The 68,233-nt window shown below is 42.3% G+C and overlaps 1 protein-coding gene across 4 annotated transcripts; it reads right to left on the minus strand.

Annotated features, from left to right (window-relative positions):
* Positions 1 to 918: 918 nt before the first annotated feature.
* Positions 919 to 31,374, minus strand: SLC16A14 (solute carrier family 16 member 14). 4 transcript variants are annotated; one of them, XM_032857436.1, is made up of 7 exons: positions 31,261 to 31,374; positions 24,105 to 24,376; positions 17,111 to 17,254; positions 10,651 to 11,625; positions 3,868 to 3,902; positions 3,357 to 3,421; positions 919 to 1,260 (listed from the first exon to the last, which is right to left on the minus strand). In XM_032857436.1, the coding sequence occupies exons 2-7, from the start codon at positions 24,361 to 24,363 to the stop codon at positions 1,185 to 1,187; spliced, it is 1,554 nt and encodes a 517-aa protein (XP_032713327.1). In that variant the 5' UTR covers positions 24,364 to 24,376; positions 31,261 to 31,374; the 3' UTR covers positions 919 to 1,184. The 4 variants fall into 4 exon arrangements, with proteins under 4 accessions (XP_032713327.1, XP_032713328.1, XP_032713330.1 ...); XM_032857437.1 differs by lacking the exon at positions 31,261 to 31,374 and adding an exon at positions 24,473 to 24,990; XM_032857439.1 differs by lacking the exon at positions 3,868 to 3,902.
* Between the last annotated feature and the right edge of the window lie 36,859 nt (positions 31,375 to 68,233).

Below are 68,233 nucleotides of genomic sequence, written 5' to 3' on the forward strand. Positions count from 1 at the left end.
ATCAATGGCCTCTAAGTGAAGACTGTTCAAAGAGTTCACTGATACTATGTCATATTCCACATTGCAACAGACCTTTAAGAAATACAAGTGTGTTGAGTTTTGGCATGGTATAAAATAAAAAAAACCTACAACTCTCTGAAAAGACTATTAAAATACTCCTCCCCTTTCCAACTACATATTGGTATAAGGCTGAACTTTTTTTCTTGCATGTCAATCAAAACCACATATCACAGCACATTGAATGCAGAAGTGAAGATGAGAATCCAGCTCTCTTCTATGAAGTCAGATATTAAAGAAATTCACAAAAATGTAAAATAATGCCACTATTCATTTTTTAAAGATTTTATTTATTTATGGTTGAGAGAGACAGAGAGCACACAAGCTGGGGGACAGGGCAGAGGAAGAAGCAGACTCCCTGCTGAGCAGGGAGCCAGACATGGGACCCGACCCCAGGACCCTGAGATCATGACCTGAGCCAATGGCAGATGTTTAACTGACTAAGCCACCCAGGCGCCCTAGATGGGTCTTTAAAAAAAAAAAAAATAGTTGCATAAGTACCATATTTTATTTTATAGTTCCCCATTGATGGACATTTAACTTGTTTCTAGTTTTTTTAAATAACAAACAACAAATCTAAGAATCTTTGTTCATTTGTCTCTGTTCATATGTAGGGAAAAATTTTAGAAATGCAATTGCTGGATTAAAAAGTGTGTACATTTCAAATTTAATTGCTGAACTTAGCACTTCTAACAACCACCCTATGGGATCCTCTCCAGGTGGTTCTATGACCACATTTAGAGAAAAACTGTTCCAGCGGAAAGAACCACACAGATAAACATCAGTTATGTCTTAGGACTTTCCCCACTTAAAGCCAAGAAAATAGAGATTTTACACAAAAACACACTGACCATCTTTAAAGAGGACAAAATTTATTTCATTGTATGTAAATAAAAATGACTTAGATATGCGAGGGGAACACGATAAAGCACACGGGATAAATATACAATTAACCCTTAATAATATCGTCAAAGAACTGTAAAGAATAACATAGTTTAAACAGGAAGTATGCATATATTTGCTGTAATTCCTCAGAGCATTCTCTTTTATTCTGTTGTCAACATGAATACTGCAAGCAAGTTTTACTGTTTTTTGTAAAATAGGATCTTCTGATTCGGTAGAAATCACTATTCCATCAATGCAGAGTCAACGAACACCTGTATAAATTGCAGATCTAACTTCGGTATAACGAAAGCCAGGGAACTAGAAAAAAAAATTCCTGTTTAAGATGCACAGCCAGCAGCGTGAACATCAGAATGCATTGACTAGAGCACCATTGAAAATACTTCGTTTGGTGTTGTCTGAAAATGAAAGTCATGGAAGTCATGTAGTCAGTTTTAAAACACACATGTTTTCTCGGTCTCATTATCTGAGTTTACAGTAAATATATATAGAAAGACAGCATTGTTGCAGGATTTAAGAGTACCTTTATCAAAATAGACAGCTGGATTCTTAAACAGCAGCCAAAGCTGTAATGATAACAAATAGGTCATTGTGTTGAACCAAACAGAGGATGACATGCAATTTATTACCTATAACAATTTACAGGCGGTTCTCGAGTTATTAGAGGTAATATTGAGTGTGTACACTAATCATGCTTTTGTTTCTCTTTTCCATTAGCTGCCTTTTATTATTATTGGGATTTTCATGGTCCCTTTGATTATACAAACCTTTCCCACTAGACATGAGATCAGGAAATAATGGAGATGGAAGAAAAAGGAAGCTTGTCCCTGTAATTCCTTGTTAACAGCTCTAAAGCGTTCGGTGGAGGTTAAGTCTGAAACTGCTGGCTAAAACAAAGCTTGGGGTAACACTCTGTGATTCCAATTGTTAGGACTATTCTTGTCTCTAATTACCAAGGGTAATTGAGAATGGTCTGTGCTCACTTCAGATAAATTTGACCCAAGATGTTGGCAATGATATGAAAGGATCTGTGTGTATGTGATGCGCAAATTGTGAGTAGAAATTGAAATAGTTCTAAAATGTGTGTAAACAAGTAAGGCAGCCAGGAATTTCCAAATGATTCTGGGGAAGAACATTCTGCAGGCTGAAAACTGTTTGGCTTAGAAAAATAGAGATCTCAGATAAAGGAAGAACATCATCTGATGTCACAGATTACAGTTATGTTGTGTATGAAATGAGTCAAGAGACCAATTTCCAAAACCGTATTGAGCTCAGGTAAATGTATGGTCTATATGACAAGAGGCCTTGGAGAAGTGCTGTCAGTTACCACCTACTCCAACGTTAGGTGCACAGAGGTCTAGACCAAGGGCATTCCATTTCTGACCCTCACGACTTGATAGTCTCACATTTTGGATCAGTAACACACTTCAGATGATTTAACTGCCAATACACAACCAGCAGTTTCATCTCTGTTTTACTATGCAGGAGAAACTCAGAAAAAATTGTATAACCCCCGATTATGCTCATAAACGAAGAGGTTAATGATACAAATGAAAGTGCTTGAATCCTAGCCCTTGATTCAATGTTTGTGTGAAAAAATATGACTTTTTGCTAAGGAAATTATTATTATTTATCTAGATTTTGAATTAAGATTCAGTTTATAACTAATTAGTACTAAACTAGGATTGAGGACAGATGCTTTTCTTAGAGGAGGGTTGAAAAACTATACTCACTAGCTGCAGAATTCTTTCATAAAAATATAAACTATGTTTTTTTCATTGTACTAAATGTATCACCTGTGAAATTAGAGCCTGCCTTTGCTTTTCCCTAGTAGATCAACAGCTCCCTGTAATAAGCCTGAAGGCTAATCAAATTCTTGTGCTTGAAACCCATTTACCTGTAAGCTTTCCAGAAGCATTTAGAGAATTTATTTTCACTGTACAAAGAGTAGATGAGTTGACAAGACTTTATTCCTTGTCTTTGTTTCAGAAGCTGTTTCTAAAAACCTTAGTCCCAGTGGATGATGAGACAGAATAGATTTTGTAAGGGCTTTTCTACCAATTATTTAACAGGCCGTCCTGAAGGACGTTGTCATCTTTAAAATGTATGTCGTCTTTCATCCCTTCCGACATTGTTTCTCCCCAAACGGAAAGGCAGTGCTGCTTTCAAATGAAGTCCATGTCATTTACAAACGACAGTGCCGGCTACCAGACAAAGCGTTTCCCAACGATGTCATGGGCTCCTCACAGCAACCATGTGAGGTAGGCATGGGTCCCCCAAAGAAATCTTACAGGAAACAGAACATGACGCTACACATGTGCACCATCCATGTATTTTTTTCTGGATTGTTCTATCATTTGAATACACGGCTGAACAAGTAAAAAGAGTATCCCTACCATGTAAAGTAGACCACAAATATAGAAGGAAAAATCATATTTTTCTGTGATGTCATAGATCCAGCCTGCAAAACAAAAAGGAATATATTCAGTGTAACATAGTTGGTAAGAGTCAAGAACACAATTATTGCAACTGTAAATATTTCTATAGGAATTTATTTCTATGTCATGTCATCCCCCAAATATGTCAGTTTGCCATTTTTTAAGCCCAGGCTATATAAGCCAGAGTCTCGCAGTGCCTGAGAATGGCAGGCATTTATCTCCCAAGATGCTAGGGTACCTTACAAAGTGCTTAAGGTAGGGAAACAGGAGCTGGCCGACCCTTGGGAGGATCTGGTTGGCAGACTTCAGATTCTCTCAGGCTGGCACAAAGCCAGCAGGGAAAAGTGAACCTAATGATTTTCTTTTTTCACAAATGTAACCACAGATCTTTTCTAAAACCTTCAAAACTCATCTGAAGAAGTTTCTAGGGTATATCAAAAGAAGCTGAGTGGAAGACATTTGAAAATACATTCCCTGTGGAATACTTGAGAGTAAACATCAGTTCTAGAAAGAATAAAATTTTCCATGTTTTACAAAATTCACATTGACAGCTATGAAACTTTAATATTTCTATATACAAAGAACTTTACACTGTCAAGGGTAGAGCTTTCAGTGCTGACTGAATGATCAGTTTTTAATACTATAATCTAAAACTTTCATATAATAATCTTACTAGGCACTCTGGAAAAAACGATTATATTTCATGGGTTCTAAGATATCATGAACTGCATGATGCATCATTATCTTCTGTGGCAATAAGAAAGAGATGTCCTTGTCAATGAAAATATGACTCCATGTTTTCCCGGGACTTTGTAAAATGCATTCCAGTTTCAGAGATGTTAAAATGTGAAAGAAAAGCCTCAGAAACTATGAAATGTGATTAGGTTTCAGCGATTAAATCAAAGAATCAGTCACAGCTCAGGGTCCCCATGCAGCCAAACCATGTGAACTGAGAGGATTAAGCTATGCACAGGAATTTCATTTACAGTAAAAACGTAAATTTTGAACATTCACTTTTGTTCATATCAACAAGTATATTCATTAGCAAAGATACAAGGAAAATAGGAAGGATTTAAGGACCAAACGTCGCATTCCATGACCACTTTTCAAATAACGTCTTTTAAAAAATATCCAACTGGCAAACGAACGCATAAATGCAACTCAACCTTCCCCCAGCAGCAAATCGCTACAGGAAAGCCATTGCTTTTTGCTCTGACTTCCTAGCAATTGTGTGTCATCTTTGTTTATTGTGTCTTGTGCATAATTAATGCACCAGGGTGAGTCAAAGTAGTCATAAAGAAAACACTGGACAGCCTGAAACATTTATATATTGTAACCACTCAAATCTGTAGACTCCAGATCTCCTTTAAAAGTTAACCAACTTTTCTGAGTGTGTTGTTTGATACACACAAACGAAGAAAACACCGGACTCCTGAGATGTAACTTTAGTAAAAGTCTCTATCAGTTTTTCCCACTCTCCAATTTGAGACAAGAACAAGGGAGATGAGCCATCTAATCCAAAAAGCAAAGACCCTGGCTTCAGAACTGAATGGGAAAGGCGCTGCGACACTGACATCTGAACAGGAACACACCTAGCTTGGGTCAGAGGCACCATGTGACCATTGCGCTCTGCTGTGAATTACCAAGACGAGGCTGTCCGTGTGGAGATAATGCAGCAAGGTCGTGTCTACAAGCAGAGTGTGGGGCGGGATTATCTAGAAGCTACCATTAAAAACAATCAGTAAATACAAATGAGGTTCTCATACTCCACTCATCCCCTATGAAAGCCAATCTTGTCACTGCAACAGTTAAAACTGTTTTTTTTTTTTTTTAAGATTTTATTTATTTCAGAGAGAGAGCCAAGCGAGAGGGAGAGACCACAGGAGTAGGGATGGAGGACAGAGGGAGAGGGAGAAGCAGACTCCCTGCTTAGCTTGATCCCAGAACCCTGGGATCATGACCTGAGCCAAACGCAGACACTTAACTGGCTGAGCCACCCAGGTGCCCGGAATCTGTGCTTTTCTTATGATCGAGTGACAGAATAAACGATCCTATAAATCACAAACACTGACAGCTGGAATGAGCAGAACTATCCTTGCTGCTGAACACGGATCCCAGAAATAGGACAAAGTCTTACCTGATTGGAAAATTAATTTGTACTTAGTTCAGTGTTTATTGACTTTTTTGAAGTGGTTGAATATAAGCTCTGGGGGTCTGTGAAGTGGCCCTTACCTCTTTCCCCTGAAGCCCCCAGCTTAACCATGAGCACAAGTCGCAAGATTTTAGAGTTTCAAACACGTTTTCTCTTGGCTCCTTGTCTGTACATACACAGTTCCCCCTTATGTAAAAACACCATCACTCTTAGCACAACCTAACATGCCCTTCCCTCCACTCCATCTTCCCTCTTGTCTCTGCAGACTTTGGAACACCCTAAGTATATTATACTTTGTTACAGCTGTTAACTGAGTTCATTATATTTTAAAATATTTTCTTTCCTCTAAATGTATAAATGTTTGGAAAAGGGTGTCTTAGTAACTCATGTGTCCTTTTTTCAAAAAATGCCCCAACTTGACCAAACAATTTCATAGTAAAGGATGTGTGTGGGGGGGAGTAATCCTAAATTTTATGTTAAATTAACACCATAGGTTTCTCTAGTCTACCTTTCAGATTTATTTATTTATTTATTTATTTATTTATTTATTTTTAAAGATTTTATTTATTTATTTGACAGACAGAGATCACAAGTAGGCAGAGAAGCAGGCAGAGAGAGAGGAAGGGAAGCAGGCTCCCTGCTGAGCAGAGAGCCCGATGCAGGGTTCAATCCCAGGACCCTGGGATCATGACCTGAGCCAAAGGCAGAGGCTTTAACCCACTGAGCTACCCAGGCGTCCCTCAGATTTATTTTTAAAAGACTCTGGATCCTGCCCTTTTTCTTTGGTGCCCATTTTAACATTTCTGCCAGTTTGAATTGATTCCATTCCTGGGTCAGAGGTAAAGCGGGTCAGGAGAGACAGGACTTCACTCCGTGCTTTGATCCTCAGCACGCATGGATATAAGTCTTCAGAGAAACGATGTTTCTGACAAGCTGCCCACCTCATTCATCCTTCACCACTTCTCCCTACAGATCTGATTTTGGCTCCTTGGTTCAGAGCCTGGCATCCTTGGCAAGCCCGATCCAACCATCAATTTAAATCAACAGCTTCCAAGAAAAATCTGGTTCCCTATTACATTGCATTTACTTTTCCTTTGAGTCTGTCAAATGAGGAATGATGGCTGTTTTTCTTATTTATTAAATAGGTCTTCCCAGCCTTTGATGGAAAACACTGCAAATTTTTGCTAGGCTGTTACATTTTAGGCAAAGAGAGGAGGTATGGGCAGATTCTTAGTCAAATCCGGTGGCCACGTTTTGCTATATTTTACACTGGAAACATCTAGAAAAGTAGGCACTATTATTACATCTTTACAGGAGAGGAACTGAATGCCCAACAATATTATAAATGAATTAGATCAAGAAGTTCATGTTGCTAAATGACACAGCTGCAATGTCTGTTTCACTATCTGATTGTATATTCTTCGCCTAAATGGAACTCTGTGATTGTCTAACACGCTGGTAAATGGTGCCAGATTTCTTAATGCCAGTAGAAGCCACTTTGAAAAATGGAAAACACATTCATTTCTGAACCCATTAGAAAAGAAAAAGGTAATGTGAACAATAATTTTCCCTGTAGCAAACACTGCAAGTAATAATTCCTAGCCCATTTTGAATTTCTAGCAAGAATGTGATGTGGTAATTTGGTCTCTCGTACTGTAAGTCACTTCTGAACTATAAGGCGTAAAAGGCGGGCCTCGTCTCATGGCAACATTGGCTCCTTGGTCTGGAAAGTCAATGAATTAAATGCAACGCAGTCAGGCAATGATGCTCTTGAGCATTCTTCTAGCTCATGACTTCAGTGCAAGGAGGAGAAAGACACAAAGGAGAGTCCTCTGAGGTTGCTGGCTTAAAGACACATAACACAACACTGATCTTCAAGTCCTCATGGCAGCCTCTGACACTCATTCATAGACGGTTCCTCACCATTAATACAATGGTTTCTACCCTCCACGGTGGATGACATTCAGCTCCAGATCCACTTCTAGGGAGGAACACTAAGCAGGCAGGGGTAACGCCTGATGACGGGGGATTTGGCGATAACTCCCTGCTTCTTATTCTTTTTTTTTTTTTTTAAAGATTTTATTTATTTGACAGAGAGAGATCGCAAGTAGGCAGAGAGGCATGCAGAGATGGGGGAAGCAGGCTCGCTGCTGAGCAGGGAGGCCGATGCGGGGCTCTATCCCAGGACCCTGGGATCATGACCTGAGCTGAAGGCAGAGGATTTAACCCACTGAGCCACCCAGGCGCCCCCCTGCTTCTTATTCTAATTCCCTTCTTTTCCACTCCAAAAAGTGCACTGAAATGCTATTCAGTGAGAAGGACGTGACATGGGAATGAGATAAGGAAGCCATACTGGCCAACTTTGGTACTTTAATGAACATGTATCTTGAATTGCTTAAGCCGCACCTCACAGCTGTGTTGTGATGTTGCTACTGAAATCTGGTAGATCAGTGTAAAAATAACCCCAGACGTACCGTTAGAAGCAGAAAGTACGCCTGGATCATGAAAAGAACCATCGGTGACAGATTCCATTCCCACAGACAATATAGCTTAAGAAGAGAGTAGATGAGCCACTGGTAATGTCTGCATCCCCTTAATGGATATTTCAGTTTAACATCTCTGGAAGGTACCATTGGTTGCCTGACCAACCCCCAATCTCCATTCTTTTCTCTTTTCTTCCCTTTAGTACAGAGGCTAGGAAGCTAAATGCAGTTCCCCTTGAAGCTTGGACTAGCTGTGTGATGCAGTTCTAGCCAATCAGATGAAAATGGAAGTCGGCTGCAACTGAGCCTTTCTTCCCATTCTCCTCTTTGGTATAAATTAAGATGTAGGGGCTGGAGCTTTAGCAGCCATTGTGTGGCCATGAGGCAACTAGCATGAGGAAAAGGCCAGGAAGGTCTTGGAGACACTGTCCCAATACCATCCAGTATCTCTGAATATAGATCTCAGATTATGTGACACAATTAAATCTCTGTTTAAGCTACCATTGGTGGGGTGTTGTCCTATAGCCAAATGTATCCCTGAGAGAAAATTCTACACGCAATCACTGAACAAGTTCTGACCTTACAGCTGCCAATATAGTTTGCTGCACAGCTATAGTTATTCACTCTCATCTAGAAATTCTGAGCCTACGTCTCTGTGCACAGGGAGAGAACAGGAGCAGCTTAGCCCAGGAGGGGCCCCCATAGGCGGCCACTGGATTTCCTAAAATGCACCTTGGTTCTTAAGCCTTTAGTCAACCAGCTGTCAAACTGTCAGCTGTATAGACAAAAAACCATGATGTCTTGAACATCAAATTCTGCGGGGCACTTCAAAGTAAATGTGTTGAAACAAGCCTTCTGCCAGTGGGGTCTTCGGATGGGAGATGACTCTATGATCCCTCGAGAGACCGGAAAGGAAGGGGCGGGGAAGGCTTTGTCCTGCACCCATGGGGTTCCCTGGAAGAGATATTCCTGCAAAGGATATGAGAATGAAGGGCCAGGAGGGGCCAGATGGGCAGGGAGTATGGGCATTTGAACATGTCAGGCTCTGCCGAGTCAGCTTACAACACTGCACAAAACCTCCAGCAGCCTCCATAAACTCTTTATCAATGAAAGAAGGAGGCGGAGAATCAAAACGGCCACTGGTCCTGGCTGGGCAGCCTGGAGGGACACCTTGGGACAGCACTTTTGCATGGCTCCAGCCCCAGCCACACTATGTGAACTCCTGCCTCCAATCTTTGACAGAGGGGGGGACCTTGTCACCTTTGCTCAGTACCTGGCCTCTTGGGGATTAAGCCTACCTGCTGATCCTGTGTTCTTTCCACAAACCCCAGGTTCAGAGATGTCCTAGCTGCTGCAGGACCCCTGGGTGCTTGGGATTGCTGGTACGCCCATTGCAAGAATCAGGTTCTCCACCGAACTGAGGTGAACACTTCTGAGAGAGCTTGTCCCGGCTGTGGTCACCTGGCAGGCTCTGGGCCTTTGGTGGGCAGAATGCCCCAACACTCCCAAGCTGCTCATGTCTTAATCCCCGAAACCTGTGAAGGTTACGTTAGGTGGCCAAAGAGACTCTGCAGATATGATGTGATGGGGGTTATCACGGTTGTCCTGCAGACCCAGTGTAACCCGGGCGTCTTTATCAATGAAAGAAGGAGGCAGAGAATCAAAATCAGAGAGAGGTCTGTGACCACTGCTGCATCACCGGCTTAGAAGAGGCTGGAAGAACCTAGGAACCCCAGATGCAGGCAGTCTCTAGAAGCTGAAAAGGAAAAAAAAAAAAAAAGAAAGAAAGAAAGAAAGGAAGGAAGGAAGGAAGAAAGAAAGGAAAGAAAGAAAGAAAGGAAAGAAATCCTTCATAGAGCCTCCAGAAAGAACGCAGTTCTGTGGACACCTTGATTTTAGCTCATTGTGATCTAGCTTAGCCTCCTAACCCCTAGAACTATAAGATTATAAATGTGTATTGTTTTAAGCCGCTAAGTTTGTGGCAATGATGATAGCAGAGGCAAGAAACTCCTATGGGGCTAGATCCAGCTCATAGATGTGTTGTGTGGGACCCACACACAGTGTTTTAAAGATCTGGAACTGTCATGGTTCTCATGGTGAGCAATTCATTATGCACATGATTGTTGAACCCCTATGTTGTACACCTGAAACTAATGTAATGTATGTCAACTATATAAATTAAATTAAATTTAAAAAATCTGGAAATGGTCACGGAAGAGCCCAGAGTTCCTAGTTTTTCTTGGTGGGGGGGAGCTAACAATAGAGGATTTGGTAATAATTTTCCGTGTTTCTTAGTGACAGAAATCAGCTAGAGTTGGGTAGAAGCTGCCTCTTCCCGACTGGGGCAGGGGTTCTGCACCATTCCACTGTCCACTTTACCAGCCTGGCCAACTTCCCTTGGAGATAGAGACCAAACGTTCCTGTACATTCTGCTTGAAAGAATGACCATTACCTTGCTAACATTTACAAATGAGAAGTTGGGGGACTGGAATGGGAACAAAAAGGAGCATATACACAAATGGGAACTTCTTATTTATCTTGGACTTCAAAATACGAATGAGAACGCAACCTCGCTCTCCACGGGTACTCTAAGCTCTTAAAACCTTGTGTGGTTTACCTGCGAAAGGTGGTCCCAGCAGCGCCGAGATGCCATTGGCACAGATGATGATGCCGTAGGCGTTCGCCAGGTGCTCAATCCCCACCAAGTCTTCAGTCACTACCGGCATGAGGGAAAAATAACCGCTGGAAAAGCCTATCAGCGCGCAGATGACGGCCAGGCCAGCGTACGTGTGCATCAGGGGCAGAATAAAAATACTGAGCACAAGGGTGAAGTTGGCCATCAGGAAGACATTCCAAACACTGATGCAAGGTAAGTCGGCTACAATGCCCAGGATCACTTTTGCAAAGATATGCACTATTGCTATAATTGAAGTCAGAGGGAAAACATCATTTTGCTCCGATAAATTATACAAATTGACGATTTCCGGGAGGTGGATGAAAGGGATGACGAAGCTGCTGTAGGCAAACAGAGCCCAGAAAATAAAGGCGACGAACATTCGATTGGTAAAGAGCGAGGCCGCCCCAAAGTAGCCGGAGTACCAGTCCCGGAAGCCCTTCCGGACTCTCACGGTCAGCTGGCTGGCGGTCTTCAGAACCCCGAAGGCGCAGGTGGTCTGTCTGTGCCCCGCCTTCTCCTGGCTCGCCCGGGCCGGGGCGTCAGCGCTGGTCTCCTCGTTCCCGGGCCCGCCACCCTTCTCTCCCGCTCCGCCCAGCGGCCCACTGGACCTAGATCCAGGGGAGTGAGCCAGCACGACCCGCGGATCTTTCCCTCCCGGGTCATTCGGGTCTTTCCCCGGAGAGAGGGGCCTCATGAGCGCCCCGCAGACACACAAGTTTAAGGACACGGCGCCTTGGATGAACATGGCATTGCGCCATCCGTACTCCGCGCACAGGTACTTGAGCAAAACCGTCATGAGGAAGGTGCCGAACCCCGTCCCCGTGGTGCTGAGGCCCTGGGCGAGGGCGCGTCTCTTCTGGAAGTACCTCCCCACCATGACCACCGCCGGCAGGTAGGCCATCCCGCTTCCAAAGCCTGCGCGGTTTGGATTGGAAGAAAAAGCAAACAGCACAACATTAAATGGCCATATCCGGCATTTGCAGCATGTGGAGGTCATCTGCCATTTATTACATTCGTCCCTATGCTTGCTTGCTTGCTTGCTTTCTTTCTTTCTTTTAATTACACAGAGAAATAATATTGGTAAAAAAGCAGCCTTGTGGGTAAGCACAGTTAGGGTCATTCACGGAAGCTTCCAGCCCATCATCTCCCTCCAGCATGGGCTCCTCCAATAATAAAATAAGCCAGCATCCTCACATCAGAATATCAGAATGAATGAACAGATGAGAAGGTAGATGAATGGAAGAATGAACGGATGTTGGGACCCTGCTGTCCGTGCTAATTGCCTTAACTGCCCAGGAAAGTATTTTTGTACCAGCGGATGGAGAGGAATTCCGGACAATTTGCAGAAGCCTCAGGAATGGGTTCATTTGTTCACAAATTAATAGGAAGAATAAAAGTAAGGTACCTATAAATATACCCAGTGACTGGATGTCAGAACCACCTAATGCTAATTGGCAGCTCTGATTTTCACTTGTATCTTTCTTAGAAAATTGGAACAGTTTGTAATGTCCGTTGACAAAATTAAAAGGCTGGTGGGGGAGACTGTGTGCGTTGGGGGCAGGGGACATAACAAAACTCTGTACTTTTTGCTCAATTTTGCTGTGAACCTAAAACTGCTCTAAAAAAAATGAAACCTATTTTAAAAAATGAAATGAAATAAAATAATATAAAATGCTGGCCAAGAGGTTGTGGGTTGCATTCTCAACTTCTAGGTACAGACAGAGGTAAACCCTGAGACCCACTTCAGTGATCATGCGGCCATATGGTTCTAATTCTTAAGACTTCCTGACAACAGAACGGCAGCATGAGAGTACAAAAGAGACTTTGACCAATCTTGTTTCCCAGAGCCGAAGCCTCCTTAGTTCATTATCATTGAATAGTTTCAGAAATACTTGATTTTTAAAAAAGACCAGAACCATCGTATATACAATTATAAAAGTCATTACCATTAATTGAGGACCAATGTTGGGCTACTTGCTTCATAGGTTTTATGTATTTGGGTATTCACAATAACCCGGGAGTTAGCTGTGGTTCTACTTTTTTTTTTTTTTAAGTTTTATTTATTTAAGTAATCTCTACACCCAACGTGGGGCTTGAACTCACAAACCACAGATCAAGAGTTGCATGCTTTTCAGACTGAGCCAGCCAGGCATCCCTATGCCCTTCTTTTGAACCTCATGAGGAGTTAAGTTATTTTCCCAAGACCCTGCTGCAGGAAACTGGAGAATCCTGGGTGGAATTCAGACCCCACTGCCCAGCCTGTTCCTTTTCCGCTGCTCACTGCCTTCCCCACTAAACAGCTCATAAGCCCTCCCCCCACCTCAGGCCCGTAGGATTTTGAAGAAGGATTTTGCTTCAGCCCGAATTTCTAAAAGAAACCTCCAGAAGCAACCCACCTCCTTTATTTACCTGAAAGCAGTGATATTTACAGCAACTGTCAGAAGTCAATGATCCTCAACCAGTCGTGAGGGTGGATACCCTTGTTTTGAGAACAATTAAGCTTCTAAGTGATTTCTAGCAGAGGTGGGGTCAGGTCCCTAAGCCCCTTTGCAAACCTCAGTGAGGGTAATAATACTTGCATTATGGGAGAAATAAGCATGAAGAAAACAGCTATTGGTAATTTTGAACTGAACTCTGGATTAATTTTTATGATGTTGATGTCCACAAAAAAACAGAATTTCTCATTTCTAATATCTAAAGAGGCAGAGAAAAGTATTTACTAGCCCATAAACATACTCTTTCCTCCAATTGTAAAGCAAATTTCATGTACATCATTTCAAGTGCAAATATTTTAGTATAAATCTCTAATAGAAGAATTTTTTAACCAGCATAATCATTATATCTTAACTGATAAAATGAACAATTCCTTGATATCATGAAATATCTAGAAGGTGTTCACATTTCGAAATGTCTCATAAATGACTATATTTTTAAAAAACCCGTCTCTTTAATCATGATCCAAATAAGGCCCACCCAGTTGCCCCTATTGAATCTTAATCCTCTTTAAATTTTTTTTTCTTGAAATTTAACTCTCTTTTTTCTTGAAATTTGTTGACGAAACTGGGTCATTTGTCTGTGAAGTTTGTCATCTGGATTTTGCTGAGAGCACAAGATAAGTTTAATTTTTAAAAAATCTTGCTTTGTTACTGACAATAACCAACATTCTAAATTTAATGTGGTTATGGATTTCTAAACAACAGCAGAATAAAAAGATTAATAGGAAGAGAACTGAGGTACCCAAACCTAAAAGCAGCACTCATTCTAACTTAGTGTGAATAATGGATGGTCCCATGTGTGAGGAAAAAAGAAATCCATGCCCGATGTTATAAGTATCTATTTCCCTGTTACACTATTCATGCCCTTTACAGAATCCCCTTCCTCATGTGGTTTATACTGTCTGTTATGGGCACAATTATTCATGAGCTTGGGGATATGTTTTTGTTTTTTTTTTTAAGATTTTATTTATTTATTTGAGAGAGAGACAGTGAGAGAGAGCATGAGCGAGGAGAAGGTCAGAGAGAGAAGCAGACTCCCCACGGAGCCGGGAGCCCGATGCAGGACTCGATCCAGGGACTCCAGGATCATGACCTGAGCAGTCGTCCAACCAACTGAGCAGTCGTCCAACCAACTGAGCCACCCAGGTGTCCCAGGGGATATGGGTTTTAGCCAAGTGGTTAGTCAAGGACCCATTAATGTCTAGCCCTGGGCAGGGTCCTAGAACAATTCTTCACCATAGCCCTCCCAGTCAAGTAGAGGAAAGAGGTCCAGATGGGGAGAGAAAAAAAAATCCTGTGATCTTGGGTCAGTGTGGATGGCAGAAAAGATGTCTTCAGGAGACAGTCTTAAGAAAATGGAGCTCTGCTAAGGCTGAAGAAATTCAGTCCAGACTTCCTTGGCTAACTAAGTTTGCTCAAACAGACATTCTTTTCCTGCTTAATAGAAGGATACTCTTACACAGTTTTAATTGTCTAGGTGTTAAAAAAAAAGAGAGAGAGAGAGAGAGAGAGATACAAACAAAACTGTCTCAAATGCTTTTTGGAAGGAAGAAGGATATCAATAAAGTTTTTTTTTTTTCCTAAATGCAAATTTTACAGTGAAATATATCTCTTAAGCACTTGCTTTTTTAAGATCTTCCCATCTTTCTTTTCTGTTAAATAGGGGCTAGATTGCCAATCAGTTTCCACATGCCTCCCTAATGACAGCCTAGGATTTTGTCTGTATAAGCTAACTGATTTAGCTGGATTTTCCAGTTACATATAGTTAGATATATGTTTGTGTGGGAGGTGGATACATTTATTTTCCGAGAATTTCTTTGGGTTTTTGTGTATAAAAAGTGGGAAGCAATAGACTGTTTCAAGACACACTTTCCTTTCACCAGCCCTCTGATTTTTCTCCTACGTTCTTGGGTCCAGAAATATTTGTTAAATATATAAGTGAATGAATATGGAAACAATAAAATGGGACACCTAGGTGGCTCAGTCGGTTAAGCATCTGCCTTCTGCTCAGGTCATGATCCCGGGGTCCTGGGATCGAGACCCACATTGGGCTCCCTGCTCAGCGGGGAGCCTGCTTCTCCCTCTGCCTCTGCCTGCTGCTACCCCCACTTGTGCTCTCTTTCTCTCTGACAAATAAATAAATAAAATCTTAAGAAAAAAGAATAAAAAAGTAATATGGAAACAATATTCTTTTTAAAAAATTTAATTTAAAAAATTTAAAAAAATTAAAAAAAGAATATGGAAACAATATTAATTGCAGGTCAATAAACAACTGCAAGAAATAAAGTTCATGTAAACAAAGACGCTAATCATAGGAATGTCTAAATGATGAGACTTAATCTCAAGTCCCAGTTTGTAGGATCAAGTCAATCTGTATAATCAACCACTACCACATCCCGTTCACGGGGTGCCAGGGGTCTGTGCAGGGACCCCAGTGTGGCTCCATAGGCTCAGCAGGAGTGTTCATTTCCTCACCTTTAGTATGAAAACCCCTGTGTGGACTCTACGCATTGGAGTGCTTGGGGGAAAGTTTCTAAAACACTCACGGGAAACATCTTAAATTACTCTTGAAGATCTGTTACCAAGTCCTTCAGATCAATGGTTTCCAAACTATGCTTCAAAGGACAAAGAAGAGCTTTATGTGTAGATGTGGATCGGTGTAAATTACGGAGAACCAACTTGCCAACTTTTTGGTGAGCCGGTGTGTTCACGTCTCCTGCTATCATAAAGCATGCCCTTAAGCTCATTATAAGAATGTTACATTCTATATGACAATTGCATATTAGCTAACACTAACTGAGAACTCTATTTTGTGACAAGCATCATGCTAAGTGCTTTATACAGATGATCTTCTAATCATTTCAACAACCCTGTAAACCAAGCACTCTTAATGATCCCATTTTGCAGATAAGTAAACTGAGGTATGAGTAGGTTAAGTAATTTGCCCAAAGTCACCAGATAATAAGTGGTGGGGGGGGAGCAAGGTTTCCAAATTCTAACTTTTACCTCTTATACCAACACTTCTGCCAATGTGTCATTATTAGGATGGTAGCTCTGTACTCAAAAAGAAAGTCAGGCTGGATCTGGTTCACGGCAATCCAATTGTACAAGTAAGAAACTGCTTCTTATCTATGTGAATCCTGCTACCTGTTGATAAAGGGAATTATAGCTGGGAATGTATTTTGCAGAATGGATTTGTAAACCATGCTGCCTCGTAGCCAGTGACCTAGATTTGCTTTCTAAGAGCCTACATATATGTGAATTTTGCTGCTATTTCATTCATTTGAATAGGGCTGAAGGAGAAAATAATTATTCTATGATTCATGCTCCATTCTGTAGTTATTAAATGAGAGAATGTTATTAGTTTTTTTAATATTCAGTCCATTCATCTACGTCTGTATTATTACTTTCCTTTTCCTATTCCTCATAAGAGAGAAGACAAGCACTTGGAACAAATCATAAAAAATTTAATTAAATTCTAATAGGAAGGACAAGTATATTTGTTAGGTTGTTTTTCCACATGGAAGGCATATTTAATATCTTATGTTAAAAAGTATTTCCTGGAGTATACGGGGTGGTGGGGTGGAAGAAAAGAAGGACAAAATATGGGGTGCCTGGGTGGCTCAGTGGGTTAAGTGTCTGCCTTCCGCTCAGGTCATGATCCCAGGTTCCTGGGATGGGGCCGCACCACCAGGCTCCCTGCTCAGCAGGGAGTCTTCTTCTCCCTGTCCCTCTCTACCCTCCCGCCCCCTTGTGCTCTCTTGCACATTCTCCCAAATAAATACCATCTTAAAAGAAAAAAAGGACAAACTATTTTAATGGCTTTCTTTCCACCACAATTATTCATTGTCAAAATGCCCAACAAATATATTTAAAATTAAGGCTAAAAAAATCAATATGCTTACCAGCTGTCACTCCAAAGGTAATAAAGAGATAATGCACGTTTTCGGCGTAGGCGCTCAGTACCCAGCCCAGCGAGTTCACCAGCCCTCCGATTATTGCGGTCCGGCGACACCCACAAGTGTTAATAAACAAGCCGATGAAAGGTCCTGTCATGGGACATTGGAAAGGGAATTGACTGATGGTGTTTTATTTTCATGCTTTCCTCTAAAATCTGCACGTGAAGACAAGAATAAAACATTAGTAGGGCTATTAAATAAAGTGAACCCAAACCCCCATTGCGTTATATACAAATAGCTTTTAGCATGCAAAGATGGGTTTCAGTAATTTCGCTGGAGAGCACAAGGTTCTAGGTTTTCAAGAAAGGCAGACCTGAAATAAACAGACAAATGAGTTAGTTCGTTCTCTTGTCTATAGCACAGGTAGGTCTGAAAACTAGTGGTCTATGGGCTTATTCAGCCTGTGGATGTATTTTGTTTATCCAGAACATAGTTTAAAAGATGTTTTGGGGCACCTGGGTGGCTCGGTTGGTTGGGCGTCTGCCATCAGCTCAGGTCATGATCCTGGGGTCTTGGGATCTAGCCCCATGTTGGGCTCCCTGCTCAGCGGGGAACCTATTTCTCTCTCTCCCTCTGCCTGCCACTCCCCACCACTCCTGCTCTCACTCTCTCTTTCTGAAGTAAGTAAATAAAATCTTTAAAAGATGTTTTGAATCAGTTGCCAGCATTTAAAAATTAAGAGCATTCCCAAGAAATCCAATGGCAACACAGAATCCCGCAGTTTCCCACACAGCCAAGATGGGCTGGAGCAGTGCCATCGCTTTCCGACTCCCTATGCCCACACTCTTAGTTTGCTGTAGTCATCACCCCTCCCTTTGGTCCCGTACTTGGCCTCTTGCCCTCACTTACATTACTAGTTATTTGAGTTTTTGACTCCAGACCTAGGGGGGAGTACAGCAAGGGGGCTCTCAGGACTCCCATGCTTTCAGCAAAGAACTGATAGCTTATTTCCATGAGGACACCTGGATGCAAACCGTGTTGCAAAGAACTTCTCATTGCTTCATACTGTACTTCAGCCCCTGCTGAATCTCAGTCCCAGGCCGGCCCCATCAGGCTATGGATTTTTATGACAGTGTGGGGAGACTCAGAAATACACCTCGGTCCACAGACTGTGCCGGGCTCACAGCAGTATAGTATTGTATGACGTTATGTCCTGGCTGCTTACTTGCTTATGACACTCTGGTTTTTGTCAACCTCTTTGTTTTCTTCCTGATAGTCATTCATTCATTCATTCATTCATTCATTTTTATTACTAGGCTCTATGCCCAGCATGGAGCCCAGTGCGGGATTTGAACACCCCACCCTGAGATCAAAACCTGAGCTGAGATCAGGAGCCAGACGCTGAACCGGCTGAGCCACCCTGGCGATCCTGTGGTAACTTCTGATGTCACAGAAGCTTAATGCTTGCGTTGGGATCCATGATTCCCTGTGCAAAAAGCAATCTATATTTTAGCAATAAAATGGGAGGCTGTAGTCAATATTCAGTAAGAGGGTACATTTAAAAAATCATCTTATTTTTGATCATTATTACTTTTCATAGTTATGAAACCCTATATTCTGGTGGGAGTATTTCAGGTTAAAAGTTTGTTAAACTCTAAGGAGCTTCCCCTTTTAGTTCAAACTGAAATAAAATCTTCCTTTAAAGTTCTACCTATATGCATGTACATATTTGGATGCACAGTTTGCTAATGAATTTTTTTTCTTGAGCAAGCCTAATCTTAAAAATTATGAAGGTAATGATTTATTAATTTAATGAACCCTGGTGCATTAGAAAATAACTTAGCAGGTAAACCTCTTAAAATAGACAGTATAGTAAATATATTTTACATAAATATACTGTTATATATTATAAAATGAGCATACTATATAAATAATATATAAACCAAACACATTGATATAAACATCGGAGGGAATTATTGGGGGCAACTGAAATTCAGAAACCATAAGTTGAAAGTGTGTCTTTGATTTCTTCACAAATACTTTTTAATTTCTTATTTATTTTTTTAGAAGATTTTATTTATTTGACAGAGAGTGAGAGCACAAGTAGGCAGAGTGGCAGGCAGAGGGAAAGGGAAAAGCAGGTTTCCTTGCTGAGCAGGGAGCCAGATGCGGGGCTTGAGCCCAGGACCCTGAGATCATGACCTGAGCCAAAGGCAGCCACTTAACCAACTGAGCCACCCAGGTGCCCCCATAAATATTTTTTAAAAAATATTTTTATTTGAGAGAGAGCGAGAGAGCGCGAGAGCATGTGCCTGGGTGGGGGGAGGGGCAGAGGGAGAGAATCTCAAGCAGATGAGTGTGGAGCCCCAGACGGGGTTCGATCCCACAACCCTGACATAATGACCTGAGCCCAAAATCAAAAGTCAGATGCTTAACCAACTGAGCCACCCAGGCGCCCCACAAAGATTTTTATTTTCCTAAACCCACAGTCACTTCACTATTGGAATCTCTGATGAGTGGATAAAAAAGAGAAAAAGGCACGACTCATCATTTGGCTGTTAATCGACCATTTAAGCGATGACAGTTCACCAGATCGCAGTTCAGGAACATGATCATGTTTTCCATGTTATAGAAAGGGCCCAGAAGCAAGTTTTTCTGTGATACTGCACGTTTCTGAAACACTGCATTAAGAAAGCATGTGGGGAAAAAGGAGGGAGGTGGAATTCCCCCAAGTATGAGCAGATACTCCTGTCTGGAGAAATGTTGTATATCAAAAAGAAAGGATGAATTGCTTTACTGATAATAAGGTAAGATGATGACACTTTCTGGCTTTTCAGTTCATCATCTCTCACAGGGTGGAGCCTTTGTCATTTACGACTCGAAGACAGGCAAAGTCAGCCCTGACCGGCAAAGTTAGTCCCCGGAAATGCTGTGAGCCCTCCACGACTGCAAAACACAGATCAGTCAAAATAAGGAAGCCGGACCCAAGCGTTCTGATTCTGCTCCATTTTCGCATCATTACGGATGCTCAGCTGGAATCTCCAAGATCAAATTAGCATTTTGCCAAAACGCAACGAACTGCCCATGCAGTCTAAGGACAAGGGGCAAGGCAGGTGCAGGGACAGTCGTCTGGCTATGATTCCCACTTCTGCAGAGCAATTCAGTGTTCTGGGATGAGACACAGACTCCCTCCTCTGCAGAAGGAATCTAATTTTGGCCCATTTCCCACATAATAGAGCTTCAGGGAACACCATGAGGAAATTCTAATTTCTTTCCTGTCCCGGTGAACTTGACATACAGTCACGGGTGAAAGTACATAGTTCAGGGACGCCTGGGTGGCTCAGTTGGTTGGACGACTGCCTTCAGCTCAGGTCATGATCCTGGAGTCCCGGGATCGAGTCTCACATCGGGCTCCCAGCTCCACGGGGAGTCTGCTTCTCCCTCTGACCTTCTCCTCGCTCATGCTCTCTCTCACTGTCTTGCTCTCAAATAAATAAATAAAATCTTAAAAAAAAAAAAAAAAAAAGAAAGTACATAGTTCATTGAACTCCTGGCCACCAGGGCTCACCCTTCCCTGTGGTAAGTAGTTCAGAGCCTCTACCTCAATTACTCTCTGCCTCGGCTGAGCACTGGAGTCACTTAGGATCTTAAAAAAAACCTGATGCTCGGATCCCATCCCACGAGATTTCGATTTGATGGTCGATTTTAATTTGATGGTTGAGGTGCAGCGTGAGAGGCAGGGTTTTTAAAGTTCCCCATGTGGATCTGATGTGCAGCGAGGACTGGCAACCACCACTCTAACTCTGCTTAGCAAGACAGTGACCTCTTGCAGCCCGTAGATGCCCCTAACATGGCTTCCACCAAGAATGCTTCCCATTGCTATCACCGAGGCTGCTGTAGGGATGACAGAGGTGATTCCACTTTGTTAAAAAGTGGGACCTTCAGCAGGAAACTGGCAAAGTCTGTGCTAGCAAAGAATGAAATTATCAAGTTTCTTACATGCAAGCCGCTGCCCAAGAGAGAGGGAGGGCTTTCAACTCTGCAACGTAGTTCACGGAATTTTTTTTTTTTTTTTAGTTTAAAAGAGAAAACCCAAATGGGCTCACAATGATTGGAAAATGAGAACAATTTCTATTTATTTACTTCACACATATTCTCAGTTCTCATCTGATGGAGTGATGGGCAGTAGGGTGTAGTAGACATAATTCTGAGTCCAGTGGACCAGCTTTGGAGACTCCCTCACGCTCATTGGTTGTTCAACCTCCAGTAAGTTCCTTGAAGTCTGTGGACATTGCGTGTTCTTCTTCTGTGAGATAGAGACACTGGGCTGGTGCTGGTGGGGCTGTGGGATCAAAGGAGATCATGGACATAACGTGCACGTGGCATATGGTTAAGCAGCAAATAAAGGAGAGATGTACTGCAGGCTTCTGGCTTGGAAAACACCCAACAGCTCTGCAGCAATCCTTTATCAGGCAGCTTAAGATAACAAACAGCAATTTAGGATCATGATAGGATAAAAGACCTTTTATTTATATAACTATGAACCTTGCTGTGTTATGATTTCTAAGACCCAAGATATTTATCGAGCAGGTGCCTTTCCTGTAGAGAGGTTAGTCTACAAGCTGAAATGACACTGTCCGGGATGTATGGACTCTCAAACAGAATTTTGAATATATAGTTACCTCCTAATTAAATCAAGGAGGACCATTACATTTCACCATTGCTATGAGTTAGGTGTTCTTATTTTGGGGGTCATATTCAAAATCATTTCCAAGACTTTCAGGACTGGTTCCCACTGCTTATTTTGGTAGAGCTTGTGAAACACATAATAACGTATGAGACAACCTCACTGGGTGATTTGGAAAATAATGGGACATTTCCTATCCTGGCTTTTCAATGAGTCTTCTTTTTTGTGGTGGACACATACTTCCTAGATTGAATCTGTAAGTATCTTGTTCTACCCCTTAAAGATTTTTTAAAAAAGATTTTATTTTTAAGTACTCTCTACACCCAATGTGGGGCTCGAACTCATAACCCCAAGATCAAGAGTCACATGCTCCATGGACTGAGCCAGCCAGGCGCCCCTTAAAGATTTATTTTTAAAAAGGTAAAAATTGGACGCCTGGGTGGCTCAGTCGGTTAGGCATCTGCCATTGGCTTGGGTGGTAATCCCAGAGTCCTGGAGTTTGCTCCTCCCTCTCCCTTTGCCCCTCCCCCAACTTGTACTCTTCTCTCTTGTACTCTACTCTCTCTCTCTCAAATAAATGAATAAAATCTTAAAAAAAAAAGGTAAAAACCTGGATGTTAGGTATTCTAGAAGCAGTTTTCCTTCACTGACTTATTGAGAAGGTTGACTCACATCCAACATAAAACTAACACATTGCCTACACTCAAGTAAACCTTCCTACTTCTTAACAATGATATCCTAGTTTTAACAAGGTTAACATAGGGTTGAAGGAGTCAGTTCCTAAATGTTGCAGGCCAGATGATTTACTGGCAATTCCCTCCCACACGTAATGGTGCCCTTATGTAATTTTAAAACCAGATTACTATTAATTCCCTTTGATAAACACACATACTCCACACACATCTTGAGAAATAATACTTTGTCCTTGTTTTCCATCAGCACTACCACTGTTATTAACGTTTTTTGTATTATCCAAAATAACATTGACTGAATGCCAGCCAAGATCAACAAATCTTGGAATTGGATTCAAGGAGTTAATTACCAATGTGGAAATCACTTTTCAGGGAGACTCCCATCAAACACAGAGATGCCTGTCATACACAGACTCTCACAGAACCAGAAAATGATTCGAGGCTATTTACGTTTCCAGTGTAATTTCGTGAATACTTGAAATTTTTAAAAAAAGTCGATATAGGGGTGCTGGTTGGCTCAGTTTGTTAAGTGTTGGACTCTTGGTTTTGGCTCAGGTCATGATTTCAGAGTCCTGAGATCCAGCTCTGAGTGGGGCTCTGGTGCTCCGCATGGAGGCTGCTTAAGATTCTCTCTGTCCCCCACCGACTTGTGTGCATGCTCTCTAAAATAATAAATAAAAATAAATATAACAAATTTCGATGTAAAATTGTGGCTTTTACTTTCAAGAGATAATGTAAGGGAAAACACCTGGTATATAATAGATGCTTATTAAATATTAGTTGATAGTAAAAAGTGTTTTTAGTTCCCAAAAGGAAACACATAGGCCATAATAACAGTTATTTATGATAACTTTCTAGCTTGGCATTTCCAACTGCATGAGAATGACTTTCACGGACTGGTGTGTGGTTAGGTTTAATTAGAAAATACATTATTATTCCTTCCTGTTAGCTACATCAGTAACTTTTCTAAAAGCAGTTCAATAGATTTTTCAACAGCGTATGATCAGTATTTCAAATTAAATCATAGAAACTCTGAAATAAGATCGTCACTTGCCTTTTGTGGTGTTTTCTCTAAAATTTTTATCTTTTACAAGTATTTCCAAATATTAAATAAACAGATCTGTAATAATATGTAATGAATTAGAGCAGTCAAGAAAAGAGTTTGGGGTAAAAGAGATTTTTTTAAATGATCAAATTTTAAAACACTCCAAATTTTTTATAATATCCAAATAATAATATCACACAAAAAGACACATATTGTATGACTGCACTTATATGAGGTACTTTCATAGAGACCAAAGATAGAATGGTGATGGTCAGGGGTGAAGAGAAGGTGGGAAAGGAGAGTTGCTGTTTCATGGGTGTAGAGTTTCAGTTTGGGACGATGAAAAGGTTCTGGAGACGGATGGTGGGAATGAATGCACTTAGTGGCAATGAACTGTATACCTAAAAAATGGCTAAAACAGTAAATGTGATCTTATATATATTGTCCCATGATAAAAAAATAGTACTAGATTTCATTAACATCGAGTATCTAATGTTTTGACCATATAAAACCTTACAGCAGGGAATTGTCAACTTGTAATAATTCAGTTTTATAACAGGTCACATGCGAACATACCCACAATCAAGGTGATGCCCATGCTGAGGGAGCTGACCCATGCAGTCAGGCCACGGCTCTGATGGAATTCTTCGAGCCATTCCACGTTGAGGACTCCCAGGGCCATCTGGGAGCCCATGATGAGGATGTGCACAAAGAAGGAGGAAAGAACCACCATCCAAGCCCATCCACTGTCAATGTTTGGGTGGGGCTTAAGTGTCTTCTTATCTTTGGGGTCATCTTCAAAATCATACCCAATATCTTCATGACTTGTGTACATTTTCCAAGATTTTCTGAAATACACATGACAAATAATTTCCTTGAACATCAAGCCAAAAGTAGTTTTTCTTCTTTGGACAGCTCTACCTCCCCACCGTAACCAAACTGGCCTTCAGATTCATCTTGTCATTATGCAGATTTGGGAATACTCCTGCCTTTTTACTGGCAAGTGCTTTTGTGAAGCCTGTTTCATCTCTACAGTCATCCTGTATGTAACCATTACTATGCATATTTTAAAGAAATGGAAATAGACTCAGAGAAGTGAAGTGCCTTTCCCAAGTTCCCATGACCAGGAAGTACGGCTACCAGGAACCCAAGGAATCGAACCCCGGTATTCCTGACTCCAAGCCCGTGCCTTGTTTCCAGCATTGGGATGCATACTGACAGGTGACAACAAAGATCTCACAGAAGGAAGACAGCTGGCTCTAAACAACCTTCCAGGGGAGCTTTGCCTTGGTAGAGCTTTTGGCAGGGTATCTGGTCCTCATTTTGTGGGTCCAAACGTTGGTTTTTTTCGGTACAAAAGAGTGGATTCACCTTGGAAGACCAACCTCTATGAACACAACTCAGGAGAGATGGTAAACTAGAAGGCCAATTATTATTATTATTATTACAATGGGAGCTAGAGCTTTCTAATAATGGTGATATTCAGGTCGAATACACAAGACACAGAAAAGAGGCTTGGAGGCTGGCTCGAGCTGGAGGGGAGGCAGTGATGCCAGATCAGGCAAGGACTCCGGTTTCATTTTTATTTCTTAGGATGAGAATTAAGTATATGTAAGAGAACTGAGGATAAGGAGTAAAAGAAGGGTAGACAGAGATAGAGATAGTAATCCTGGAGGTGGGGGAACAGCAGGATTCGTCTTGATCAGGAGGAGCAAAGCAGCCGGTGGATGGAGATGACGATGTCAAGTAGTGGGAGGAGAAGTTACACCCGATGGTCTAATTCTTGGGTCAAGTAGAAGTGAGGTCACTGGCTGAGAATGAAGAGGGTGGTGGTTGTGAAGGGCCCTCCACATTCAGGAAGAGACTGTTGGAAGAGACTGTTGCCCACGACAAGTGGAAACTATTGTTGGGTGGTTCTGAAGGTGGAGCTGAGCCCTGCAAGACAGCAGGACAGAGCCCTGGGCGAGCAGCACCAGGGACAGAGCGCTGGGAGCCCTCAGACCCGGAAGCGCGCAATTCGAGCATCATCATCAGAGAACGTTAAGACAAGAACAGCTAAAAGTTGGTCTGCTTTTTATTATGATCACTATGTGCCAGCAAATCTAGACGTCACTGATAAAATACTCCTCTTCTGAAAAAAATCTTTTGCTGGCCGAAGTTCCAAACTATGATGTTTTTAATTTTCTATCTGTAAGCTTCAAAGCAGCATGGTGCTATTACTTATCCTTTCGTAAGCACTATTTCGTAAGCACTATTTCGTAAGGAGCTATTTCAGAGAATTCCTGGTTCTACCGTTGACCCCCCACACCTGTGTGGCCCCAGCTACACACTTGAGAGTAAGTTCCCAGGAGCTGAGAATTACTAGAACTCTCTGTGGCCCAGTTTGGTCCGCAGCCCCCAAGGTGTCTCATGTTTCCACCTTCAGCAGCACGTTCGAGATGGATGAACGGCACAGTCCCTGTAGAGAGGAAGAACCAGAACTTGACTTCTTTACTTCTGTCACTCTGTACGCCTGCCTGGAGATTTTATTTTGTTTAACGTGTAAAATAGTGAAACAGGGTAAGATGGTGAGGTGAAAACCTTTTGTTTGTAAAGTGAAGTGTGCAATCAATACAGGAAATGTTTTACTCAATTTGAATAACATCTTCAAGACAGAAATCTGTTCTTTTTTCCAATTATTTTAAAACAAAAGAAAAAATAAGAAAATACTGATTATTACAAACCATTACATGGTTGTTATTGAAAATCATGTCATTGCAATGGAGGAAGGAGGTCTAAAAAATAATCCCAAATACATGCGGACCCCCTCCAAAGGTGAGGCTTTTCTCAGCAGTGTTCCAGTGTGGACAGGTTGGGAGGGCGGGGGTCAGAGAAGTGGACTCTGGTGGATTGCACAGTGCCCACAGCCTCTTTCTGCACACCCCCAAGTTAAGAATTGTTTTTACCTTTCTTAAAGGTTATGTGGTCCGTGAAACTTAAAATACTTATTCTCTGACCCTTCCTAGGAAAAGCTGGCTGATCCCTGGACTGTGGCATTGGTTCCAGCTAAGAATTTATTGGGAAGAAATGGGCATTGGGGAACCAAGGACGTCAGTGGAAGATTAGTTTAATGGATCTGTCCTGGGGCTCATCCTGACTTTCCCTTTCTCTCATACCTGGTCCTCGTTATTATTTTTATCTTTTAAGTGATTCTATGTCCTAAACACCCACCCAATTCTCAACCACTACACTTCCTGCCCAGATTGCTCCTCTCTGCCCGGGTCCTTTTCCACCTCCCTGCTCTGCAGACAGCTGGGAGGGATAAAATGTTATCTTGTCATGTGACTTCTCCACACTGTCAAGATATCCTTAGGATGAAGCCCAGACCCTCTTTGCCATTGCCAGGTTCTCCATAGATTATCTGCCCCCCGGTCCCTGTGCTCCAGCCCTGCTAAAGCACCTACATCTCCTTGACCTTGACACAGTGTCCTGAACTTTGGGGCATGACCTTCTCTTCTCTCTTTTGGGAACACGCTTCTCTCCTAACTTCCCGCTCCTCTTCTGCTCCTCCTTCAAGATTCAGGTAAATATAGTAATGAAACCTTGACACGGTGAGAACTCCCCTCCCCTGTAAACATTTTTAATCTCCAACATTAGAGTATATGTTAAATCAATCACTCATTGCACAAGGCTGTTTGAAGACACGGAAAGAAGATGTGTATTATACATGGGCGGGTTACAAAACTGGATGTGGGCAATAATCCCTTTGTTGTTTTTGTTAGAAATAGGTAACCATTCACTCCAAGACTGAAGTTAAACAAAAAAATTTTAAGGGAGATTATTCTTTGGATGATGGTCTTAAAGTAATTTTCCTCCTTTAATCTACCTTGTTGGTAAAAAAAAAAAAAATCATAATAGGGGCGCCTGGGTGGCTCAGTGGGTTAAAGCCTCTGCCTTCGGCTCAGGTCATGGTCCCAGTGTCCTGGGATCGAGCCCCACATCGGGCTCTCTGCTCAGCAGGGAACCTGCCTCCTCCTCTCTCTCTCTGCCTGCCTCTCTGCCTACTTGTGATCTCTATCTGTCAAATAAATAAATAAAATCTTAAAAAAAATCATAATAAATACATGTTAACTTTATGATAACAAAATAAAAGTCCCTCTCTCTATCTCTTAAATGCCATTTGGATCAGCTCTTTGCATCTGGTAGATGAGTGACCGGGTTGGTAAAAAAAGAATGAAGATGATTCAAGAGCCACTTTCCTGGGGAAGTCTAGCCTGCCACTAACCTGCTTTCCCCTAGCGAGAGGACAGCCTGCCTGGGGACAGGAAGTATTGGGGTAGCCCTTGCTTTCCAGATCCTGCAGCCCAGAAAAGAGCTGCATTGGCACAAGGCCCAGAGGATAAACCTACAGAAGGATCAGAAGGGCTGTTCAGTGGTTATCTTTCCTCTGTCTCTACTACTTGTATGTAAAATTCCAAGAAGCCAGAAAGTGAAGAATTGGGGGAGCGAATGACCTATATAAGTAATAATAACCTCATTTTATTTTATTTTTTATTTTATGTTATTTTATTTTTAAAAAGATTTTATTTATTTATTTGACAGAGAGAGATCACAAGCAGGCAGAGAGGCAGGCAGAGAGAGAGAGAGAGAGGGAAGCAGGCCCCCTGCTGAGCAGAGAGCCTGATGCGGGACTCAATCCCAGGACCCCGAGATCATGACCTGAGCCGAAGGCAGCGGCTTAACCCACTGAGCCACCCAGGCGCTCTTATTTTTTATTTTTTAAAATTAAAATTTTTAAAAAAGATTTTATTTATTTATTTATTTGCCAGAGAGAGAGAGAGAGAACAGGCAGACAGAGTGGCAGCAGAGGCAGAGGGAGAAGCAGGCTTCCCGCCGAGCAAGGAGCCTGATGTGGGACTCGATCCCAGGACTCTGGGATCATGACCTGAGCCGAAGGCAGCGGCTTAACCAACTGAGCCACCCAGGCGTCCCAAAATTAAATTTTTAAAATTAGTTTCAGAGATAGAATTTAATGATTCATCAGTTGCTTATAACACCCAGTGCAACTGGGTGATGGGCATTAAGGAGGGCACATGATGTAATAACATCATGCACATAAAATCTGTGGGATAATGCTCAGCTCTGTTTAGTCAGACAAAACAACACAACTTGGCATTTTCCTAAAGCCCACTTACATCTCTGAAAATGTGTCAAATAATAATATCACAAAGGTTATGGTTTTTCAACCCATGAGTTGAAATAGCAGGCATTTTCCTAAGCAATGTTAAGAACTTGATATTCTCACTGAATTATTTATTCTATGGGTTGAGAGATGCAGTTGTCATTGAACTGCTCTCGGCATTTCCATTATTTGTTCATAAATAAATGACATCGAATAGGATTTAATTGGCAAGTTTTATCCAAGAGGTGCGAGGGTGTATGTAGCAACCAGTAGCCAGTGCGGAGACTGGGTGAGTGCAGGAGGAGCTAAAATGAAGTTCTGTCCCATCCTAAAGATACACCTGGCAGCAGAGCCATCAGCATTTCCTATCTAAATCTCTCTGTAAGCAATACCCGTTTGGACTAATCACAGTTAACTTACTGTCCAACCAGGTTCACTAAAACAAACAAAAAAACACAACAGAAAAATAAATTTCTACCCCCTCCACTCCCAAGTTTGCTTTTTAACATTTACATAATTATAAGATACAAAATAACTCTTTGAGTATTGTATCCTAGTCTACACTCTGTGAGAGAGAGAGGGAGAGAGGGAGAGAGTACATACAAGTGAACCAGAGATGGTTCTGGACCACCCTGTCCCCAGGCTCCCTGTCTTTCTCCATCACATGGCCTTCAAGCTCTCCCACCTTCTCCACATCCTGACATACATGTAAAACATCGACAGGCATGGGGTACACTGGGGTAAATGAGGCATGGAGTGTGGGGCTTCCTCTACGATCATCAGGTAAGATGGAACCCATTCTAGGCTGGCCTGTTGGAAGCTCAGCATATAACATTAGGGCCTTGCACTGAAGGAAGTGAAGGAAGGCAATAGGTAGATTATGGGACCAACAGTCAACCTTCCTTTGCCCCAAATGCGGGTTCATAAATGGTGGAAGAACCATCGTAATGGAAGGGAAATGATGTAACCCATGAAAGCTATGAGATGGAGGCCAGCTGCATATTTATGTGCCACTAGGTTGAGGTGAAAACAATTTAGATCCAGCTGGAGTGTATCAGAGATTAAAACCAAATTAAATTCCCACAGCTCTCTTACCGGAGTAAGTTTTATAAGCAACTCATTCATTTTAATTTGGCTACTATGATTATGTTAGCATGCAGCGAGTGCTTTATAAATGGCGAGCAAAGGGGAGAGTGCCCAGTGAAAACAAATTACAGGTGGACAGGGTAGGATGGTAACTGGTTCTCATCAGATGCAGGGGAGTGGCCCGGCCGCCTGCAATTGGGCTGTGGGTTCTTTTGCCCTCTAGAATTGGTGTGCAAGGCAATCTTGGGCCTTAGGGAGCGCACTTGAGCCCAACAGGCTGAGAGGTTAGAACCTCGATGGTTGGGAAGCGGAGCAAGTGCACAGAGGCCAGTGCAGGAGAAAAGGAAACGTCCCCTGGGTTCACGCTGTACTGGAAAGAACTGAATATATAAATGCCTTCTATGGGTCAGGGGCTGTGCTGAGTGGTTTCTCCACACCGATCTTGTCCAGTTGGCATTAATGTCCCATTTCACAGACGAGGAAACTGAGGCTACGGTAGAATGTGGACAGTGAAGCTTAGAGGTCAAACTAGCAGGTGGTGGAGCCAGGCCTGAGGGATTCCAAAGCCTACTTTATTCACCCTCTCCCTATCTCTCTCTCTCTTTCTCTCTCTCTCTCTCTTACACTCTTACACACACACACACACACACACTCACACACACGCCAGACAAGGCGAAAAGGAATCTTTCTAATTCTCAATAATAATCCTCATTTATCCTTGCTAATTAACCTGAATCAACTTTCCAGCGGAAAGAAAACGACTTAATTGGTAAGCACGATTCAGTCTCCTAAAACCTCGCCAATGGCCTTGGCGGCGTCCGGCCGGGTAATGGCTGCCCCGCATCCCTCGCCCCGGTTGGTCTCCCTTTCCTCCCCACGGCAGGACCCGCATCCGAGCCCGCTGGGCTTGCGCGCGCCCCGCTCCGGGGCTCAGCGTTCTGCCCGCTTCCCCGACACCGCGAGAGCCCCATCCCGCGCACCCGGGTCCTCCGCGGGCTCGGAACCTGCCAGCTCCGCGGGGAAGCGGGCCGAGCGCAGTCCCGGCCGCCTGCGCGGGGAGGCTTCCGCACCCCCGGACGTCCCCTAACCGCAGGCCCCGGTCTCCCCCTCTCCGCTCCGCCACGGCCTGTTTCGAGTTCCAAGCTGGACTCGAGGAGGCTGGAGAGGCGCGCGGCCGGGGTCCCGGGGGTGCCGTGTGCTCTGCGGGACGCACCGGGTGGGGTGGGGGGGGGGTCCCGGCCGCCGGGGAAGAGAGGCGCGCGTCCTCACGCTCCCCCCTGGCCCGAAGCTCCCTGCCAGCTCCGCGGTGGCCTCGCCCGCAGCCCGCTACCCCAGCGCCTCGGCGCAGCGCTGCGGGAGATCGCCCAGCAGCCTTCCCGGCCATGCCCCCGGCCTGCGCCGCGCCTGGCCCAGGTCCCCGGGGAGTAGCGGCCACCCGTGCGGTCCAGGGTGCCTCCCGGGGCCGCACGGCCTCGGGATACTCACCGCCCGCGGCGCGCGGGGCTGCGGCCTCACTCAGCTCCCGGTCCGGATCCCCGAACTTGCTGTTTGCCCCGGAGCCCCCTGAGCGGCTGGGCGTGGAGAGCTGTTGCAATGTCGCCCAGCATCCTGGATGGAGATGCCGGGGGCTGCGGCTCGGCTCTCCGGCCGGCTCCGTGCGCTCGGTGCCCCCGGCCCGGGCTCCTCTGCCGCTCGCTGTCGGGCCAGGTGAGCGTTTCGTGGAGCTTTGAGCTCCAGGCCTCAGTTCGTGTGGCTTTAAAAAGGGTACGTTTGGAGGTGCCCAAACCTAACCTGGGCTTTCTTCCAATCGGTGCAATTTCAAATCTCCACGCTCGTTCATTCCTATACCGGCTAATTCTGGTTTGGCAGGAAAAAATTGCAGTCATCTCACGTGCACACTCTTGTGGCCGGTTGAAGTTTATGGCTTTGGCTGAGGCTCGCTAATGCTTTGCACATTTAGAACCGGAGCAAAGGGTTTGAAGCCTCACCCCACATGCGCGTGGGAGAAGCACCTTCCATTTCACTGAGACAGCAGGGAAGTGAGATGCAAAACCCTCACCGAAGTCTGGGACGCGAAACATGGCACTTTGTAGACGGAGGAGAAGGGCAGGGCCTATAGGATTCTTGGCCAAAGAGGACTTAAAATCCCTAATTCTTGGTCCTAGTCTAGGTCCCACCTCTCATTGCTTCTTATCCAATCAGTCTCTTCCCGTTGGGTCTCACACACTCCAGGGCGCCGGACGCAAATTTCATTTCACTTGTATGTACCCTGTGCCCAATAAAATTCTTTGCCCTGGAGAGTTCTCAGTACTGGTTAAGTGAATGGGAATAAACGAGGCCAGTGCTGTTTCCCCTCACCTAAAGGTACTTATAGTCGTTTTCTATTGCTGTTGTAATAAGTTACCCCACATTTAGTGGCTGAAAACACAAACTTAGTATCTTTTAGGTCTGGAGGTCAGAAGTCTGGAATGGGGCTTACTGTGCAGAAATCAAGGTGTTGGCGAGGGTGTGTTCCCTCTGGCGACTCCAGGGAAGAGCCACCAGATTGAGAATGTGTCTACGTTCCTTGGCTCACAGTCACTATTCTTGTTTTCACAGCGAGCAGCATTCCGTCATTCTATGTCTTTCTCTTTGGTTCCCATCACCTTCTGTCTCTCTCCTCCACTTTTAAGGGCCCTTGCGATTACATTGGTTTACCCAGTGGTAGTTGGATTGTTGGATAATCCAAACAATTTCCCTGTTTTGAGGTCAGCTGATTAATAATCTTAATGCCACTTGGAACCTTAATTCCTCTTTTGCCATGTGACTTATTATAGTCACAGGTTCTAGGGCTTAGGATGGGGCTGTCTCTGGAGGGCCATTATTCTGTCTACCACAGATTGCCGTCTACCATCCTTCCATCTTTTTGTGTTTTGTTTTCTTTTTCTCAAAAAAGAATATTTACATGTCTTTCAGATTGCCATTTTTTAGATATCAGACCCTGATTAAAAAAATAATTGAGAACATTGTGAGAAATGATGGCTAACTGAGGACATTTTGATGAGGCACTAGGCTTATGTGTTCGAAATGTTTGAATTTGCTGACCAGAACATGAGCAAGTGGATAGTTAGTAGTCCTTTCTGCTGTCCTCAGATAACACTCACTTCAAGCAGGCTTTTGACAGCAAGTCAGGATTACCGCAGTGCCTCGAGTGCAGATGGTCCGTCTTGTTTGAAAAGAGGTCTGTGAGATTTTTACATTTTTTCCCCCTCAGAAACTTTGTACTTTTGATGTATAAGTGATGTAGTATGAACTGGAATTATTTAAATGTGCATGTTTAAATTTGATGAGTTTTAGCATAAGTTGGGAACTGTCACCTCAATCAAACAACTCCAGAATTTTCATGGTACCCTTGGTAATCCACACCTCACCTTGTCCCAAATTCCCAGGCAACCTCACCTCTGCTTTCTGAGAAGTTTCTAGTCTGAACCGTGCGCAATTCACATCTGGAATGCCCAAAGGTTTTCTTTTCTTTCTGTTTTCAGCTTTATTGAGGTATATTTGACAAATAAAACTATGTCTATTTAAAGTGTACAATGCCATGACTTGATGCACAAGTACATTGTGAAATGATTGACACAGTCAAGTGTTTCCTTTGTGGGGAGAATGCTTACAATCCACTCTCTTAACAACTTTCAAGTATACAATCCAGTATTGTTAACTATAAACGCCATGCAGTATGTTATAGCCTCAGAACATAATCACCTTTAACCAAACGTTTGTGCCCTTTGACCAACACCTCCTCACTTCTGCCATCCCCCGGCCCCTGGCAACCAGGCAACCAGGCAACCATTCTATCCTGTGTTTCTGTACATTCAAACTTTTTTTTTTTTTATAAAGAATCTACATTGAGTGGGATCATACAATATTTGTCTTTCTCTGTCTGGCATATTTCATTTAACGTCATGTCTTCCAGGTCTGTCTCTTTTGTCACAAATAGCAGGATGTCCTTCTTTGTTATAGCTGAATACTATCCCATCTTTATCCATTCATCCATCAACAGATACTTAGGTTTTTTCTTTAGCTTGACTATGTGAATAACACCACTGTGAACATGGATGTGGAGACAATTTTTCACGATACTGATTTCATTTCCCACAGAAGGCTTTCCAGGAACTTATTCTCCTTCACAAGCGTCACCGCTCTCACCTGCCTAGGGGTCTCTTGCTGACACAGATCGCTGAAGAGCAGGCCCAGAGCAAAGCGTCTGACTGTGATCCAAGGGTTGGGACATCCGGGTTAAAGGACTAGAAATCCACACTACATTAGAACTTAAAAGACAAGCACCAAACCCTTTTCATCTGCAGTAGAGGAACATATTGTTATCTCTTGATTTTCAGGCAAACTGCATGTTGTTCCAATAGTTGTCTTACCTTTCGCTGAATATTATCAGGTAATAATAACCCTGTCCCTTAAGAAGATGAAACATTTTGAGAGCTGCCTGGGGAAGCTGTTTCTCTTTGTGTTATTTATTCATTTATTATTTTTTTACCTCTCAGTTTTAGTCATGCATTCAACTGATTTCATTACTGGAGTTGGGTGGAACTATCTGTGCACAATCTGTGCCTTAATTTGGGGGTTTAATGGTGTGGATTAAGCATAGATTGGGATAAAATCAGCTTTTGAGGAAGTTGCTAACACAGAATATTGAAGGTCTTTTTTAAAAAAGATTTATTTATTTGAGAGAGAGAGAGAGAGAGAGGGAAAGAGAGAGAGACTTTGAATGGGGGGAGGGGCAGAGGGAAGGGCTCTTCAAGTAGACTCCCTTCTGAGCATGGAGCCCAACACAGGGCTCAGTCTCACCACCCACGGAACCATGACCTGAGCCAAAACCAAAAGGTGGATGCTTAACCAACTGAACCGCCCAGGCACCCCAGATATTGAAGGTTTTTGAGGGATACCCAGTGTGTTACCTTGACTGCCTCATTTGAGCAGAATCACTAGGAAGTCAGTCCAGGCATGAAGACGATGCAAAAACTCCATCGTTGTCCCAAGGACATTGTTCCGTCTGTTACTCAGTGTAGAAGTCAGCCCACCCACACCCCTCCAAGTTTACTGCAAGGACACTGTAATGGTCAATTCTGTGTCAACCTGGCCGGTAAGTGTTGGCGAGGATGTGGGGAAATTAGAACCCTCATGTTCTGTTGGTGGGAATGCAAAAAAATGTGGCTGCTGTGGAGAAGTTTTCAGACCCTCAGAAGTTTAAACAAGGAATTGTCCAATGTCCCTGCAATTCCCCTCCTCTGGGCACACCCTCGAGTAAGGAGAACATGAGTCCACACACAAACTTGGCCATGAATGCTCACAGCAACGTTATTCGTAATAGTCAAAAGTGGAGACAACCCAGACGGTGATCACGTGATGAATGGCTGCACAGAATGGGGTAGAGCTGTGAACTGGACTGTGGTTCAGTTACAGGAAGAAATGGAGTAACAGTACATGCTACAACTCAGATGAGTCTTGGAAACCTTATGTTGGGCAAAAAAGGTCAGTCACAAAAGATCACATATGGTATGATTGCTCTTGGAAGGAATGTTTAGAATAGGCACAGCTGTAGAGACAGCGGATTGGTGGTTGCCTAGGGCGCGGATGTTGGGGAGGAAAGAGAGAGTATGGATATGTTTTACCGTCAAGAGAGAGCTAACGGATATGCTCCTTGAGGGTGATGAAGACATTCTAAAAGTGATTTTGGTGATGGTTGTGCAAAGTGGTGTGTAAACTAGAAACCATTTCCTTCCTCCCAAAACTGACTGAAGTGGACCATACATAAACTGGGGTGGGGGAAGGTCATGGAAAAGATGGGACCGTTAGTTGACCTGCGAGCTGGACTTGGGCACTCGGAGGCTCTTCCCCCCTGCCCCTGTCCTTGGAATGTGGGTTCCACTTGCCTTTCCCATTCCCAGAGGCTGTTCCAAGGACATATCCTGGAGATGGTGACGTCGTGGTGAGAGCACCTGCTTGGTTTGTGTGACTGAGCCTCTATCCAACTTTTAAGATGTGGTGGGTGGTGCAGGGATCCATTCACCTTGCGGGTGCCCAAGACAAGCCCCCTATGTCAGTTCCCTTGCTTATTAAAGCTGCCACCTCCCAACCTGGAGTGGCCTGCTTCTTTGTTGCTCCCTGCCTGCCCTCTGAGTATGGGGGTTGCTTTCAGGTTTTACCAGGAAAGCTCCCAGCAGGCTTATGAACCAACTGGTGAGCCAGCCAGGAGACCAGAGAAATGGGGCTTGGGAAGGGGCTGCTAGGGGGAAATCCGGAATTGTTCAGTGAGGTATGTATGGGGAGGGGTGGCCTGTGCAGTAGGTGCTCTTGGACTGCCAGATGAGTATCAGAATGCCCCAGAACCCAAGCCATCTAAGGCCCTTGTTGGAGGCACTGTACAGAGCACAGTGTGACAAAAAAGGGGACAAATGACTGCCATGGGCTGGCCTCCTCTGTGGGGAGTTCTGCAGGTCCCCAATGCTGAACTAGAGGCTGAAGCTTGCATTAGAAAGCTAGAAGAAGTGGGGCGCCTGGGTGGCTCAGTCTGTTAAGTGTCCAACTCTTGATTTCAGCTCAGGTCATGAGCTCAGGGTTGTGAGATCGAGTCTTGTGTCAGGCTTTGTGCTGGACATGGGGCCTGCTTAAGATTCTCCCTCTTTTTTTCCCCCTGCCCCTCCTTCTCTAAAAAAACCCAAGCAAACAAAGAAGAAAGTTAGAAGAGCTTAGGTTAGAGAAGGCTGTGCAAATGTCCACTACTCTGCTGGCTATGTGTGTGGGGGGAGTCAGATAAGGCAGGAAAGCAGATGACAAGTTAGACACAGCAGTGTGGCCTTCTGCAGAGCGAGGAGGGTGCCACCAGGATTCCAGTTCAGGCACTAATGACAAAGCCCGATTAGGACACTGAGAGCTGGAATCTCTGAGAAAGTGATGGAAATGAAGAAGATGCTGTCATGATGGACGGTAAAACAGACGAAACCCCCCAGGCCTTCTGGTCCCTAATACGAAGGAAAATTTAAAATAGCAATTACCCCCAAAACTCCTAGGAGGAAGCTCTGCATTTGTTCTCTGTTCCTTGAAGTTGTAAATCTTAGCAGGTCTTTGAAAAGTAAGTGCCGTGGGAGATAACCAAAACATTGCCCACTGAGATTGAAGAGAAAAGGTGGGAAGTCTGTTTAAAAACACAGACTGCTAAAAAATAGTAATAATAAAAATAAATAACAATGAGACCAATGCAGACGTTCCTTTGTCAATTGCATGAGGATGAAGTCCCATCAGATCTCACTGCAGCCATTTTTAAGTCTCTTGCCGTTTGCAGAGGATTACTGTTTTACTCTGATGCTTTGGCAAAAAGCGTTCCTGCAAAAGTGCTTCAGCTTCAAGGAAATTCCTGGAAAAGACTTAGACAGGTTTCTGATAACTAAGATAATTTGCCTTCATGCGGGAGGGACAGTGATGAACATTTCAGGTGCTCCCAGAAGGCTACATGCATGCTTCACAAATATGTCCTGGGATGGCCTCTGGAGACCCGTCCCTGCTCCCCGCCCCGCCATTGGTAAAACGGGCTCATTATGTTGCTGCTACAATGTTAACATACAAAGACTTGCCTCTGTTGCAGGACAGCTACAGGCTTTGGTGGAGCACTTGTAAGGCAGAGAATGGGCAGTGATCCCACAGACAAAGCAAGACCCAGGCACCAAAGTAAGGTGTGGAGCATCACGTGGTTGGGTAAGATGCACCTTGTCCCAAAAGCTGTGATTAATAAAGTGCAAACTTATACAACCCCTAAGAATGTGAAGGAGGTGCAGGGCTTTGTAGGCTTTTGGGGGAGTTTAGAGGGCTTTTATTCTCCACTTGGTACAGTGCCTCAGTCTCTTAGGCCACCTGGCGAAGAAAGGGCATGTATGGGACTGGGGATCAGAGCAGCAAGCCATGTTTAAGAAGGCAAAAACAAGGGGCACCTGGGTGGCTCAGTTAGTTAAGTGTCTGCCTTCGGTTCAGGTCATGATTCCAGGGTCCTGGGATCGAGCCCTGCATCGAGGCCCACATCGGACTCCCTGCTCAGGGGGAAGCCTGCTTCTCCCTCTCCCACTCCCCCTGCTTGTGTTTCCTCTCTCCCTGTATCTTTCTCTGTCAAATAAATAAATAAAATCACTTAAAAAAAAAAGGAAAAACAAACAAAAACTAGAAAAAAAAAAAAACCCTAATGAAACAGATGAAAACTTTGGGGCATCTCTCAAGCAGGGCTACCGTTGGAGTTAGATGTGTCGGTGACTCCAGAGGTAAGGGTCAGGCACTGTGGCAGAGGCAACAAAGTGCAGGGGTGCCCTGAGGATTTTGGTTCTGGAAGGAGGCAGAAACCCAAGGTACTCTCTAGAGTCGGTGGTAGTACAGAGTGCTCCTCTAGGTAAAGCCTTTCCCACAGCAGCCAGTGGGCTGAGTTCAGACCAGGTCTGGCTGGTGATTACTCACGAGGCCTGGAAGGATGTTTGGGTGCATTTTTAAGAGCCTAAAACTTTGCAGTTTTTCGTGTCCCAGATTTCGAAGCATTGACCCTCCTGGCAAGGATATGAGCCTCAGTAGATACAGCAGACTGGGTGCAGAGAAAAGTAAGTGATAGTACAGTGCTGGTGAAGAGGGAGGACCCGAGAGGGTTGCCGTTTTTTGTTTGTTTGTTTGTTTGTTTTAAGATAGATTTATTTATTTATTTGTCAGACAGAGAGTGCACGCATACAAGCAGGGGGAGTGGTAGGCAGGGGGAGAAGCAGGCTCTCCACTGAGCAAGGAGCTGGACGAGGGACTCTGTCCCAGGACCCCGGAATCATGACCTGAGCCAAAGGCAGAGGCTTAACCAACTGAGCCACCCAGGTGCCTGGTGAATCCACTTCTATGTACCTGAAGTCCAAGATACAGTTAATTACACAACCCTGTCCTTTCATTTAAATACCTTCCCTAGCCTCATCTTAAGCATTAATATCCGTAAAATCATGGTCACGATGTGCTACCTACGTACTTGTCTATTGCATATCAATAGAAAAGGCTAATTATTTTAAAGTTCATCAGCCTGTGTCTTGTTTTGTGGTTCCTGCAACACACCCCTTTCTCTCACAGCCCACGCATAGCTGTCTGATACACAAGCTGTGAGAGAGCCCCAGGGTTTGCCTATAGGTCTGGTTCATGAGTGAGACAGCAATTTGTTTTTCCTAAGGGGTGTTAGATGCAAGGACGTGAAGAGAAATCCCAGGCATTCAGGTTGGTATTTTCTTCCTGATGTAGGACCTCCTTACACTTCATCCCCAAGCACCAATAAAACTTCTCCTCCCCCAGGTCGTTGCAAGCTTACATTTTCCATGGATTCAAATTCAAAGACGGATCAAGGGTGAAATATAGCAAAATCAATGATACATTTCCGTCTTCACCGTAATCTTCCAAACCTCTTACATTATCCTTTCTGATAGAAATAATCAATATCCTCATGGAGTAACATGTGACTTCATAAGAGTAGAAGTTGCAAGAATGCCAGTGCTGTCACTAACTTGGAAATTAAACACTTTCTCCCACATGTGTCTTAAAAGAAGTAATGCTCAGGTTGTGGGCATTGTATGATAATTTTGTTGGTTAATAGTGTAAATGATTTTTTAAGTCTTTAGGGAAATCAGTGATAATAGTAAACAAATCATTAAATATTTTTCTTGCAGCTATAGGTGTTCTTTTATTCAATATTTATTTTCCCAAAAAGTTGCTTGTAGATCAAGTCTTATTTTAAATGTTCTCAGGGTGTTCACCAATGGAATGCCCAATGAATCCTTCTGAGGCTACCCACATGCCGATATATTTATATACCAACTTCACTGTTTTATAGGTTTAGATTTAAATTTCATCACTTCCTTTAGAGCACAACACACTTGTAACTTATACAATTTTTAAAAATATTTTGAGTGTCCAGAAATGGATCATTGACATTAAACCTTCATGCTCTATGTTCAAAAGTCAACTCCATGTCATATTCTTTGAGAAGGTCACTAATGAATAAGACTAAGTCTGGGACTCCATGAACCAAGATGAGAAAGATCCAGCATTTTCTCTTGTCAGTCATGACTTCAGTCTTTATAGGAGCAGATATTTCTGATGAATCCAGTTGAAGAGATGAAATGTGAATGCAATGAACCTAAGAGGCAAGGACTTTGGATGGGGGCACTTGGGTCATTCTCTTCTTGTGCGGCAAGTGTTCTCTCCAGGAAAATGAATACAAGCTATTGTAGGACAATGTATAGTTTAAGGGAGAATCAGTAGACAGGCTCTTTAACTTTACACAGGAGGTGGATGGTTCTCTTTTCTATGACTCTGTTTTCTATGATCACTTTTGCTGGATTTCTTATGTGTCTACCTTATAGCTTCCAGTCGCACAGACACACCTAGGAAACCAATGAGTGAGATGTCGTAGTGGGCTCCCAACTCTTCAGCCTGTGGTGGCAGTGGTCTTGGACCTCTTTGCTCTGTCCTGCCCTCCGGCCTTCCTCCAATGTGTCTGTAATTTCCAGTTTTCCTCTTTACCTTGATGGCAAGCTGAAGTTCTAGGGCTCTCTCTGGGACACCCGTGGCTCTTCCAGCCCCAGACGGTTTCTGTGACCTTGCTCGCCAGGCAGGTTCCCCACCTGACAACTATGTAGGCTCCTCTGCAAGAGATCAGTTGATTTCAATACACTGTGAAGACCAAAGGCCAGCATTAGGAAACTCCTAGGACTATGTAAACCAGTGATTATGAAAACCAAAAAGTTGTCCTCTTCCTGGATGCAAAGCAGCAGAGCAAGTGTGACCGAAGCCAAGAGCACACACTGCTCAGGTATTTAGGTTGTGAGTCAGTCAGACCTGAGCTGGACTCCACTCTCCCCTGTGTGTTTATGTGGTCTGGGCATTAGCCGTACAGTAGGTGTGATGGCTGGACCACATCAGAGGGTTATTGTGAGGATCAAGTAGGCTAATGCCCGCGAAGCACATGCTTGGCATGTAAGCAGGGGACTTCGTTCTCACATAGTGAGAATGGTGTCATCCAACCCATTCTATCGCAGAGAGGAGATGGCCTGATAGCGGCCCTTTTGAGAGGCATCATAAATTAGAGGTTAAGAGCATAACCCCTTGCCTGGGTGGCTCAGTGGGTTAAAGCTTCTGCCTTCGGCTCAGGTCATCATCTCAGGGTCCTGGGATCGAGCCCCGCATCGGGCTCTCTGCTCAGCAGGGAGCCTGCTTCCCCTGCCGCCCCCCCCAACCCCCGCTCTCTCTGCCTGCCTCTCTGCCTACTTGTGATCTCTGTCTGTCAAATAAATAAATAAAATCTTAAAAAAAAAAAGCATAACCCCTGGGGCCTCATCACCTGGATTCAAATCCCAATGCTCATTACTTTGTTCATCTTTTAGTGTTAACTCAGCTTCTATACATCTTGGTGTCCTCTTCTGTAAAATGGGGAGAATGAAAAAGGAGGAGGAGAAGAATATCTAGTTCTTGGGTTGTTGTGAGGTGTAAATGATTTAGAGCATATAAAGTCAAGGGACATATGCCTCCCGATGTGATGCATTGAGAGAGGGAGCATTTCTTCTGTGAGACTCTCGATAAAAAAACATATAAACTAAAGTTCATCAGGAGGCAACAGTAAACAACCCTAAATTAAGGAATACTCCAAAAAATAACTTCTTTGTACTCTTCAAGAAGGTGAATATCGGAGCGCCTGGGTGGCTCAGTTGGTTAAGAGTTTGACTTTGGCTTAGGTCATGATCTCCAGGTCCTGGGATCCAGCTCCAAGGCGTACTCCTTACTCACTGGGGAGTACGCTTCTCCTCCTGTCCCTGCTCCTCTCCCTGTTCATGTGCTCTCTTTCTTCACTCACTCTCTCTCAGATAAATAAATGAAATCTTAAAAAAAAAAAAAGGCAAGTATTATGAAAAACAGAGATCCAGATTGAAGGAGAAGACAGAGATATGATAATGAATGCAATGTGGGATCCCAGATTGTTTTTACCAGTGGTATTACTAAATCTGATTCAGGTCTGGAGATTAGGTAACAGTGTTATAACTTTGTTAAATTTTTAATTTTGGAAATTGTACTTCAGTTACGTGAGAGAATGCTCTTGTTTTTAGGAAATGCTCACTGAAGTATTTAGGAGTAAAGAATTTTGAAAGTATGTAAAGTCCTTAGAACAATGCCTGGCACTTAGCAGGACATGAGTGTGCCCTGTTATTTGCTAACCGAATTTTTTCCAGTGCTGAATTCCATTTAGTATCAAACAGTGTTATTGTGGCCTTCATTAACAATGTTGCAGGAAACTGGCTAATCTCACTGCTTTTTTCTTTTCCTGTTTCTCCGCCTTCGGTTTTAGATCTTATGCAGTCCCAGAAAATGCAGAAAAACTACAAGGAGTTTCCTTTGCAGACTTAACATCTCTCCATTCTTGTTGCCCTCTGTGTGGAAATTGGCTTAGGAATGGCCTCACGACCCAAATCAAGCTAATTACTCCAATCCCAGTTAAGCTTGGGTTTAACTATTGGTAAAGAGCCATTCTCTGCTGATCTCACTAAGTTTGTGGGACCCAAGCCTCAAACTGCTGGGGGGGAGCTTCTTCTAACACATCGGACATGGGAATGGCCAACAATCTAAGGTTAGAGAGAACAGAACCATGAATTGGAAATACAAAGAAATGATGCCTTCATTTGAGCATCTGAGCCCAGCCATGCTTTCAAGAATCTGTGCTTTCTGTTACGTGAACCAGGGTGTGCTCTTGAATCAGTTGGGGTTAAGATCCATCTCTTGCCCGGATGAGGATCCAGAAGGACATGGGGCCTGTGTGCCTTGTGTTACTATTGATTCCATGGCTCCCATGTGATTGATCCTGGATGGCGGGCCCCAATGCCTTGGGTAACTAGTACTTGGAATGCTTGCATGGGTGACATTTCTTGCCTTTGGGTGGGTCAGAGGTCCAGCTGTGTTCCTACAGGCCCTGCAGAGAATCCTCCGGTTGACTGCTCTTGTCCTACTTCTCACTCTGGATGTCTACTTTTTCTAATTGCCGACAGCAAAACAGTTGCTGTGCGTAAACCTCTTTTCGTTTGTTCGGTCCAGGACCATGGTTCATCTGCTTCCTTTTCCTTACAAAAACTCTGCTTTGGGGATTAGAAGGGAGTACTCCTGGCTTGAAATTTGTTTTGCTTCAGGGCATTTTGTTTTATTTTTATTTATTTGTTTTAAAGATTTTTATTATATTTATTTGTCAGAGAGAGTGAGAGAGAGAGATTGAGCAAGCAGGGGGAGTGGCAGGCAGAGGGAGAAGGAGGCAGAAGGAGAAGCAGGCTTCCTGCTGAGCAAGGACGGGATGCAAGACTCGATCCAATGACCCTGGGATCAAGACCTGAGCGGAAGGCAGATGCTTAACTGATGTAGCCAACCAGGTGTCCCAGCCTCAGGGCATTTTAAATAACACCACAGATCAGTAGTAGATACTCTCTGTTTTATTTAAATTTAGCTGAAAACCCAGAGGCCTGTGAGGCTCCAAAAGGAAGAGATTTGTAGGAGTGCTTCATGAACTTGGGGGGAGGAAAAAGGAAAGAGAGTCTCAGCATGAAGGCCTGAGGTTTCGAATTTAATATCTATGATCAGGGATGGCCCAGAGCAAAGTTGTCAAACAATTAAGTGTCTTTGGAGCCCATCCCTTTCCAAGTTCAGTGGCCCAGCTCTCCCCTCCCTCTGTTCCCTCCAGGTGTTTTCTTGCCCATCAATCCTGTGACACTGACTGGTCCTCTGATCATTTTCAAGTGGGTCTCCCCCTCCCCGCCCCCCAACTCCATCACTTACCTTGACTGCTGGAAATGACATTCCTCATCCCCGGGCCAAACTGCCCACCTCCTGGGTCCCCAGTGTCTTAGTGGCCATTATTCCTGGTCGTCAAACTAGAACAGATAGGCATTTCAGAGGTTTCAGATCATGTCACCCTTCCACATGAAGTGCCCATGCCCCACTGCCTCCCCCAATCCAGCCTCAGCTTCCACCATTTAGTCCTCTGCCCCTGCAGGCCTGAGCTCCAGCCAGACGGGACTCCCTTTCTTCCTCACACCAGTCTCTGATCATGGCTTTGCATTTTTTAACTTCTGTGACTTTTGTCACACAATTCCCTTTTTTGGCATACTTTTATCCCCATCTTTTCCTGTCAGTTCTCTCCATAACTCAAGGGCACCTGGACCCTATTCTGCCGCTCAGTAAGGATATTCTTTGATTTTTATTTTTTTTAAAGATTTTATATATTGGCAGGACAGGGGGAGAGAGAGAGAGAGAGCGCACAAGCAGGGGGAAGCAGGCAGAGGGAGAGGGAGAAGCAGGCTCCCGCCTGATGTGGGACTCCATCCCAGGACCCTGAGATCATGACCCAAGCCAAAGGAAGACACTTAACTGAGTGAGCTACCCAGGCCACCTTCAGTAAGGATATCCTTGAGACCCCTTGAACTAACCCATCCCCTAGTCTATGGCTTGTCATTACATTTGTCACATTCTAGCTGTGGGATGGTCATTCATTTCATGTTTCAAGTTCCCCACTAGAATTTTCTCTAAGGGTCCAGGTTTGTCTTACTTCTATTTGCAGAACAATGCAGTGAAGTGGGTATGATCATGGGCTCTGGAGCCGGGTTGCCTGGGTTTGAGGTCTGGTTCTGTCATCCACTGTATGACCTTGGGTATTATACTTAACATTTCTTAATGTGCTGCAGAGCATAGCTATTCCCAGGGTTAGCTACCATCATCATCATCATCATCATCATCACCATCATCATCATCATTGTCTTACTCTCATTCATTCAACAAAACACTCACAGTGTGCAGACACTGTTCTAGGCAGTGGGGTTACAGTGATGGGCCAGGTCGGGTCTCTTCCCTTGTGAGGTACCTGTTGGGAGAAGCGAGAAAAGGTGCAAGCAGATGAATGGACAAATAGATGGTCTAAATTCAGATAATGATAAAGCAGAGAAGTGATAAGTGAAAAGATGACATGATAGAGTATTGGAGGCTTTGGGATGTATTTTTGATCACTGTTAAATGGTACAACTGTAGATGTCTTGCATAGTCTCAATGTTCAGAAATGTTTGGGAAACATGAATAGATGAATAAACACTGAATTAATAGTATTTTCCAAGGGCTGTGTTTATTCTCATCAATACTGGAATCTTGAGAAGCTCTTATGATTCAATGGATTATAGGCATGACAAAAGATGGGTGGGAGAAGGATACTCTGAGACAAAGCCCTGTTCTCCATCTCCTTCCTTCCCTTTCATACACTGTGGTTCCCTTGATCTCAGGTCAAGTCTGATTTCTGATGAGATGGTCCTTAAGTTCAGCTCTTTGGTTCTGGCTGTGTCACAGCTCCATCCAACTGGCTTAGGTCTCACCAGTTGGAGAGCAAAGAGTGGTAAAGTGCTGCTTTCTGAGCTATGGAAGGAGCATGGCCAGAAAGGTACCCTTTTTGTTTATTTACTCAGTCCCACAGAGCATGGTAAGGATGTGTTCCTGAAAATCAGAACCAACTTTATGCAGAATGGATAGAACCAGCCCCCTTCCTCCACTGTATAGCATACCTGGAAGGTTTTCTCCCCTAAAAATCACCTTCATAGAATCTTAAGAGCTTATCTTTAGAGGGCATTCATGACAGTTTTTACAACTCAGATGCCTTTGGGAGAGATCACACTTTCAACTGCAGGCAGCTGAGTTTCTCATTTTCTAAGCAGAGAGCAGAGAGCTGAGGGAAAGAGACACAGGGCAGAGCATTTTGATATAGGAAGAATGTATCAAGAGTATGAAATGCTCTGGGAGCATTGGTGGCATCTCAGAGAGGGAACACCAGACAGAGCTCCCGGAAGTGAAGGAGGTCAAGGCCAGGAAAGAACAAGTGTATGGGGGAAGGACGAGATAAGGAAGGCAAGGTTAGTCTGTGTCACATCTGGCTTAAGGCTGCTCATGCTGTGAATGCAAGGCCTGAGGCCCCTGTGCTCAGAAGCTCTGTGTGAGCCTGGTACTGACACTGAAAACAATTTTATGTCCTTTACCCTTCTGAAGTAGTTCCTCACACAGTAGGAAAACCATATTTAATTATGAGTCCTGATGACACATTATCTATCCCAAATTGTCATCCAGTCCATTCTGGGTATAGCAAAGCTAATTTCAGCTGGTATTCTTAGTATGGCCATACAGGGTGTTAAAATGCTGAAATATTTGGATTGCTGACATTTCTGGGGAGGATGGCAGAGTAGGAGGACCCTAAACTCCTCTCATATCATGGATACAACTAGATAACTAGATACAACTAGATAACTTCCAATCCATGTAAACGACCCAGAAAACAACCCAAAGACTGGCAGAACAGACTCTCCACAGCTCAGTGTATAGAAGAGCCTGGATCAAAGAGGGTAGGAAGGATAGAGATCCAGCTGGGAGCAAAATGGATCTTCATATCAAGCACCCAGGAATAGGGAACACACTTAGAGAAGACAAATCCCCTTAACATTTGGCTTTGAAAACCAGAAGGGCATAATTTCATGAATTCTCAAAATCTATGGGACTTAACACCCAGAACTTCAAAAATCAGCAGGCCCTGCTTTGGGAGAGCTGGAAGAAGAAAGGAAACTGAGTCCTTGCTTTTAAATATAACAAATAGCCCCACAGAGATACAGCATAGAAGTAGCAGTTTGAAAAACACCTGGGCTATATGGGAGGGAGAACTTGTTTACTAATCTCAGAGCATGTGCTGGAGGGGCAGGGATCATTGGAAGACTTCTCCAGGGATGAAGGAGCTGGCTGGCAGCATTTTCCTCCCCTATGCACAGCCAATATACATGGACAGCTGCAGGAACCAGTGTAGGGCCAACACTTGCTACCGAACTTGCTAACATGCACCCCCACACCTTTGTTCTCCTGAAGATGTGCCCCTCCACCCAGGCCTTGGCTCTAGGTCCTCTCCCATAGCAAACCCTCACAAACTTGCTAACACTGCAAGCCCTCCCTTCTGCATTTTCTGTGGACTTGTCATCTTCAATAAGTCCTTGTCCGGAGCTGGTCCAAAATGGTTCCACAATCCTGGCAGTGTGCAAACAGTCCTGACAGGCATCAGCACCATTCCAAAGTGACTCTTACCCCAGGGAGAGGGAAAGGTAACCACACACACACCATTCTGATTGCAGCAATTTAGACAAAATGAAGAGAGAGAGGATATGTCCCAAATGAAAGACCAGGATGAAATCACAGCAAGAGAGTTAAATGAGAAGGAGGTAAGTAATATGCCTGATAGAGGATTTAAAGTAATAATCATAAAGATACTCACTGGACTTGAGGAAAGAGTGGAAGTTTCATTGAGATCCTTAACACAGAGACAGAAAACATAGTAAAGGACCAATGAGAGATTAAGAACTCAATAACTGAAATTAAAAATATGATACATAGAATAGATAGCAGACTAGAGGAAGCAGAAGAATGGATAAGTGACATGGAAGACAGAGTAATGAAAAGCAATCAAGCTGGGCAGGTGGAAAAAAATAATACAAAATAAAAACAGACTTATGGAATTCACTGACACTATCACACATAATAACATTCACATTATAGGGACCCAGAAGGAGAAGAGAGAGAAAAGGGGGTGGAAAATTTATTTGAAGAAATGATCATTGAGAACTTCCTGAATCTGGGGAAGGTAACAGAAATCCAGATCCAGAAGGCACAGAGAGCCCTCAACAAAATCAACCCAATGAGGTTCACACCAAGACACACAGTAATCAAAATGGCAAAAAGTAATGACAACTGAAATAAGTCAAGCAGAGAGAGTCAATTATCATATGGTTTCACTTATTTCTGGAGCATAACAAATAACATGGAGGACATGGGGAGATGGAGAGGAGAAGGGAGTTGAGGGAAATTGGAAGGGAAGGTGAACCATGAGAGACTATGGACTCTGAAAAACAACCTGAGGGTCTTGAAGGGGCGGGGGGTGGGAGGTTGGGGAAACAAGGTGGTGGGTATTAGGGAGGGCACGTATTGCATGGAGCACTGGGTGTGATGCAAAAACAATGAATACTGTTAAGCTGAAAAGAAATAATAAAATAAAATAAAATAAAATATTAAAAAAATAAAGTAATGGGGAAATAATCTAAGTATTTTAACATAAAAATATAATTCTACAGATCAGAATTTATAAACGGATATTCAATATCTAAAAAAAAAGAGTAATGACAAAGAGAGAATTTTAAAAGCAGTGGGAGAAAAGAAGATGGTTATGTATAAGGGAAACTTCATAAGTCTATCAGGTGATTTTTCAGCAGAAACTTTACAGACAAAAGGGAGTGGCATGATTCAAAGTGCTAGAAGGAAAAAAATCTGCAGCCAAGAATACTCTATCCAGCAAGGCTATCATTCAGAATAGAAGGAGAGATAAAGAGTTTCCCAGACAAAAAAGTTAAAGGAATTCATGACCTCTAAACCAGCCCTACAAGAAATGTTAAAGGAGACTCTGAGTGTAAAGGAAAAACCATGAACAGGAGTAAGAAAAATGAGAGGCACGCAAGCAGTAAAATTCAGTGTACCTACAAAAAACAGTCAATGAATTCACAAAATAACATGATGTAAATTATGACACCATATACCTAAAATGTGAGGGTTGGAGGGAGAGGAATAAAAAATGGGTTCAAATTTAAGTGACCATCAACTTAATATAAACTGCTATATACAAAAGATGTTATATAGAAACCTAATGGTAACCACAAATCAAAATCCAGTAATAGGTATGCAAAAAATAAAGAGAAGGGAATCCAAGTATTCCACTAAAGAAAGTTAGCAAGCTGAGAGAAGAGAGCAAAAGAAGAAAGGAACAGAGAAGGGGTGTCTGGGTGGCTTGGTTGATAAAGTGTCTACCTTCAGCTCAGGCTATGATCCCAGGGTCCTGTGATAGAGCCCCTCATCATGCACCCTGCTCTGCCCCTTCCTATCCTCAGCCCCACTTGCTCACTCTCTCTTTCAGGTAAATAGATAATTAAATTCTTTAAAAAAAAGAGAGAGAGAGAGAAAAGAAAAGAGAATAACTACAAAAATAACCATAAAATAGATATCAAAAATGGCAACAAGTACAAACCTAGTAATAATTGCTTTGAATGTAAATGGACTAAACACTTCAATCAAAAGACATAGGATGACAGAGTGGATTAAAAACACAAGACTCATCTATATGCTGCCTACAAGAGACTCATTTCAGACCTAGAGACACATGCAGATTGAAAATGAAGGGATGGAAAAGCATCTATCATGCAAATGGATGTGAAAAGAAAGCCAGGGTAGCAATATTTATATTGGACAAAATAGAGTTTAAAAAAAAACTGCAACAAGAAACAAAAAAGAACAGTATATAATCAAAAAGGGAACAGTTCACCAATAGGATACAATGATTATAAATATTTAGCACCCAACATGGGAGCATCCAAATATATAAAGAAGCTAAAAAAAAAAAATAAAGGAAGTAATCAATAGTAATTTAATAACAGTAGGAGACTTTAACACCCCACTTACATTTACAGATAGATCATCCAAACAGAGAGCCAACAAGGAAACTGTGCTTTGAATAACACATTGGACTAGATGGATCTAACTAATATATTCAAAACATTCCATCCTAAAACAGCAGAATGCACATTCACACATTCTTCTCAAGGACACATGAAGCATTATCCAGAGTAGATCACATATTAGGCCATAAAATCAGTCTCAACAAATACCAAAAAAATCAAAGTCATAATTTTCCAACCACAATGCTATGAAACTAGAAATCAACCACAAGAAAAAAATCTGGAAAAAAACCACACAAGTACATGGAGATTAAGTAACATGTTACTAAACAATGAATGGTCAACCAAGAAATCAAAGAAGAAATAAAAAAATACATGGAGACAAAAGAAAATGAAAACACAATGGTCCAAAGTCTTTGGGATGCAGCAAAAGGTATTCTAAGAAGGAAGTTTATAGCAATACAGGCCTATCTCAAGAAATAAGAAAAATCTCAAATAAAAACCTAACCTTATACCGAAAGGAGCTAGAAAAAGAACAAAACCCAAAACCAGTAGAAGGAAGGAAATCATAAAGATAGGAGCAGAAATAAACAAAACAGAAACTAAAAACAAAAACAAAACAAACAAAACCCCCCCCCAAAATCCCAAAACAAACAAACAAACAAACAAACCAACCAGTAGAACAGATAGATCAACCCAGGAGCTGATTCTTTGAAAAGATCAATGAAATTGATAAACCTTCAACTAGACTCCTTTAAAAACACAGAGAGAAAGACAGCAGACTCAAACAAAATCAGAAATAACAGAGAAGTGGGGCACCTGGGTGGCTCAGTGGGTTAAAGCCTCTGCCTTCGGCTCAGGTCATGATCCCAGCGTCCTGGGATCGAGCCCCGCATTGGGCTCTCTGCTCTGCGGAGAGCCTGCTTCCTCCTCTCTCTGCCTGCCTCCCTGCCTGCTTGTGATCTCTCTCTCTGTCAAATATGCAAATAAAATCTTAAAAAAAAAAAAAGAAATAACAGAGAAGTAATCAAAACCACAGAAATACAAAAGGTAAAATGAGAATATTATGAAAAATTATATAACAACAAATTGGACAACCTGAAGAAATAGATAAATTCCTGGAAACATACAACCTCCCAAGACTAAATTGGTAAGAAATAGAAAATATGAACAGACTGATTATCGGCAATGAAATTGAATCAGTAATCAAAAAACTCCCAACAAACAAAAGTCCAGGACCAGATGGTCTCACAGGTGAATTCTACCAAACATCTGAAGAAGAGTTAATACCTTTTCTTCTCAAACTACCCCCAAAAAATAAAAGAGGAAAGTTTCTAAATTCATTCTGAGTTCAGCATTACCTTGAAACAAAACCAGATGAAGACACTTGGAAAAAAGAGAACTACAGGCCATCTCTGATGAATAGAGATGCAAAAATCCTCAAAAAAAAAAAATTAGCAAAATGGATTTAGGACCTAAATGTGAAAACTGAAAAAATAAAATTCCTAAAAGAGAGCATAGGGAGAAATTTCTCTGACATCGGATGTAGCAACATTTTTCTAGATATGTCTCCTGAGGTGAGGAAAACAGAAGTAAAAATAAACTATTGTGACTGCATTAAAAGAAAATCTTCTGCAGAGCAAAGGAATCAACCAGCAAAACTAAACAACAACCTACTGAATGGGAAAAAAAATATTTGCCAATGACATCTTAAATAAAGGGTTAGTATTCAAAATATATAAAGAACTTGCACAACTCAACATAAAAAAACCCCAAATAATCCAATGAAAAGTGGGCAGAAGACACGAACAGATATTTCTCCAAAGAAGGCATTCAGATGGCCAACAGACACATGAAGCAATGCTCAGTGTCCCTCATCACCAGGGAAATGCAAATCAAAACTACAATGAGAAAAAAAAAAAAACTACAATTAGATATCACTTCACACCTGTCAGAATGGCTAAAATCAAAACACAAGAAACAACAAGTGTTGGCCAGGATGTGAAGAAAAAGGAACACTTGTGTACTGTTGTTGGGAATGCAAACTGGTGCAGCCACTGTGGAAAACAGTATGGAGGTTCCTCAAAAAGTTAAAAAGAGAACTACCTTATGATCCAGTAATTGTGCTACTGGGTATTTACCCAAAGAATATGAAACACTAATTCAAAAGTATACATGCTCCCCATGTTTATTGCAGCATTATTTACAATAGCAAAATTATGAAAAAACCCATCAACTGACGGATGGATAAAGAATATACATATGTATATATGTATGCGTGTGTGTGTGTGTGTGATGGAAAACAACTCAGCTATAAAAAAATGACATCTTGCCATTTGCAACAACACAGATGGATCTAGAGAGTATAACGCAAAGCGAAGAAAGCCAGTCAGAAAAAAACAAATACCATATGATTTCACTCATATATGGAATTTAAGAAACAAAACAAACAAACAAAATAAGAAAGAGAGAAACCAAAAAAACAGACTCTTAACTATAGAGAATAAACTGATGGCTACCAGAGGGAAGATAGTGGGGGGATGGGTGAAATAGGTGAAGGGGATTAAGAATATGCTTAACATGATGAATATTGAGTAATGTAAAGAATTGTTGAGGGTGCCTGGGTGGCTCAGTGGGTTAAGCCTCTGCCTTCAGCTCTGGTCATGATCTCAGGGTCCTGGGATCGAGCCCCGCATCAGGCTCTCTGCTCAGCGGGGAGCCTATTTCCCCACGCCTCTCTGCCTACCTATGATCTCTCTCTGTCAAATAAGTAAATAAAATCTTAAAAAAAAATTGTTGAATCACTGTATTGCACACCTGAAACTGATATAACACTGTATGTTAAATGTGTGTAATTCAAATTAAATAAGTTTTAAAATGTTGACACATTTCTATCATGGTTGGTAAATAGGAAAATAACTGCTTCCTGGCAAATACCCTTGCTTTACAAATATGAAATGCTTTGATACCTATGAATGCTACACAAGTTAGCTATTATTCTGCATTATGCATTGAGACATTTAAATGTATCGAGTTAAACCATTTGCTACAAATCCACAATTTTTGTTATGTCTCAATGATGGGATAAATTCTGCATGCTGGGCTAGACAGGGCATAGGAGACCCCATGAGACCCCATGCTGACACACTTCACCCCACAAAAGTCCAGATGCCTGCATGCCTCAGTCTCCCATTTCCCTTTGTGAGGAGAAACAGGAAGAGGGAAGACAAAGGTAATACTGTAATAACTAAGCCCATAAGCTCTCCTCCTCACCCACTCCGTTCAGAACCAAGCAGAGCCTTAGTCCTGCAGAGACCCGTAGCAGTAGTTCAGGGAGCAGGTGCTAAGTGGTTTCTCCCAGATCTGGTGGCCCTGGAGTATCTGAGTGAGTGGAAGAATAAAGCCATCAAAGGAGTTAACCCGAGGTAGAGGGCACTAGGACTGATTTCTCAGGGTCTGAGTGAGGACCAAGGCTTGGTTGTTGGGGGGAGTAGGCCGCATGGCAGAGCCTTGGTAATGGGTGGCATAGCCTACAGGGTGGTGGCACCTGTAATGGCAGCAGAAAATTGGCCAGCATGACTCAAGAACTTCCTAATATCTAGGGCTTTTGGGAATAAAATTCTATCTTAAGTCTTTGAGTGATTTCAGGATGACATAAAATAATAGCTGTAGATACAATTCATTTTTAAAAGGCAAAGGAAAGTGGTGCCTGGGTGGCTCAGTGGGTTAAGCCTCTGCCTTCAGCTCAGGTCCTGATCTGTCTTTCTGCTCAGCAGGGAGGCTGCTTCCCCCCTCTCTCTGCCTGCTTCTTTGCCTACTTGTGATCTCTCTCTCTCTGTGTGTCAAATAAATAAATAAATAAATAAATAAATAAATAAATAAAATGTTTAAAAAAACAACAACAGCAAAGGAAACAGTCAACAAAACAAAGAGGCAACCCACGGAATGGGAGAAGATATTTGCAAATGACAGTACAGACAAAAGGTTGATATCCAGGATCTATAAAGAACTTCTCAAACTCAACACACACAAAACAATCATATCAAAAAATGGGCAGAAGATATGAACAGACACTTCTCCAAGGAAGACATACAAAATGGCTATCAGACACATGAAAAATTGTTTATCATCACCAGCCATTAGGGAGATTCAAATTAAAACCACATTGAGATACCACCTTACACCAGTTAGAATGGCCAAAATTAGCAAGACAGGAAACAACATGTGTTGGAGAGGATGTGGAGAGAGGGGAGCCCTCTTACACTGTTGGTGGGAATGCAAGTTGGTGCAGCCACTTTGGAGAACAGTGTGCAGGTTCCTCAAGAAATTAAAAATAGAGCTTCCCTATGACCCTGCAATTGCACTACTGGGTATTTACCCCAAAGATACAGATGTAGTGAGAAGAAGGGCCATCTGTACCCCAATGTTTATAGCAACAATGGCCACAGTTGCCAAACTGTGGAAAGAACCAAGATGCCCTTCAATGGACGAATGGATAAGGAAGATGTGGTCCATATACACTATGGAGTATTATGCTTCCATCAGAAAGGATGAATATCCAACTTTTGTAGCAACACGGATGGGACTGGAAGAGATTATGCTGAGTGAAAGAAGTCAAGCAGAGAAAGTCAATTATATGGTTTCACTTATTTGTGGAGCATAACAAATAACATGGAGGACATGGGGAGATGGAGAGGAGACGGTAGTTGAGGGAAATTAGAAGGGGAGATGAACCATGAAAGACTATGGACTCTGAAAAACAACCTGAGGGTTTTGAAGGGGTGGGGGCTGGGAGGTTGGGGGAGCAAGGTGGTGGGTATTAAGGAGGGCATGGATTGCATGGAGCACTGGGTGTGGTGCAAAAACAATGAATACTGTTAAACTGAAAAGAAATAAAAAACAAACAAAATAAAAAAAGGGAAAGGAAAAAATACTAAAATTCTCTTTTTTTCCTTTTACTAACCCCTTGAGGGCTTGTTTTATTTCCTCTCAATGCCTTTTAGAGAACAGGATCTCCTTGTTGAACAAAGACTCCTACTCTGGGAACTGATAGGTGTTGGTTTATAATCCACTGGGTTAGCTTCACCACTGGGTTGATGAAGTGGCCTTTCCTCCACTCTTGCTGTGAACATTCATTGATGTCATTCATTTCAATATGTGGGTGGTTGAAAAAAGTATCAACCCCCCCTTCTTGCTGGTCTCTATCTGCTGGTGGGGGTGGAGTGGTAGGGAGATGACCATGTAGGGGTCATCTCTGATATCCAGTCCTCTACACTCGGAAGGCCAACAGGGCCACTTTTCCGCAACCCTTTCTCCTCCTCTGTGCACTGACCTCTTCTGGACCATCCCTGGGGCCCACCTATATATTTTCTCAGAGGCCTTAGTTGAAAACTCATTCCAGGCTCAACAGTTTGAACAGTTAAGGGACCACTGTTGGGGGTGTTGGCATTTTGAAAGTTTTAACTTGTCAGAGAATCTGAGGCTTGAACAGGATGTTGGAGATTATCTAAGCCAGGGGTCAGCAAATTGGGCCAAATCTACTTTGACACCCAGTTTTGGAAAATTAAGTTTTATTGGAATACAAGGCCCATGCATTTATACATTTTTTTTTGTTACAAAATGACAACAATGGTAGACTTGAGCAGTTGTGACAGGGAACATGTGACTCCCAAAGCCAAAGCTATTGATTGTTTACTCCTTTACAGAGAAAGCTTGCCAAAACCTGACCCAACTGAGCCCTGTTTACCTCCCTTACATTTGACCGATTCTTGAACATCTTCTATGACAGCTCACTTCCTAATACTCACCAGTTCTTTAATTCTAGAAGGTTCCTTCTTATGTTAAGCTGCGGTAGCTTTCTTGGTTTTCCTTTTTCTACTACTTCACTAGAAAACAAAAAAGTCAGATAATCCCAAAGTGCTAATTTTTAATGGTAGAATTACAAACACCTTTACAGATAGATGAAAGTGAGAAAAAAAGGGGCTTTAGAAGTAATTATCTTTCAAACTGCATGACATAGGTATTTGCCTCTTTTCTGCCCACTTGCAAGGTCTACCCTTGAAAATTTGGGGATTCAGTCTTATAGGTTGAGTCAAATCAGTTTTTGGAGGTGGAAATAAAAACATAAGCTTCCCAGTTACATTTGAATTTCAGATAAACAATGAACACTTTTTTTTACTGTAATTTTGCCTCAAATATTTCATGGGATATGCATACCCCAAATAATTATTTGCTTTTTAACTGAAATTAAAATTTAACAGAGCATCTTGTGTTATTACTTAGTAAATCTGGCAACTCCATCCCCGAGTCCCATACTTTCTCCCCTCCTGAAACTGAATTAAGTGCCTATGACCTGTGTTCCTGGAGTGACTTGTACATCCATATCCACCCACCCCTTACTGAACTGTAAACTCTTTGAGGGCAGAGATTATGGCCAGTTCCCCACAGAATCCCCAGTGCATTAGACAAGGTCAGACGTGTGGTAGACTTCAGTGTCTGCCAAATGATTCATGCCTAATTCCTGTTCCTTCCTCTCTCCACACCCTGCCCCAGGTAGGCAGCCACCCCGAGATCCAACTGAAAACCCAAGTTTCTCTACCCTAAACCCCCAGATATTGGTGTTGGAGAGGGAATACAGTAGTGCTGGTGTCAAGCTGGTGTCCACAATGGATCTTCAGAACCAGGGGGAGCCAGGGCAGGCAGGAGGGGCAAGATGAAGAGCCAAGACCAGGAAGAGTAGGAAGGAAATAGGAAGCAGCAGGAGGTTGATCTGCATGCAATCTGCAGAAGTTGTATCCCGGCCAAGGTGATTTCATTCCCTCCCTGGTGCACTTCTGTGATTGGGTGGAGCTGTTTTAGGGGACTGGCACTTGGTGGGCATGTCAAATTTTGCCCGAGGTTGGAAAAGGCAGAAATATCCCTCTGAGGCTTTTTGTCCCTCCAGGCTTTGTGGAAATACTGGAAGACCTTGTGTAGGTCTTGAATGTAGCAAATCTCTTTGGTATCCATATATATGGATATATATATATATCCATATATATAATTTATTATATAAATTATATTAAATTAATTTATTATATAATTTATATATATTTTATATATAGATATATATTTATATATGGATATATACATATCTATATATATATTTTTTAAAGTAGATGCCACACTTACAATGGAGCCCAACACAGGACTTGAACTCATGACCCTGAGTCATGATCCTGAGATCAAGACCTGAGGTGAGATCGAGAGTCGGATACTTAACAGACTGAGCCACCAGGCACCCTGGTATCCATATTGGAAATGAGTAAATATGTGAAAATAGATATTCATCTCTTTAGAGTTATTCTAATAAGAGCCAAGGAAAACAAGCAATACTAGTTGACCTAAGATAAAATCTAATAATTGACAGTATTTTGGGAAAGTTGATTTCATTACCATTATAAAGTTAGTAGAATGTGTTTCACATTTGTACCTCACAGAATATGGCTGTGGGGTAAGTATTGTTTTTACTGGTTTCAAGGAAGATTTGTGTGTGTGTGTGTGTTAGATTTCTTTGTTTAAGGTATAAAAATGGATGAAGGCCCTTAGTCACATTTATACTAAGGTAAAGTTATCAGGAAATCGAGTGTTTTCGAAGCTTGTCAGCTGTTGGTCTTAAAACAATCAGTAAGACCAGATGAATTTAAATTTCATTATGTCATATCATATTAATCAAATTTAAACATAACAATACTGAAGACAGTTTAAAAGAAAAAAAAATAAGTTGCTTTTGCTTAGTTTGTAAAAGATCTTTTTCAGAGATTTTTCTGAATTTCTTACTGCAGCCACCCAGGTCAGACAGAGAAGAAGTAGGAGCCCTAATTTAAGAACAAGGTTCTTTTGAGAGGTTCAGACTGGGTCACTGGTGTTCAAAGAACAACACCAAACAGAGCTTTTCTTTCTTTTTCTTTTCTAAAAATATTTTATTTATTTATTTGTCAGAGGGAGAGTGAGAGAGAAAGCACAAACTGGGGGTGCAGCTGACAGAGGGAGAAGCAAACTCCCCACTGAGCAAGGAGCCCAATGTGGGACTCTATTCCAGGACCCTGAGATCATGACCTGAGCTGAAGGCAGAGGCTTAACAGACTGAGCCACCCAGGTGTCTCCCAAACAGAACTTTCTGACATTTCTAGACATTGCTGAAATCCGACAAAGAGGTTAATTGATGTTCTGACCCCTGTATCTCTTTTTGATTCAGTTAAATTATGGTGTAGACCCACCATAAGAAAAGCCCCAGCCTGGGTCCCAGAGGTAATGACATACTGAAAGGCTTTGGGCTCTCAAGGAGTTGATAACCAGTTAATGGAGATTAGTGGGAGTACTCAACAGGCTCCGGGAGGTTCTTTGATTTCTTGCACTCCTCCCACAGCTCCCACTGCTCCCTATCAAATCTATCAGCAATTACCCTAAATCTGTCTACCACTCTTTCTTCACCAACAGCATCTTGTTCCAAGACATAGACATCTTGCCTGGACATGGGCAGGGGCTGCCAATGGTCCTCTCAATTCTATTCTGGGTCCATGGAGGAAGCTGAATAAGGTTTCCTAAAGACATCAGGTCCTATTCTTTGGAATCTGCACGTGTTACCCTATTTGGGAAAAAGGTCTTTGCAGATATGATGAAGTCAAGAATGCTGAGAGGAAAGATGATCCTGGATTATCAGGGTGGGTGCTAAATGCGCCAAAAGTGTCCTTGTAAGAGAGAGGCAGAGGGAGCTTTGGCACATGCAGAAGAGAAGAAAGCAATGCAAAGACAGAGGCAGAGGTTGTAAGTGACCTCTAAGTAAGTGACCATAAGTGACCATAAGCCAAGGAATGCCAACGCCCACCAGAAGCTGCAAAGGCCGCTGATTTTGGGCCCAGCGCTACTGATTTCCTTCTTCTGGCCTCCAGAGCCATGAGAAAATAAATTACTATTTGTGATAAATAAATAAATAGATAAAAATACATTAAAGTTTGTGCTTATTTATAATAGCAGCCTCAGGAAATGAACTTAGCCCCTTCAATCTCTTTTCTACACAGAAGTCAGACAGAACTTTTGAAGTTGCAAATCAGACCATGCCAATCTCTTGCTTAAAACCTATTCATGAATTATCATAAGATAATTATCCTAAGATAATTATCACAATTATCACAAGTAAAATGAGTCCAAAGTCCCAGGGAGATATTTGTCGGACCACTGGGAAATCTGAATACGGACTGGATGTTAGATGATACTATGGAATTATTGCTAATTTTTTTAATGTAGTAATATTAATTGTGGTTATGCAGCAGAAGTTCTCTAGCATTGGGGGATGCATGCTGAAGTTTTTTTTTTTTTTAAGATTTTATTTATTTATTTGACAGACAGAGATCACAAGTAGGCAGAGCAACAGGCGGAGAGAGAGGGGGAAGTAGGCTTCCTGCTGAGCAGACAGCCTGATTGGGGCTTGATCCCTGGACCTTGGGATCATGACCTGAGCTGAAGGCAGAGGCCTAACCCACTGAGCCACCGGCGCCCCCATGCTGAAGTATTTAAGGGTAAAGTATCCTGCAAGTTACTTTCAAGCAGTTCTGAAAAAAGCATATATTTTTGGAGAAGCCTGGTTGGGGGCCCTAGCTCAGAGTGTGTCAGTCAGATGTTGCCTGGGGCTGCGGTGGGAAGAAGGCTTTCTGAGGTTGGCAAGTTGCTGCTGGCAAGTTTGTTCCTCTCCATGTGGGCCTCTCCGTGAGACTGTTGGAGTGTCCTTACAATATGGTGGCTAGCTTCTCCCAAAGCTAATCCAAGGACAAAGACAGAAACTGCAGTGTATTTATGACCTACCCTTAGAAGTCATGAACCAACCATCACTTCTGTATTCTATTGTTCATACAAGCCAGCCCCAGGTCATTGTGGGAGAGGCTTATTCATTGGTTAAGATTCATTGAGGTTAAGATCACTAGGATCCATATTGGATGTTGGCTACCAAACTGGGGGGAAAAAAAAATCAAACTAAATTAAATTCTAGCTAAACTTACTCTAGCTTATAAAGATCTGACTCTTCTCCCATACATTTTCAAATAATTCTTCTCCTTGTCTGTTCTGTTGTAGGACATTGATCCTTCAGTTCCTTGAAATTGCCAAGTATATTCATGCCTCAGGGCCTTTGCACTACATGTGTCCCTTCATCAGCTGTGTTCTTTCTCCTCATTACATAGCTGAAGTTGGTCAAATCTCAGCTTAAATGTCACCTTCTCAGAGAGGTCCTGTGTTACAGACTGAATGTTTATTTCTCCCCCAAATCATATGTTGAACCTATTTTTCTAGTGTGCTGGTATTTGGAGGTGGCAGACTCTGGGAAATGATTAGGTTTTGAGAACAAAGCCTTCATGAATGGGAATAGTATCTTCATGAAAGAGACCATAGAGAGCTTCTTTATGCCTTCTGCCATGTAAGGACACAGAAAGAAGATGGCTTTCTATGATCCAGGAAGCTGGCTCTCACCAGACAATGAATGAGCTGGATGGAGCCTTGATCTTGGACTTCTCAGCCTCCAGAACTGTGAGCAATAATTTTTTGTTGTTTATAAGCCCCCACAGCTTATATAGATAGATAGATAGATAGATAATATAACAACATATACCAGCCTGAATGGACTGAGACATCCTCCCTCACCATTCATTCTGAAGTGGTTACCAAGTCCCTTGCTTTAGCTCCACCTCTTTTTAATTCTCTACTTGGCAGTTATTTGATATATTTTATATGTATTTGTTGTTGTGCTTATCATTTATGTTTCCCACTTATCATATAAATTCTGTGAACACTTTTCTGTGTTGATTATCCTTGGATCCCCAGTGCCTAAAATGCAGGCTGAAACATGTTGACACTTGGCGAAAACTTTTTGAATGGCAACCAAGGAGAAGTAAGTGCTCTCGCAGTAGTTTTAAAGTGTTGTGGGAGCCCAGAGGAGAGGAGGTTTCCAGCCTCATAACCTTGACGTGTTGTCAGGTAATTGCTTCCTGAGCCGTCCTATGGATGAGCCTGATGAACAACCCTTACGTGCTCTGTGACATGGTCTAACAAAACAGTCTTCTGACAGAGCCTAAAGGCATACCAGTCTACCTGCCAACAATCATTCTTTCCTTTTTTAAAAAAAAATTGAAACCGTCTAAAACCCACCTCAGCTCCCCTGCTGTCAGGCACAGCTGTATCCTTCACAGCCTCACTGTGTGCTCACGGCCCCCCATTTCCCTTGTGTACCTCCCCTTCCCCACAGCTCATGGCCATTCACTGCCTCTGAGTGGTCAGGGATGCAGGGCAGAAGTTTCTTATGCTTTTCAGCCCACAAATACGCCTCTATTACGGGAATGTTGGCTGAATTCCTAAATCCTGATATGCCTCTGGAAGTTCTGGAGAGGAGCCCTTCTATAGTCTGCCTTTGGGTCCACATCTTATCCATCTGACCTTACCCACGTTTTGTCCCTGAGGCATTTCCTCTTGCTCCAGCACACCAAGATGTGTAGATGCCTATTGTTTTTTGCTAGCCCCTGTAGGGAGCTCTGACAAGAGACCCTTGGGCTTAAAGTGGATCTGTGGATGACAGCATTGCATCACCCAGGAGATTGTTGGAACTGGAGCTTCAAAGACCTCCTGCATCAGAATCTGCATTGGAACTCAATCCCCAGACAATTCATGCGAGCATAACAGTATGAGAAGCACTGATGTAAAATTACCTTGGCGTTGTCTTCATCAGGTGCAAAGGAGCTGAGGCAGGTAGACTATCTGCCAGTCTCTAGTTAGGGGCTGCTGCCAGGAGGGTGAATTCTTTCCAGGGTGACTGGTTTACCAAATGCAGCAGACAGGTGGATCTGGGCCTGAGAGTGGTGCTGGCTGCTGGCAGGGAAAGTGTACAACCAGGGGGAATGGAAAAGAGACCCTAGGGGGTGTAGGCAGAGTGTGGATTCTGCCCACCGCACCTTTCATGTGGGCAGATTGGATCTAATTTTATCATTCTCTGTTTTATTCGCTGTTGCCCATAGTAACCTCCTTTTAGAGGAAGTGAAAACACTTGAAACCAAACCAAACGTTCTCCCAGCTTGCATCCAGGTTGCCCGCTGAAAACAAGTGTGACCAGGTTAGAGGGGCAGTGAGAGACAGTCTTAGCCAAGCTGATTTCTTTCTCAAAAAAGTGAGTAGTTTAATTAAGAGTTTTTACAAAGCTGGTGATGTGTGGGTATTTGTAGGTATTTAATTGTGTTTTGGAAAATAGAGGATATACATTTTTGAGGAAGTGAATGTACTTGGCTTTCCTTCCTCTTTACAGGACTCTCCCTACATTAAAAAAAATAAGTTCCTGAATATATATACATACATATATATTTTTTAATTTTTATTTTTTTTGTAGGGAGAGGATGGATTAGGATAATGTAGCTTATTTTTAATTGGATTTATTGGGGTATAATTTACCCATAGTAAAAAAAAATCCTGTAGTTGTTTGAGGGTTTTTTAGTTTTTTGTTTTGTTTTGATTTTTGTTTTTCATTGTTTGTTTTTGAGAGAGGGAGGGAGAGCAAAGGGAAGGCAAAGAGAGAGGGCGAGAGAGAATTTTTTTTTTTTTTAAAGATTTTATTTATTTATTTATTTGACAGAGATCACAAACAGGCAGAGAGGCAGGTAGAGACAGAGGGGAAAGGAGTCTCCCTGCTGAGCAGAGAGCCCAATGCAGGTCTCGATCCCAGGACCCCGGGATCATGACCTGAGCCAAAGGCAGAGGCTTTAACCCACTGAGCCACCCAGGGGCCCAGCGAGAGAGAATCTTAAGCAGGCTCCATGTGCCATACAGAGCCTAACGTGGGGCTCAATCTCACAACCCTGGGATCATGACCTGAGCTAAAATCAAGAGTTGGAAGCTTAACCAACAGAGCCACCCAGGCACTGTTCTTTGAGTTTCAACAAATGTTTACCTTTGTATCATTCAGGACATTCCGTCAAAACAAAAAAGTTCCCTTCTGCCCCGCTGTAGCTGTCCCTTTTCCACCCCTAACTCTTGGCAACCACTGATCTGATTTCTGTCTCTACAGTTTTGGATTTTCCAGAATAGCATGTAAAAATGAATTATGCATTTGGTATCTTTTTTGTGTTTGTTTTTTTTCCCTTGGCATAATGCTTTTGAGGTTTACCCATATTTTGTGTGAGTGTGTATTAGTTAGCTTAACTATTTCTTTTTATTGCTGAACAGTATTCTTGGTGTAAATGTACCAAGATTTGTTTATCTATTCACCAGTTAATGGGCATTTGGAATGTTTCCACCTTTTGGCTATTTTGTATAATTCTGCTATGAACATTTGTATATAGGTTTTGTGTGAACATATGTTGTTGTTTGTCTTGGATAAATACCTAGGAGTGGGGCATGTGGTAACTGCATAAACTTTTTAAGAAACTGCCAAACTGTTTTCCAAAGTTGTGTGGCCATCAACACTATCCAATTCCAGAAGGTTTTCATTTCCCCAAAAAGAAACTCTATACCCATTAGCAGTCATACCCATTTCCCCTGAGGCCCTGGGAACCACTCACCTACTTTATTATGTCTCTGCAGATTTGCCTATTCTGAACATTTCATGTAAATGGAGTCATATAATATGTAGGTTTGTTTTGTTTCTGGTTTCTTTCACTTAACATAATGCAATCATGCATGTTGTAACATGTGTCATTCCTTTTCATGGCTGAATAATATTCCACCATAAGGATAAACCCCGTTTTATTTATCTGTTTATCAGTTGATGGATACGTGTTGTTTTCGCTTTTTAGCTATTAGGCACAATGCTGCTCTGAACATTTAAAAAAAATTTTTTTATTAACAGCTCCGCACGTTTTGTACAAACCAAATGTTTTTGTACGGACATATGTTTTCATTTTGGGGGATATATACCTGGCATGGAAATTGCTGGGACATATGGTGATTCTATGTTTATGTTTTGAGAAACTGCCAGTTGTTTTCCAAGGCACTATATCATTTTACACCCCACCAGCAACGTATGAGGGTTCCAATATCTCCACGTCAGCTCCAGCACTAGTTATTTTCTCCCCCTTTGATGCAAACTCTCCTAGTGGATATGAAATGGTATTTCATTGTGGTTTTAATTTATGTTCCCCTAATGAATAGTGATGATAAGCATCTTTTCATGTCTTCTTGGCAATTTGTATGTCTTCTTTGGAGAAATGTCTATTCGAATTCTGTGCTCTTTAAAAATCTGTGTTATTATCTTTTAATTAAGTTATAAGAGTTAAAAAGCAGAAGTTTTGAGTATGGAAAAAACTATACACTTTTTAGTTTGTGGTTTGAACTTTTTCGTGTCCTATAAAATCAATATCTGCCTAACCTAAGATTGCAAAGATTTTTCTCCTATTTTTTTAGTTTTTTTTTTAAAAGATTTTATGTATTTATGTATGTATGTATGTATTTATTTATTTTTAAAGATTTTACTTACTTATTTGACAGACAGAGATCACAAGTAGGCAGAGAGGCAGACAGAGAGGGCGGGGAAGCAGGCTCCCGCCGAACAGAAAGTCCGATGGATGCAGGGCTCGATCCCAGGACCCTGAGATCATGACCTGAGCCGAAGGCAGAGGATTAACCCACTGAGCCACCCAGGCACTCCAAGATTTTTTTTATTTATTTGACACAGAGAGAGAGAGCTCACAAGTAGGCAGAGGGGCAGGCAGAGACAGAGAGGGAAGCAGGCCCCACTCTGAGCAGAGAGCCCAATGCGGGGCTCGATCCCAGGACTCTGAGATCATGACCTGACCTGAAGGCAGAGGTTTAACCCACTGAATCACCCAGGTGCCCCGTCTTCTATTTTTTACCACTCCCCCCAAAGTTATACAGTTGGTTTTATTTATTTATTTTTTCAGTTGTTGGTTTTACATTCAGGTAATGATCCATTCGTTTGGATCCATTCATTTAATCCATTCAAGTTGAGTTCTGTATATGATTCAAGATACAGTTCAAGGTTCATTTTAAAAAATATATTAATACATGTATATAATTGTTTCAGCACTATTTATTGAAAAGATTCTCCATTTTCTATTGATTTACCTTAACATCTTTGGCAATAATCCATTGATGATATACAAATATATGAGTCTTTTTTCTGAACACTATCCCGTTCCATTGACCTCTCTATCATTGATATAGGTCTCTCCATGCAACAATATCACAGTCTTAATTAGTGTAGTTCTTATAGTAAATCTTAAAATTTGGTAGTGTTCTTTTTTTTCAGAGTTGTTTTGTGTATTCTAGGTCTTTTGTTTTTCTGTACAAATTTTAGAATCAATTTGTTAATTCCCATTAAAAAAAAAACTACTAGGGTTTTGCACTGAATGTAGAGATCAATTTGGAGAGAACTGACAATGTAACAATATTGAGTTTTCTGATTTATGCATATATCCATGAAGAGATAATGTTTGGGAAGGCTCATTGTTTTGCCCAGTCCATGTATGTTTATCTCCCTTTGTTGACAACTAGTCTAAGTCAAAAGTGTTAATTCCCCTTCTCTTGCCAAGGTTGGGTCAGGAACGGGCTTGTGACTCAGTTCTCCAAAGATGCTGGAGGGAAGTTGACCCTGAGAGCTCCGGGAAAGGTGTTTCTGTCCTAGGAAGACTCAGGAAGAGAGGCCCTTTTCTTTCTCCACATGTCATAATAATCTAGATACGATACCAAGAATTGTTGTGGTCATCTGTGAGGGGAATCAGAATGAGGGCAAACAGCCAACATGCAGAATATGACAAATTAAAAAGACAGAAAGACCCTGGGCCTTGACGACCACATGAAGCCAGGGAAATAATTGACCTTGGAGCCTACACGACCATCTTTGTTTTTTTTTTTTTTTTGTTTTTTTTTTTTTTTTAAAGATTTTTATTTATTTATTTGACAGAGAGAGATCACAAGCAGGCAGAGAGGCAGGAGGAGAGAGAGGAGGAAGCAGGCTCCCTGCTGAGCAGAGATCCCGACACGGGGCTCGATCCCAGGACCCTGAGACCACGACCTGAGCCGAAGGCAGCGGCTTAACCCACTGAGCCACCCAGGAGCCCCACGACCATCTTTGTTATGTGAGAAAAAGATTTTCATGATGTCTCAAGTCTGTATGAGTTGGAGTTTTCTGTTATATGTAGTAGAAATCATCTTATCCAATATATCCGTTAATATCAGCTAAAAAAACATTATTGAAAAATCACAAGCTATAGATTTTTTCACTTAAAGAATACTTTGAGTTCATTTTCCCACTGTTTATTTAAAACTTGTATTTTGCTTTTTAAATGTATGAATTCAGTATATGAAATCAGTCTCATTGTAAAGATACAAACAATACAAACCTGGTAAATGTAAAAAGTCACCATTTTCCTCCAGCCTCCCCTTTCCCCTAAGCTAGCCCAACACCCTTCCTGGAAAGTAACCATGATTGTTAAGTTGTTGTGCATCCTTCTGGATCTTTTTCTATGAGCGAAAGGGACATACATAAATATATGTTAAGAACATAACATCTGAATGTTTACAGGCATAGGTGAAAGAAAATTTAACATTTGCAAGGACTTTTTAAAAAAATATAAGAACTTTTGCCATATGTATGTTGAAATTTTTCTAAATACTTTTCCTTGTGTGGGAAAAACATATTGAGGTATACATTTTTATCATATCTCAGAATCCAGTAAATAGTCCTGCAATAACTTTCTGGTAACCTTTAAAAAAAAAGAGAAAAATATGTTATCTAAAAAGAAACATACCAATATCACTGAACACTGGTCCCTGGTGGTTATGAAGCACACGTTCATGATGGACGACACAATGCCAATCTCGGCCAATCTTGTTAGAATTACACTCTTCCACCTGTTGTGATATTTGCTCCCTTGCCACCAGTACCCTTTTCTTCCACGCATAAAGTCTAGGGCTGTGGCTTTAAGTGAAGTGACTTAAAAACTCTAAAAAAAGGTGTTTAACCACATGGGAGTAATGTGACTTCATGAGTTAGAGCTGCCTGGGTTAAAAAAATAAAATCAATATTAAAAGAAAAGCTCATAATTTCCTTCCAAACTCCTATAGTACCATTCCCTGAATTAATTAACATTAACAATCATTTTCTTTATCTTCTCTTATGGTGGGGTATGTGTATGTGTGTGTGTATGTAAAATGGAACCACATGATACTCTTTAAGTTAGGATACAGGTTTGGCTCTTTAATAAAATCCCAAAATAACAGTGGCTCCCACAAGAGAGAAGTTTATGGAATGAAATGGAAAGAAACAGTCCACTAAAAAGGAGTCTAAGAGGTATGCACTTTCTACAGCTTCAGTGACACAGGCTCCTTCTGGCTCATTATGCTGTCATCCCCAAGTATCTTGCTTATCTACAAGATTATCCCCATTTCTTCACTCCAACCCAAGGAGGGAGTGAAATTCAGGGGAAGGCATTTCCCTTGCTAAGAGCACAACTGGGAGGTTGCATACGTCACATCTGTTCTCATCCCACTGGCCGTAATTTAATCACAAAACATACTTCATTTTAGGGAAGCTGGAGAGAAGCTGCCAGGGGTGTTGGGGTTCAGACAATCCCAGGCTGCTTCCCAAAGTCCGAGTCTCAAGCATCCCAGCCTTGATTTGTTGCTGTTCCCATCAGGTCATCTTTACTAGTAAAGGCTGAACCCAGATGACTGTGAGTTCTCAGGTTAGAGAATGACACAAAAAGGGTAGTAAAAATAAAGAGAAAGACTGACTGATTTAACTAAAATTTAAAAGTTCAGAATGGTAAAAAAAATACCATATCCAAGGTAAAAGGCACATGGCATGTTGTGAAATGATTTGCAGTAGACAAGTGCAATTAATAATTTGCAGTAGACAAGTGCAATTAATAATTTTGTAAAAGTATATTTATCTTAAAAAGAAAGGGTGGTTATTATATATTTTTAAGCAGGATGTTATAAACAGTGTGTGCAATATGGCCTCATTTTAATAAAAATATCTCCATGAGTCATTTAAGATGCAAGTTACAAGTAATAGAAAATTCAATTTAAACTCACTTCAACAAGCAGACGAATTCGCTCATATAAGTAGAAACTCCAGAAGTAAGATAGGTTTTGGTGTTATCTCAATTTAGCAACTCTGAAAGTTCCTTAAAAACCTAATTTCTTTTTATATTTCTTTTCTGCCTTCTGAAGTGTCTGCCTCAGCTGAAAGCGGGTTTGTGTTGTGTTGGCAAGCTGGCCACCAACAGCTTCCTGTTGTCCAAACACAGAGGAGGGATGAGTGTCTCTCCCTTGGCCTTTTGGGGGAGTCCTGGGCTTTGCTCTGATTGGACCATCTTGATCAAGTGCCTTTCCCGGTGGTCAAAGGAATGTTTTGTATTGATTGGCTTAGGTCTGGATTAGGTGCTGCTCCCTGAAGCAAACACCGTGGCAGGGGCCTACAATTATTGTAATTTAGTTTAGCCAAATCAGGCTCCATAATGAAGGTAGATATGGGGTAAATCCCAAGAAATCTGCATGGATGTTCTACAATGGGATGGGATGGGATGGATGATGAGAAGCTCATTCTCACCACAGAAAAAAGGCTGGAAGGATGTACTGCAAAGTGCCCACAGTGCTTATATTCAAGTGGAGTTATGGGGGATTTTGACTTTTCTTAGTTATGCCTATCTGTTATTTTATGTTTTTGACAACAAGCATATTACTTGAATAACTTTAAAAAGAAATGAGGCTATAAATATGAGGAGAAGTCAGTGTGTAACATTTGCAGTGTAATTAGCAGCTTGAGAGACTTAAAGCAGACATGTTGGCAAACAGGAAATATGAAGTTTCAGAATGGAACCAACTGTGCCTTACTGAAGCTT

Source organism: Lontra canadensis, unplaced genomic scaffold, assembly GCF_010015895.1.
Source record: "Lontra canadensis isolate GAN:19392208 unplaced genomic scaffold, GSC_riverotter_1.0 scaffold13, whole genome shotgun sequence".
NCBI classification, from domain to species: Eukaryota; Metazoa; Chordata; class Mammalia; order Carnivora; family Mustelidae; genus Lontra; species Lontra canadensis.

Excerpts from the sequence above, each read along its gene's own strand:
- SLC16A14 (XM_032857436.1), bottom strand. The coding sequence starts at position 24,363 with ATGTACACAAGTCATGAAGATATTGGGTATGATTTTGAAGATGACCCC. Across the intron at positions 17,255-24,104 it reads GGGCATCACCTTGATTGTGG|GACCTTTCATCGGCTTGTTT; the intron begins GTATGTTCGCAT and ends GTCCCATGACAG. Across the intron at positions 3,422-3,867 it reads TCAAGTATTCCACAGGGAAT|GCTGGATCTATGACATCACA; the intron begins GTATTTTCAAAT and ends TTTGTTTTGCAG.